The sequence below is a fragment of the Moschus berezovskii genome, chromosome 12 (assembly GCF_049115385.1).
Source record: "Moschus berezovskii isolate FMDL1 chromosome 12, NW_MosBer_1.0, whole genome shotgun sequence".
NCBI lineage: Eukaryota > Metazoa > Chordata > Mammalia > Artiodactyla > Moschidae > Moschus > Moschus berezovskii.
The window spans coordinates 80,297,280-80,369,368 of NC_142471.1; the positions used below are offsets into that span (position 1 = coordinate 80,297,280).

The following is a 72,089-nucleotide window of genomic DNA, read 5'->3' on the forward strand; positions in this document are numbered from 1 at the left end:
TACTGGAGTGGGTAGCCTTTCCCTTCTCCAGGGGATCTTCCCAACTCAGGGATCGAACCCAGGTCTCCTGCATTGCGGGAGGATTCTTTACCAGCTGAGCCACAAGGGAAGCCCAAGGTGGCCCAGGAGACAAGCTCTTTTCTGGGCAGGACACTCCCCCTGCCGAAAGGGCTAGAAACGCCCTTGTTATGCTGGGGCAGGAGGGGGGCCCAAGGAAGGACACAGCTGACTTTCCCAGCAGGCAGAGATCAGGCGCGACCTGGTTAAAATAGCAACCGCTGAAAGTGCCAGCGACATAATCCATGCGTGCAGCAGTTACCATCTGAGTTCTCCAGCCTCGTTCTGGCTGAGGACCGCCCTGGATCATTTTGTATCCTGCCCGGCTCCAGGACTAAAACCTAAGTGCTTTGAGAATTTGCATTCCTGTTCTTTAAGGTAAGTGTTAAACATTAACTGGCGTGCTGCAGTCCTTGGGGTCTCAAAGAGTCACACACGACTTAGTGACTGAACAACAAAAACATTAACTGGATTCCTTAAAAATGTGCCTCTGTCTGCAGTACCATCATCTCTGTAGCTTTTGGGATGATCCATTAGATTGTTATCAATATATGCACCTGGCAAAGGTGCCAATCATGCCAATAAAGGCCAATCTCAGAATCTCTGATCTTCACGAGGAGTGGGGAAGTTGGCGTCCCACCCAGGCTGTGACATAGGGGTGACAATGGGGGTTGGGAGACTGGTGAATTTTTAGACCCGGCAGGCTCAAAGTAACGCAGCTCCTCCCTCTCTTCCAGTGGCCTGAAGTAAAGGCAAAGCTAAACCTACTGGTCCCCAAGCACAATAAAATGAGGCACAGGACCCCCCAGGCGGTGGGTGATTGTTCATCTAAACAGCCACCACGGAGGATGTACTGCTGGTTACCAATGCAGCACAACAGTCCTTTATTCAAGACTTTATTAAGGAAAACCGTATTTTACACTCCCCATTAAAGCCAGTTTGGAAATGTCTAAGAATTCTTCAGTACTATGACCAAAGCTCAAGAAACGCACCCCACTACTAAAGCAAATGTGATCCCACATTAAATGAAAATAGCTCCCTGAAAAAAAAAAAAAATTCCCTGCATGTCAAGCCAGGAACCACCTAGAATGAGAAAGACAAAATGAGTGCGGTTTTCCTTCCTAGAGTGAAAACCACTGAGAAAGTTACTGGCAGCAGGGATCAGCCTCCCCGTGGGCTGCGAGGGACCCCATGCAGAAGGAGGAGAAACCGGCCGTACACCCCGGATTGGGGGGCGGGGGGTGGGCAGAGGCACCTCTGGAGGTGGGGCTGGGGCTCTGGAAAGAAAAGAAGGCCTGGGCCATGGTTCCAGCCATGGGAAATCCTCAAGTGATGAGGATTTGGGAAGTGAACGGGGACTCGCAGTGGTGAACAAAGTGTTTGAGGAAGAAGAATGGAACTGGGGGAATTAACCTGCCGGACTTCAGGCTCTATTACAAAGCCACAGTCATCAAGACAGTATGGTACTGGCATAAAGACAGAAATATAGATCAATGGAACAAAATAGAAAGCCCAGAGATAAACCCACGCTCCTATGGACACCTTATCTTCGACAAAGGAGGCAAGAATATAAAATGGAGAAAAGACAGTCTCTTTAACAAGTGGCGCTGGGAAAACTGGTCAGCCACTTGTAAAAGAATGAAACTAGATCACTTCCTAACACCATACACAAAAATAAACTCAAAATGGATTAAAGATCTAAATGTAAGACCAGAAACTATAAAACTCCTAGAGGAGAACGTAGGCAAAACACTCTCCGACATAAATTACAGCAGGATCCTCCAAGACCCACCTCCCAGTATATTGGAAATAAAAGCAAAAATAAACAAATGGGACCTAATTAAAATCAAAAGCTTCTGCACAGCAAAGGAAACTCTAAGCAAGGTGAAAAGACAGCCTTCAGAATGGGAGAAAATAATAGCAAATGAAGCAACTGATAAAGGATTAATCTCCAAATTATACAAGCAGCTCCTGCAGCTTAATTCCAGAAAACTAAGTGACCCAATCAAAAAATGGGCCAAAGAACTAAACAGACATTTCTCCAAAGAAGACATAAAGATGGCTAACAAACACATGAAAAAATGCTCAACATCCCTCATCATCAGAGAAATGCAAATCAAAACCACAATGAGATACCATTTTACACCAGTCAGAATGGCTGCTATCCAAAAGTCTACATGCAATAAATGCTGGAGAGGGTGTGGAGAGAAGGGAACCCTCTTACACTGTTGGTGGGAATGCAAACTAGTACAGCCACTATGGAGAACAGTGTGGAGATTCCTCAGAAAACTGGAAATAGAACTGCCATATGATCCAGCGATCGCACTCCTGGGCATACACACCGAGGAAACCAGAATTGAAAGAGACACATGTACTCCAATGTTCATTGCAGCACTGTTTATAATAGCCAGGACATGGAAGCAACCTAGATGTCCATCTGCAGATGAATGGATAAGAAAGCTTTGGTACATATACACAATGGAGTATTTCTCAGCCATCAAAAAGAATGCATTTGAATCAGTTTTAATGAGGTGGATGAAATTGGAGCCAATTATACAGAGTGAAGTAAGCCAGAAAGAAGAACATCAATACCGTATATTAACGCATATATATGGAATTTAGAAAAATGGTAACCTGAACCCTGTATAAGAGACTGCAAAAGAGACATAGGCATTTAGAACAGTCTTTGGGACCCTGTGGGAGAGGGTGAAGGTGGAATGATTGGAGAGAATGGAATTGTAGCATGTATATTATCATAAGTGACCAGTCCAGGTTCGACGCATAAATTTTCCTCTGTTCAAAAAAAAAAAAAAGAAATGAGGCTGCCTGAGGCTTCTCCCCTCTACAAAGCCTTCCTCTCCACCTCCATCCGCCCCTGACCATGGACAGGCGCTCTGCTCCCTCCCCGGGCTTCCTTCGATTCACAGACATTCACAGACGGCTGCGCTTCCAATAACCCTTGATAGACAGTGAGAGGAGGGGAACCTCCAGCCCCCGGCTTGGCTCGCGTGGACGAGGGCAATAGGGTTCCTTCAAAGAAGGGAATGATTGTCTTGACTTAACTTGGAAGCCCCTGAACTTCATGTGCCCTTAATTTGAAAGCTGGATTTCTCTCCTACTTTTTTCCCAAAGCTGAGAAACAAATCCTTTGCTGGAAAGCTCCAGCCTGGGAGGGAGCATATGGCCGCTGCAGCGATCACTTGCAGGAGGAAGGGCACGATGGGTAGGAAAAAAATGCTCTGGCAATATCTCAGCTGACACCAGAAGCTAGGAGCTCCTCAGTAAGAAAGCACTGCCCAAGTGGGACGTAGAGGCCCTGAACAGATCCGTGACACATTTAATTGATGGTGCCTTAGGGCACAGGTGGTCTTCCCAGGTGGCACTAGTGCTAAAGAACCCACCTGCCAATGCAGGGGATGTGAGAATCATGGGTTTGATCCCTGGGTTGGGAAGATCCCCTAGAGAAGGGAATGGCTATCCACTGCAGTATTCTTGCCTGGAGAATCCCATGGACAGGGGAGCCTGGTGGGCTACAGTCCATGGGGTCGCAGAGTTGGACATTACTGAAGCAGTCCCCTTAGCACAAGTAGGGCACAGACAGAGGAGAGTGGGCTGCACCAGAGGACACACTCTCAGGCGCCACCTCCAAACCCAGCTCCACTGTCACCTGGATAAGGTGTCCTTTCACACTATGAGGTCTGTTCTCTTTATCACATACCCTGCTGCCATCTCAGCTGGCCCTGTACCAATCCCCAGGCACATCTGTCATGTGGAAACAGAGGAGGAGGACTTGATTCTTAAACCAAGGGCCTCAGCTAGCTACCTTTGGTTTTTCTCCAGAAATTGGAACAATTAATTGAATGGTTATAAATGATAGGAGAAAGTTTTGTTACTCTTAGCAATCTATGTTGAATCTAATAAAATTCTGAGTCATAAAGCAGAGCCTGATGGATTTTTTTCTTCATGGGGTGGTGACATGACATTAAAGCAGCACGTTCTCCAAGATAGCATTTCCTCTCTGTTTACAATGCTGCTTGATCAATCCCATCCTGAACTCTCTTCAGATAGAATATAATTGAGCCGGCACTCAGAAATAAAAACAGGGCTTTCTAGCTCAGACTCCGAACTTTATTTTTAAAGGAAGAAAAAGAAAAGAAAGAAAAATTAAAGAAAGAAAAGACCCGTTGATGAACCATTCAAGTTTAAACTGAATTAGCCTCTCAAACTTTGGAGTGTTAGAAACTATGCTCAGTAGCCAAAATGAATGATGTCTGAGATTAGGAAGTTAAAGGTTTTCATAGCAGTAGTGTTATTGGCTCCTCCTGGGAGTGGGCAGGTTGAGAAGTAGATCTGACCACAGGAAGGGAGCGAGACAGCTGGGCAGTGTATTGGGCTCATTCTGTCTAACAGGTGTCTGCAGAGCACTGCAGGAATGTTGTTTTTCTTCCAAATGTCCAGCTCTAGGAGACTCGACAATTTTTCAAAGGTTGGAAAAAATTTGGTATTTTCTTTTTAGGGATTTGGGCAACACACACACACACTAGGTTATGCTAATACCAGCCATCCAGGGCCACAGACTCCTCTGTGGGGGTATGAACCACAGGGACTAAAAGTCCAAGTGACAGGAAAGGTCTCTCAGGATCCTTCAGACAGGGCTCCCTCCAGGTGATCAGGAAAGGGAGACACGCACTTTTCCTAGTCTGTGATGATTGGCCGGTTTCATAACATTCCTCTGCCACCTAGTGGCAGAGTCTACATGTAAATTCCACAGAACTTTCTAGGGATTCCTATGTCAGGGAGGATTATCTGCAAGACTTTTATGAATTAACTTTGTTTTACTCAATCAGTTTTCGAAAGATCCTTCCTGGGGCTTATCAGAGAGGTGATTAATGAGAATTGATTTCGGGTCTATGTTGCTGGGTGGGGTGATGACCACTTTACCATGTGGACCCTTTGCCTGAGAACTTGTACCAAGTGACAACTTTTCCCATCATAATAATGTGATCCACAGCACAAAAGCTACATACACACGTGCATGCGCGCACGCGCACACACACACACTCCTTGCTTCTTCATCACTAGAGACAAGGAGGTCCACCATAATTCCTTGACTAGCGTCTACCATATGTATTGCTGTGGGGATTCTTTTATAAGGATCAGGCCAATCTTTAATGACATAATGACATTTACATGCCTGCAGCCTTTGCCTGGTGCCTATGACCTTGCACTGTTCTAAGCCTGGAAGAGCCATGTTCAGTTCTGGTGTTCTGAACTCTCAACCATGACAATGGCTAACATTTATTCAGTGCTCATGCTATGTGACAGAGTACATAGTGTAGACTCGTCATCTCATTTGAATCTCACGGTAATACTGGAAGGAAGGTACCTACCCTCAACATCATTGTACCTACGAGGAAACTGAAGCATGAAAAGGTATAGAGGTTGTTTGACATAAAACAAAAAATTCTGTAAAGCAATTATCCTTCAATTTAAAAATAAATAGTTAAAAAATGATATAGAGGTTTGATCAACTGATCCAACCCATATGGTCAAATTCCAAAATGCGCATTCTTTCGCTAGTTTGCCAAAACTGCCTTCATGTTCCTATCATATCTCCACTGTTGGACTTTTTGATTATATGAAACATAGAATTTTTCAAGTTGATCAATTTGCTTAATTAATAGTCCAAGCTCATCACTGTGCACAAATATAAGGTCTCAGCAGGAGACATTAGAGACCTGGGTTCAATCCCTGGGTCAGGAAGATCCCCTGGAGGAGGGCACAGCAACCCACTCCAGTATTCTGGCCTGGAGAATCTCATGGACAGAGGAGCCTGGAGGGCTATGATCCATTGGATTACAAACAATTGGACACAACTGAAGCTACTTAGTATGCAGCATAAAAAACCACAGCCTGATTCCAGGAGGTGGGTGCCATATTGGCAATGCATATCACATTATATTAAGGACTTCTTAGCACTGAAGCAGCGGAGAAGGCAATGGCAAGCCACTCCAGTACTCTTGCCTAGAAAATCCCATGGATGGAGGAGCCTGGTAGGCTGCAGTCTGTGGGGTCGCTAAGGGTCGGACACGACTGAGCGATTTCACTTTCACTTTTCACTTTCACACATTGGAGAAGGAGATGGCAACCCACTCCAGTGTTCTTGCCTGGAGAATCCCAGGGAAGGGGGGAGCCTGGTGGGCTTCCGTCAATGGGGTCACACAGAGTCGGACACGACTGAAGTGACTTAGCAGCAGCAGCAGCAGCACTGAAGCAGAGGCCTGGAAGTGAATTACACATGTGAAAAATTTGTAGCATATTTCAGACTAGCAAATCTCAGGGAAGATATCCCGGAGCCATTTCAAAGGAGGACCTTGTAGATGGTGTGAAGGAATGAAATGAGCCCAGATCCAAAGTCAGACACCAAGGCCTCCTATACAGTCAAATGAATTCAGAACCTACTTTCATCAGTTGCTAAAAATAATTGTTTTGACAAAGCTAAAAATGAAAATAAATATTGAAATTTAAAATCTCAAATAAAACGTGACAGCAGAAAAAAACATGCTTCAGTTTACACACTTTCAGGCAAGCATAGAATGTCTTTTAGTGCTTTGACATGAATGAAATCATTCAGTCTTGTGCCTTTCAATTTTTAAAGCCACTTGAGGTTTTAAGGCCAAGTGTTGCTAATTCTGTTAGATGGTCTTTTCTCCTCAGGGCGCTCCTAAATCTTTTAAAATTAGTTTTCATTTAGAGAAAGGGTACTCTGTTGAGGATAGAGCAATGAGAAGGGTCAAAATTAATAATATTAAAGGGAACAGACTCCAGAAAAACTGATACTCATGTCATTTGCAGTTGTTTAAAGGTTTTTTTTTCAATTTTCCTTTTGAACAATGATGTACAGGGCAATAATTGATTGCACCCATATGATGAATTCTGTCGATCTCTACTTGTATATTTCTACCTTCTCTGCATCTTTTACAACAGGCATTTGATTCATGCCAATTATAAGATTAATTAATAATTTTGTTAATATCTTATATTAATAAATGCTCAATAATGATATTTAATTATTTTAATTAAATTTAATTACATTTTATTAAACTTAAAGTTTGATTTAATATTTAGATAATCATTAATAATTATTAATTAATATAAGAAATGTCAATAAGGAAATCCAGTGGTTAAGACTCTGTGCTTTCACTGCTGGAACCTAAGCTCGATCCCTGGGTGGGGAACTAAGATCCTGCAAGCTCCATGACCAAAAACAGTAAAAGAGAGTAAAGAAATGTCAGTAAGTCAGAAACTGGCAACCAGCTGTACTTGGCCTTGAAATCTTGGGTCTATTTGGGCCATATCTTATTTTACAATATATAATAGAACTTTACATATTGTAACCCTTTCTCATCCAATAATGCTGAACTCCAACAGTTTTTACCTTGGCTATTGGCAAATCAATCAACCAAAGTAGTTAACGCAAAAAAAAATTTTAATACATTGTTGGATTTTTAGCAAAATGTCTGCCAAGGAAACTTTTCAGTACAGAAAACAAATATTTTTAGACTATAAATACATAAGTAGAAGATATATTTTAAAATATAAGGTGAGGGATTCCCTGGCAAGTCAGTGGGTAGGACTTGGGCTTTCACTGCCAGGTTCCATTCCTGGTTGTAAAGCTAAGATCCCACAAGCCATGCAGCGTGGCCAAATATATGTATAATTTGAAGTAGTCCCAAGACAGTGTTGGTTTCTACTACATATTAAAATACAATGACAAAGCTCTGCTTCCTTTCAACTAAAATGTGGCCAGATACCAAAGGCAGTCCACGGCCAGGACACTTCTTTGCCTTTCCTGAAGTCAGTGTCTTCTCGCATATCCTGCTAGAGAAAGTTGGCAAAGAGTGTGTATCTTTCCTAGATATTCTATCCCATTGGCAAGAAATACATGCCGTTTTTGTAAATTATAACAATCCAAGAATGCCATACTCTTTCTCAATGACCTGCAGAGCAAATTGTACCTTGGGCTGCACAAATTAATCTGAATTATCCAAGGAAAATGTGACCAGGACAGAGATCTACTGAGATATTATTTATATGCCTGTGTTAATTTTTCTTTGACATTGTGTAATTTGGTTTTGCAACTGCTTAGATAAATAGTAGTTAAGAGAACACTGAATAATTTATAATTCATTCACTTATTTGATAAGTGGTGACTGTGCATTCTCTCAGTGCTGGGCTATGCTAGGGCTGAGGATTCTGGCAACTAGGACTCTGGTGTCCTTGCTGAGAGCAAAAGCTCTACAGTCATCTGGTCTGAGTACTGCCAGTTTCCTCAAAAGTAATTTATAATGATTTCCAGACTTATTTTTCCAAATGAAATGTCTATTATCTACAGCCTACATTGGGTGTTGGGCTTCCCTGGTGTCTCAGTGGTAAAGAATCTACCTGCAATGCAGGAGATGAGGGCTAGATGCCAGGATGGGGAAGATCCCCTGGAGGAAGGCATGGCAACCCACTCCAGTATTCTTGCCTGGAGAATCCCATGGACAGAGGAGCCTGGAGGGTTATGGTCTGTTGGGTCACAAAGAGTCAGACACGACTGTAGTGACTGAGCACGCACGTTGGGTGTTAGGTTCCTCCTCCAGACTTTTAGGAGCCAGGCATGATGAAAGAACATCATGGCTTTGTGGAGCCATACAAATGGCCAGTGGGTACATTAAAAGGTGCCCAACCTCACTGATCATCGGGGAAATGCAAATCAAAACAACAATGAGCTATCAACTCACACCTGTTAGAAGGGTTTTTTATGAAAAGGAGAAGTGTTGGCAAGGATGTACTGTGTGAAAGGGACCCATTTTATACTGTTGGTGAGCATGTAAATTGGTGCAGCCACTATTGAAAACAGTATGGAGGTTCCTTAAAAAAATTAAAAGTAGACCTACCATAGAATCCAGCAATCCCATTTCCAGGTACATAGCCAAAGGAAATGAAATCGGCATTCCATGTTCACTGCAGCAATATTCACAAAGCTGAGATATGAAGTAACCTAAATATCCATCAACAGATGAATGGATTAAAAATGTAGCATTTATATTAAATGGAATATTATTCAACATTAAAAAAGAAGGAAATCCTTTTCAGGTCACCTGATGTACTTTACCCTCACTTTCAGCAGTAGTCTGGGTCTAGTCAGGAGAGAGAAACAATGCAGTAGGTTAAGCAAAATATAAATACAAAGAATTACTAATTAGGAGAAAAGACTTACTATAAGATATGAGGAAATTCTATATAGTACCTTTGGCTGATGGAGAAAACCCAAGAAAATACAAACTTGGCAGAAGTTCAGACCTCATTGCAGAAGGTACAGTCCAGCCCACTGGGCAGTAAAAGTATTGGCTGGTTTGGCCAGCAGGGAGATGGTCTGGATTGTTTGGCAAACAATAGGTAGGAGTGCCAGGAGGGGGGGCAGGTGGTCAGCAATCAGCAGCATGGCCCTGCAGTGGCTATTTTGTATGAGTCTCTGGACCACATGTAACTGTGTATATCCTGGCAGGGACTTTGCCTTCCATGCTGAGAAGGCTATGGAAAGGTCATCAGGTGCTGCAGAGTTGCAGAGGGATGGTTGGGGCAGGCTCACTAGATGTCCGCTCACTCACAAGGCTGATACTCAGCTCCTTCCAGCAATTTCTAGAAGGTTCTTCCTCCTGTAACGTGCTTCCATTGCCCTCTGCTAAGGAAGCTTAACACCACGCTCACTTTGAAGGAGGAATGGTTAAAGGAATTCTCCTGTTGGTCACAGGGCAGGTATTTCACATTACATTTAGACCTGAGAGGCAATAATTCAATAACCCACATACTTTCCATCTTCAGAGCTTCCTTAGCTTATTCGGTGCTTAGAACCGAATATGTAGAACCATAAGGTATTGGTATCAACTGTGATTCAGGCACTATCAGGGTCATCAGTGCCTCTGGAGCAAGGAAAAGCCTGGCAAAGTGTGACCTCAGGCAGATCACTTCTTCCCATGGGCTTTTCCCCTCATCTTACACTGAGTAGCTGGAGTGTATCTGTGAGTTCCAAATACCAGACTCCACTGAGGGGAGAAAAATAATTAGAGCTTTTCACAGTACTAAACTCATGCAATTTAAAAGTTGAATCTTTCAGCCTCTTTTGAAAAGTGTTAAAGCTTCCTCTTTCATGAAATTATGGTGATAAATGGCAATTCTTTTTGATCCTCGCTTAGCAGAAGAAAAGTCTGCAAGCTCAGAATTTTGTTTCTGAAATGTTATTAGCCTGTGGGACCTGAAAGTCTGTTCGCCCTAAGCCTAGATGCTCTCTCAAGCCTTCCTCCATCTCTGAGAGCTGTGGTCCATATGGCCCCGTGATCTTTGCTTCTCATCATCCAACTCTAAAATGGGCAGAATTTAATCTAAAAAAGGTGCTTGTTCCAGCAGCACGTGTAATAAATTTGGATCCATCACAGAATTCATGTGGCCCCTACACAGTGATGACTCTTTTAAGAGATTTTGTAAACCCCAGGGCAACCACTAAGACATTTTACAAAAAGGATTAACTCCAAAGTCAGTAATGGAGATATAATTGAATTGCACAAAATAATCCAAAAGCAGGCAGAAAATCTAGAAAAGAATGGAGAATTTACATGTGCATCCAGCTCAGCTTAAGGATTGAATCTTAGTGGCTACACACACAGCCTGAGTTCTATCAAAACATACCTTGAGGGACTTCCGTGGTGGTCCAGTGGTTAAGAATTCACCTTGCAGGGGATGCAGTTTCCATCCCTGGTCGAAGAACCAAGATCCCACTTCCCAACTAAGCCTGTGAGCAGCAACTACTAAGCCTGGCAACTAGAGAAAAGGAAAAGCCCTCACTCTGCAACAAAGACCCAGCACAGCCTAAATAATTATTTAAAAATAAAATGTTTAAATGTACACACACTGACTCAGGAGCAGTGCTTGAGTTATCTACATTGCTTTGAAAAGCACTGCAGAACCTAAACGGAATATTGGCGGTGGAGCTTTCTTAAACTCCGAGAATGAGTGCCAACCTTGCGGCGGGGTGACACATGGTTAGTTGCCAGCACCTGTCTGCCTTCCTGTCTTCAACAGCACACCATTGCCTGGTGTTAAGCCAGGGTGGCTGAAATTGGAGCCCTGGTTAAACCCCCTGACCCTAGGACTAAAGGAAGCAAGTGTGGCCAACACCTTCCTTTGGCTGGTATTAGTAAAATTCAAAGCCCTGTAGTGCTTTTCCTTCCTCCTTCCTAGCAAAGGTGAAACACCCACAGTACGTCCACAGTAGAACCTGGCCTTTAGCGCAGAGTCTGTGTGACCATGTCAAACATGTAATTTTAAAGGTCCAGCCATCTAAACACTTTCCCTGCTGACATCTCAGTGGCTGTGCAGGAGAGGATGGGGTTGGCTGGAAAATGAGTAAGTTCAAAGGCACCTGCATCCTTCTCGTTATCTATTCTCATCCTGCAGCCACTGCACCTGCCGTCCCACCTTTAGAAACAGCATCAGGCTGCAGGTGTCTCCTGGGAGCACGAGGTTTGAGGCTAGACTTGAATTCTAGATCTTCTCAGGGAATGCTGCTCAAATGAACGCTGGCAATACATCACCTTCTCTTACCTCTTTCCAGCTACGTGAGAGCTGAACAATCTCTTTCAGGAGAGTTAGAAAATTGAACAATAGGCTCTTTCTAGATAGTATGTGTGCGTATAATCTCCACCCCTGCCCCCTTTCTCTTACTATGCATCTCCTATGGTGCCTGGCATGTAATATGATTCTTAGAATACAATTTAACAAGCCACCTATAGCAAAAGAGCACACACTCATTGAAAAATATCTTGGAAACAAGAATTTAAGGTGAAATATGAAAGTATACCAGGGACTTCCCTGGTGGTATACATGCAAGTCCATGTCCAGTGGATAAGAATCCACCTGTCAAAGCAGGAGACATGGGCTTGATCCCTGGTCCAGGAAGGTTCTACATGCCTTCTGAAGCCTGCTTGGCTCCTGGGGAGTCACAATTAATGAGCCCCTGTGCTGCAATTACTGAAGCCCATGTGCTTAGAGCCATGCTCCACAACAAGGAAGCCACCTCCATGAAAAACCCGTGCACTCCAACTAGAGAGTAGCCCCCACTCTCTGCAACTAGAGAAAGCCCACATACAGCAATGGAGACCCAGCAGAGCCATAAATAAACAAATAAAAATACATCAGTGTGTACATGGCAGTCTCAGGGAAGCATTTACATTAAAAAAATCTTTTTAAAAGAAAGTGTAGCACGCCTCAGGGGAAGCCACTGCTGAGTCTATGTATCTAATCAGAACTTTGCCTTTACATACACACATAGTTGTATATTTAAGTGCTTTTTCACTTTGTTGTAAAGGCCATTCTATTAAAGCAGTAATCTTTATAATACAATAATATATTCATCCTTCAACATTTTAATAATAGTATTTGCAAAAACAGGAATTACCCCCTTTCTTTTTAAAGAGTTAGCTTATCTGGTCACATCTCAGAGCTTCACAGATTACACAGTTCTTCCACATTTAGTGCTCAATCTAATCCTCAGAACAGCTCTGCAAAGTGCGTTTTATCATTCCCATTTTACAGGTGATAAAACTGAAGTTCAAAGAGGTTAAGTTATGTGTTTAAGGTTTCACAATCAGTGGCAGGGCAAGGTCATGCAAGTCCATGTCCAGATTATTTTACAGCCCTCGGCGTTCTCCAGCTGCCTTAGAAGAAGAGGGGGCCGGAAAGGGAGGCTCCATTACAGTCACCAACAGGGCAGCAAGAATAGATATACCCATAGGTAATTCAGAAGCTTAAGGAACCCAAAGTGCTGAAAAAATTGTAGTATCATGCATTAATTGAGTCCTCTGCAAAACCATTACTGAGGTTACAGAGAACAAAATGACTGATTTTTTTTACTTCTCTGACTGCAGTTAGAGGAAGAGCTTAGTCAAAAGACAATCAGAAAGAGGAAGAAAGAGGGGTGCCAAGTCTCCAGCTAAGAGTCTGCTAAATCACCCGAGCTCGCACATCCATCCTCTTTAACAGTTGATTGGTCTTTTTGTTTAAACCATATTAATACAAAGAAAAAGAATCTAATTATGACTTCAACCCACTCATGGATATATTTGTGCTTTAACTGTGTTCCTTATCGTTTCCAAAGGAAAGCACACATTCTTAACATGCAAAAGCAATATAGTACATTATATTTTTTTCTGACCAGAGACACTAGGTCCTAAATGATATTGGGCTAAGTAAGTACAGCATTGGGTAAACCCCTAGAACACATCAGAACACCTCATGGGACAAACCATGCTCATATAGGAAACTACTTTTCTTATGCTGACAAGTGTCCAGAACCAATCAGAGGGGCTTTTAACTTCATTGTGGGAGGGATCTTGCAACCAGCTGTATCAGAAAGTGAGACTCAGGGCCCTCAAGCCACCTCTGCAGACCTTACCTTCACTTGAACTTGGTCCTTACCTCTACCCTGCTGCTGCTGCTGCTAAGTCGCTTCAGTCGTGTCCGACTCTGTGCGACCCCATAGATGGCAGCCCACCAGGCTCTGCCGTCCCTGGGATTCTCCAGGCAAGAAAACTGGAGTGGGTTGCCATTTCCTTCTCCAACCTCTACCCTACCCACCCCCAAACCTGATAAGGTCTCTGTTTCTCATTCCTATCATTCTATGACAACTATTGATCTGTTAATGAGCATTTAAGGCAGAAATTAATCTAGAAAAACATTTCAGTATACTCTGAGCAATTATTTCTTAGGATTGACCGGCTTTTTTTTAGAGGGCAAGTTTTAATAGAATCAACTTGAAATTATATAATTTGAATTTATCCTTTTAAAAGGGGCTTCCTTGATAGCTCAGTTGGTAAAGAATCCACCTGCAGTGCAGGAGATTCCAGTTTGATTCCTGGGTCAGGAAGATTCGCTGGAGAAACGATAGGCTACCCACTCCCAAACTCTTGGGCTTCCCTTTTGGCGCAGCTGGTAAAGAGTCCACCTGCAATGTAGGAGACCTGAGTTCGATCACTGGGTTGGAAAGATCCCCTGGAGAAGGGAAAGGCTACCCACTCCAGTATTCTGGCTTAGAGAACTCCATCCAAGGGGTCTCAAAGAGTCAGACACGACAGACTTTCACTTTCGTTCTTTAAAAAACTGGAGCATTCCTTAAACCTGGCATCCCCTCCTCCATCCCCCCTCAACCCATAGTCAGGCAAAGAAATTTCTTCTAGTGTTTAGTGTTTTCTATTCAGTGTTTAACTCTCTGGAAATCCCCTCCTTTTAAAAAATGCATATATGTTAAGCTATACTTCTCTAGTTGAACTTATAATTACAAAAGTGTACAAAATAACATCAGGACTCACTATGGAACATCCTCTATAAACAGCCACGTTATGTGGGTCCTGCCTCCTGTGGCACACCATCCATAGCACAGGCAAACCTATCTATGATACAGAGCACTTCCACCATCAAAATAGGAATTTGACAAGGAACTGAATGTGACAAGGAATCTTGCTGAACTTCCTCGTTTTCCCTTTTATCTCTTCCTCACTTGACTGATTTGTTAAAAAAAAAAAAAAAAAAAGCCTATCCAAGCAGAATTTGAAGGAAGTGATGAAGACTGGAAACTCAAGAGACAGCCAAACCAGCTCTGGGCAAGTAGTGTTCTGGTTGTTGTTCTGGGTGTGTGTTAAGTTGTGCGTGGGAGATGGGAGTGTGGACAGAGACAAAAGGAAAAATTCCCTTCCGCTTTGTCCTAAAGTTGTTACTGAAATGAAACTACACTGTGCCTGTAGGTAGAGTGCGATCTTTAAAAGTCATCGGCAACATTTGCTCTTTAGAGGACGGACTTTGCCAACAAGAGACTCGGATTGACTTCTGAGACTTCAGGACACCTTTGTGAGACTGTAGTATTGGATCATCGAATTGCTCGAGAGGTATCTGGGGCTTGAATGCATGGAGCACCATTCTGCTTGAAGCTTCCAAGCCTCTGCTTTTTTTTTCTTGAAAGTTGGTGCCTTGGAGCTTAGAAAGCATTTAACCACATAAAAGTAAAGAAAAAAATGTAATAAATGTTACAGTCAAAACACACACAGCCTTCTTGCCCATAAATTTTGTTGAGAGTTAGTCACTGTTTCAAAAAACCATTTCTATAAGAAAGTGGATTCTGGATTCCAGTTAGGAAGCAAACAAGAGACTTCTTGGCCTGCGAGTCCCAAGCAGGTTCTCCCTCCATCCTTCCAGGCTTGCCTGGATAACACACAAAAAACAAACAACACAAAAACATAAAATCCAGGGAGAAGCTGGTTCAGAGCCCAAAGCCTCCTTTGGCACGAACTCCTAGGGAGTTGGGTTTTGGTGGGGGAGTTGGAATCTACTGGAGGCTCTGGGGAGAAAAGCTGAAAGTTTCTGTCGTATTTGCGGGCCCATGGCAGCATTTAGTCAGACTTCATAAAAAAGAACCTGTCTAAGAAATACTATGACAGGCTTAACTGTTTTGGGACAAGTAACATGTAAGGATGAGTGGAAAGGTTGGCTTGAAGCTCAACATTCAGAAAACAAAGATCATGGCATCTGGTCCCATCACTTCATGGGAAATAGATGGGAAAACAGTGGAAACAGTGTCAGACTTTATTTTTTTGGGCTCCAAAATCACTGTGGATGCTGATTGCAGCCATGAAAACAAAAGACACTTGCTCCTTGGAAGGAAAGTTATGACCAACCTAGATAGTACATTAAAAAGCAGAGACATTACTTTGCCAATCAAGGTCCGTCTAGTCAAGGCTATGGTTTTTCCCGTGGTCATGTATGGATGTGAGAGTTGGACTGTGAAGAAAGCTGAGCGCCGAAGAATTGATGCTTTTGAACTGTGGTGCTGGAGAAGACTCTTGAGAGTCCCTTGGACTGCAAGGAGATCCAACCAGTCCATTCTAAAGGAGATCAGTCCTGGGTGTTCATTGGGAAGGATTGATGCTAAAGCTGAAACTCCAATACTTTGGCCACCTCATGCGACGAGTTGACTGACTGGAAAAGACTCTGATGCTGGGAAGGATTGGGGGTGGGAGGAGACGGGGACGACAGAGAATGAGATGGCTGGATGGCATCACCGGCTCTATGGACATGAGTTTGAGTGAACTCCAGCAGTTGGTGATGGACAGGGAGGCCTGGTGTGCTGTGATTCATGGGGTCGTGGAGAGTCGGACACGACTGAGTGACTGAACATGTAAGGATGCTGAAAACACATCTTGTCCTTGGGTGTTTAATTATTAAAAATAAAAACACAGTGAAATAAATGATATGGAAAGCCATTCCAGTAGTTTCCAAGTAAATGTACTAAAAGTTGACTATCACAACAGGTAACTCTTTGGCTGAAAATCCCTCAGAAATAGAATAGGACTTAAGTGGGTGCTTCTTTTAAAAAATTAGAATCAAGTCTCCTAAATGTAATTTAGGAATTAACAGTGCATCTCTGCAGGGGCAGGGACATCTAGTCTGGTCACACTGTTCTCAGCATTAGCCCTGGTCAGCCAGAGGCATCCTCCCAAGTTGCTGGTCCTCTTGAAGAAGTGTGCACTCATCCTACATTGATTGTAGCAGACTTTAGTAAGAAAAAGCAGGACTTCCCTGGTGGCACAGTGGATAAGGATTTGCCTGCTAGCACAGAGGACACAGGTTCCATCCCTGGTCCGGGAAGATTCCACAGGCTGAGAAGCAAGTAAGCCCGTGCACCAGAGCTACTGCAACTACTAGAGCCGGTGCTCTGCAGCGAGAGAAGCCCCCACAATGAGATGGCTGCTCACTGCAACTAGAAAATGCCCGCATGCAGCAACAAAGACCCAGTGCAGCCAAAATATAAAGTTTTTAAAAAGAAATCATTAAAAAAAAATAATAAAAGCAGGCTTGGATTTAAGTTCATCGGAATGGTCTTTCATAACTGCAGGTCACACTGACCAGATAAGAACCATAAGCTATTCTCTTCCAAAAACTCACTCTTCTTTTATATACTCCTTTCTCTTGCAAACAAATCTACAAGCCACTGAAAACAGATTACTAAGTAAGTCAACAAAGCTTCCTCAATCCTATTAATTGTACCTTTAAGGATCCTGATTTCAGGGGATTCGTTCCAATACTGAACTCTTTAAGGAATGTGGCATAATCTGTGTGTACCTCAACTGTTATGAGAAATGGAAAACAACACACTGCGATGTGAAACATCCATCATACAGGTTATCTGTATGAAGCTAATGCCATTTCAATATCTTCTTATTGAACCTATTAGATCTTTATTATTAAACCTAGATAATTTGGGCAAGTAAGTTCCATAGTTTTGTGGAAAATCTGAATTTATTACTGGCTTGTCAAGTTCAATGAGAAATTTTCATAGACAGCCTTTTACAACAAAAGGTCAGATTTTGCTATCAATAATTTAGACAAATATTTAAAATACAACGTAGCATTCAATTAGTTTACTATTGTTCACTGACTTGTAATTAGTAGAATAAAGACAAAAATGGAAAGCAAAAATTCTTATTAATCTGGTTTAAAAAAGAACATTCAAGCAATTCTAATCAGTCTTGTGAAGTCTGGAGAATCAGTCTGTTAGTAGTGGTATGTGTAAATAATCAAAGATGCCAGTAAAATACAACTCAGTAAACAGGCATTTCCTATTTAATAAGTACAATATATACATAAAATTCTCTTGAAAAGCTTCATTTTATACAGAAAGATATTTACAAAATGAACAGTGTAATCAAACTAAAGATTATCTGTACAATGCACACATATATATATATGAACTTTGGAAGATAAACAAGTTTCATCATAGTCAAAATGGACAGCCATATGCATTTTAAAAAAGAATTTCATTTCAGAAGAAAAATACATCTTTAATATACAATTATATTTATCATTTATTTTCCTGAAAAATTCTATTTGGATTCTCTTTTGATTATCTTCTCTTGTTCAGTCTTGAAAATTTTTCAGGTTTCTAGTGCCACCAACCGGTATTAAACATGAACAATCTTAGTGTCAAAAAAGAAATCTTTCGTTTTAAAAAGAAGGTTATTGGAAGACAGACCACTGAATCCAGCATTCATAAGGCAAATTAACCATATGGAATACCATGATTGATAAAAATAAAAATATTTTCATCAGGGTAACATATACAACATTTACAGTATTGATGGTTTCTAGTGCTTTTCTTCTTCTACTGGTAAATCCTCATCTGAAATTTTATGTAAAAATCTTTAGAAAATAATATACTGCAAAACAATTTAGAAACAAACATGACACCATGATTAGATTCATCTTTATGAGCATCAAGTGGACATTAATTATTTACTAAAATGGCAAAAATTAAGTGCCATTTCATGGTCTTTGGATTTTTTTCCCCCCTTCTTAAAACAATAATTAAACATCAAACTGTGAAAAAAGTTAGGAAATGTGCAGAACCACCACAAAAACAACCATCTGTGTACCTCAGCAAGGATTCATTTCCCAAAGCTTCATGCCAGAGTGAGACTTCTGGATCACCTACTTGCACAAGTGCATTAGCCTTCTACTGACAAGGGTTGGTTGTGGGCTGCAGAGACTCAGACTGCCTCCCAGCAGTTTTCACTGGACCATAAGCTCCATGCGGACCCGAACTGCCCTGTCTAGTCTGTCCACAGTATAATGTTGATACCTGTATGGTGCCTGACAATAAAGGGGTTTTCAATAAATGTGTTTATTATATGAATAAATAACATTTGTTGGTTAGCCTGACAAAATTTAAGATAAATTGCTTTAAACGGTTATGGATAGAAAGTTTAAAAAACAAACTAAAGTTTAAACTCATTCTACTGTTCAGATCCACCATTTTCAATCCTTAGAGCTTAACAGGCTAAAGTCTGAAGTGGTATGGGAAAAAGGCAGTCACAGTAACTATACACTTTAAAATTAAAACCTAGTAAAGTGCATATGTATACATACACACAAAAATAATTTCCTCCTCAAAGAAATCAAAATAGCGCTAACAAAAATAGCCTTTGATGTGTTTAATTAATAATAGACAAACCAAAATTTCTCCCAGAAGTTGTTTGTCATTTATCCACACCATTCTCCTTTTCTGGATACCCCATTCTTCTTTCCATATATTGCCCTCTAAATGCTTAATCAGGATCTGTGGGTCAGCCTAGAGAGAGATCTGATAAATGCACAGTGCTGTACACACTTTTGCTCAGTCATGATCTATATACAAAAGGATACACTAGAAACTAAAGAACAAAAGGAAAATAAAACATTTTCTTAAAATTTTCCACAGTTCCTTACATTTATGGGGGGAGTAATAATAAGACAATATATGGTTATAATTGCATTCTTCTAAAACTGTTTAACTATTAAATGTCTTTAAATGAATGCTGGCACAAATGTTAATATTGGAATGTTTCATTTTCATATGCAATATATGTATGCAAAAATGTGTGTATGTACATATATATTTAAAAAGTGTACAGACACAGAACACTGTAGATCTGACCACTATTTGGTCTCCATTAACATATTTTGTGTCTTGGAAGGAAAAAAACAAATACTGTAGTGTATGAATCTGTATCACATAAGAAGCTGTAAAAATTTAGTTACACTGACTAAATAGTCTTTGGGAGCATCAATACTATTATCAAAAACTAGGAAAATAAATCAGATATGATTGCACTTACCCTCATTTCTTTATTTTGATAAACTATTACTGGCAAAAAGATACTGTGGTAAGACTAAAACTTTTACAGCTATTTTAAATATAAAGTGTTTCTGAACTTATATTTCCATTTTGAAGTGAAAAGATTTTGTTTTTGGATGAAACCTATTAACTCAATATACAGAAAAAATAAGATGCTACAATGAATCAGCTAACCTTTAGTAAATGATCTTTTTACACAATGGTAAGTCTAGTGAAAAAAAAAAGTTAGAATACATTAACGGGACATTGCCATCAAAAGCCCAGCCCAACTGGTAAAGCCATACAATTCTTTAAAGGCTTTTAATCCATCATCTCAATGCTTACTTCTCTTGAGAGGAAAAGAAGGATGCAAAAATTCAAAACAAAAATGAAGCTTGTGCAACATCCGTGTATGTGTCAAGGTATCGTTACAGAAATGATCTGAATATAACAAAATGTAGAAAATCACAGTGAGAAACTACAAGAGACAAGAAAAAAATTCAGTGACAGAAATACTGATACTGTGACCAGCAACACTTGAGTGCATATCTTAAATATCGTAAAAATCCAACAGGATACATAAATTTGGCTCTAAAACTCCTTTGGTTACAAGGATGTAATTATTTTGTGTTTTAAATAAATATACCAAAACACAGCACATTTGGGGCCTGTAAGATCACACCACTATAACATATAATTAAACTAACAGTAAAGAATGGTGCACAGACAAAATGGTTAACAGTGCCCTATGCTGGATTCTCTTGGGAACTGGTTCTTCATGAGTATCTCATATTTATCTTTATACTTGATGTCAGTAAAACTAAAGTATTTCTGTTTCAAAGAATTCATTATTCATCTCTTGGTTCTAATGACTAATTCACTTCACATTGTAAAATACAACTGAAGTCCACAGGAATTTTCTAAATGAGCAAATTATTTCAAATCACAGTTTATATAACTAGAGATTTTAAAAAACTTAACAATTAACTCAATTTAAATCTGAAACAAATGTTCGTAGCACAAATAAGGAAATCTGACAGAAGCATACAATGCCTGATCACTGCTAGTTACCAACAGCTAGCTTTCCTATTACCTTCCATGAAGATCAAAGGATTTAAGAACTCACTGGTGTCCCTAACACACAAGCAAATGTTATACCAGAATGTCAAAACAAAAGCTTTTTTCATTTCTTTAGTTTTATTCATGTTGGAGAAATAGCATATTACTGAATGATTAACACCTGTCCTTTCATGCATAATTTTAGAAAGTGAAATCATTTTTGACATTATGTATTTTAAAGGGAAGAAATACGGAGAAGGGCTTTTCAAAAGCCCTTGTTGTAATGTTCAGCACTTCATATGACTATCAGCGAATTAAATTCAGTTGTTCAGATTCAATGACAGGCTGTCACTGTACAAGAACAAGTTTCATCAGAGATTACATTCTTACAGTATACACAGCAATGCATTTGTATTGTAAAAAGGGATTTTTTAATACAGATAAAGCAAAACAAACTTTACTGGCTGACACACAAAGCAGGGAGAAGTTTCCAACAGTACTGGGCAGTGGCACCTGCTCCTTGTGTGGCTTTTGTCTGTTTACTGAGGAAGAGCTTTGTGTTAGGTTTTCTTCGTCCTCTGTTCTAGTTCATGCTGGTGTTTAATAAGACGTTCTATTTCTGTTCCAAGTGTTTGCAGATTTTCCTTTAACAGTTGGAAAAAGAGGGAAAAGAAAACAGAACTCCTAAGTGTAGTAAGTAAAAAGATTCGATTTGAACTATTTTTCCCTAAATGTTCAACTAAAGAGTGAAAAACAGTCGTATCTGCCATGTGAGATAAACTTCGCACATACATGTCTTCAGTGTAGCAATCCTGTATACTTCAGAGTCATACTTAGTCTCTTTACTAAAGCTACAGCAAATTTTCATACATAAAAGTATTATCAGATTAAAAAAATTATTTTTTAAACCCATTACTAACCATTAAGGCCCAAACAGCACAAACAGAATAGCTGGGTCGGATAACAGCCGCGAAAAATAAAATGTAGCTGGAAAATACATTAGAAAATAAATACCTCAATCTTAATGCCTCAGTAATCAATTGTAACTATTGTAATATATGTCAAAGAATTTCCATTGCAAAGTAAACGACTCATCTTAGGGAGTCTATCCAATAGCTATACTTTTTTGTGTGTGTGTGCTATTTCTTTCTTTCCTTGCTAATTTTAAAAATTACATTTTTCAAAAAGAGAAAAACATAAAATTTCATCTATGGAAACAATGGCTACCCTTCATTACAGAAATAGTCCATCCATGTGTTAGACTGAATAAGAAGTACCATTTCTGCCATGTTTCTTGGTTGGTAAGTGAATGAGAAATACAAATACCTTCAAAGTAATATTTTTCAGCAATGTATCTTCCAAAACAGCCTGTAGTTTTCGGTTGATCTCCAAAGAGAGTTCCAATGTTAATCCAGTGTCGGCTGGATGGGATGTGTACAAAGATGCCATGATGCCACCCCGCCTACTTAAATGCACTTTGTTAAAATCAGATGCCTCTGAAGAAAGCGTGCCTGATTCTTCTCGTAAAATGTAACTCTGAATTATTCTGTAGAATAAAACACTATGACAATTATGTCCCTGCAGAATTTATAAACACTGCAATTTTCAAGAGTGAACTAATCATAAGTGTAAAGATGATGCATAAAATAATTACATATTAGGCTAACAACAGAACTATATTAGAACATAGGGGCTTCTCAGGTGGCGCAAGTGGTAAAGAACCAGCCTGCCAATGGGACATAAGACTCGGATTCAATCCCTGGGTTGGGAAGATCCTCTGGAGAAGAGCATGGCAACTCACTCCAGTATTCTTGCCTAGAGAATCTTATGGATAGAGGAGCCTGGCAGGCTACATACAGTCTGTAGGGTCGCAAAGAGTCGGACATGACTGAAGCAACTTAGCAAGTATTAGAAAATAAGGGAATTTTTCTTATTTAGATGGCTTCTCAAATGATCCCATTTTTATTAAAACATGGTATTTAGATTTAAGATATATAAACATCGCTCTATTTTTTTTTCTTACGTAAATCAAAATATGTGAACAATTTATTGTTCCAGTTTCAGTTAATATTTTCTATTTTCTTGTCACTAAACTTAAAACTTGTGTTGTCCTCTTTTTCTTTTAAAAGTCATGGGCAGGGACGTCCCTGGTGGTCCAGTGCCTAAGATTCAATGTTCCCAATGTAGGGGGCACATGTTCAATCCTTGGTAAGAGAACTAGATCCCACATGCTGCAACAGAGACCCAGCGCAGACAAACATAAATAAATAAAAATAAATGTGTGGGGAAAAAAAGAAGAATGGCTTTGGTAACTTTAAAAAAAATAAAAGTCATGGGCAAATTTTTCCCTAAATCTATAATACCTCACTGTCCTGCTCAACAGGAATGATAATCCACAGCCCCATTATCTCTTAGAACCACCATCTTGAAAATAAGAAGCTAAGCAGAGCACAATCTATTTTTAAGTTCAAAGTTATTCTAGTAAAAAAAAATCAACACCTACAGAACTCTATATTACCTTAAAGGAAAGACCTAAGCTTTCTTTCATTTCTGTATTCCCAAAACCTAGAACAAAAATAAGTGACCAATGAAAGATTGAGAACTATATGATCATAGTTTTAAAAATTTTTTTTGAAAGAAAGGCTCTTGATATAATTAATTTTGAACTCAGTAACTTTATCGTATGAATAATGAATGGTATTTTGAACACAGATTCCAGTATCATAATAATACACAATTTGGGACTTCCCTGGTGGTTCAGTGCTAAGAATCCGCCTGCCAATTGTAGAGGACCTGGGTTCAATCCCTGGTCTGGGAGGATTTCACGTGCCAAGGGGCAACTAAGCCTGTGCGCCCCAACTACTGAAGCCTGCGCACCCTAGAGCCTGTGGTCTGCAACAAGAGAAGCCTCTGCAATGAGGAGCCAAGGTACCACAAACAGAGCAGCCACGGCTCACAACAATTAGAGAAAGCTGGCACACAACAACGAAAACCCAGCACAGCCATAAACTAATAAACAAAAATGAAAAAAAAAATACATACTTGGTTTTTTTCCTAATTTCTTCCACCAGCTGTTTGATGTGATCCTCCATAAATTCTATCTTCTCATTTTTCCGGGCATGTGCCTTTTGCAGCCTTACTATCCTCTCAATCAGCATGGCCTTGTCTACTTCTGGGAAGTTATCTACAGCTACTGACGACCCAGTATTTTCTGGAGATCGATCTTCTGCACTGCTTCGAGCATTGAGGGACCCTTAAGACAAAAAAAAAAAAAAAATTAACTTATTGTACTTAGTCTGGAGTCAACTCTAATCTCAGGCATTATTTCTTCTACTATCATTTTCAAATATTCAATCTAACAGAGTTGGGCACAGAACTCAAGTCATATCTGACCACATCTGACCTGAGTTCTTGTTTTTGAATAGACTGATGATAGAAAAAAGGGTCTAGTATGTTTCTAAAAAACAGAAATAGGAAGTGGCAATAGAGAAATGAGAAACTCAAGACACCAAAATTAAACGGAGACACACAGAAAGAGAAAAAAGTCACAAGACAGAATATAACCAGTAGCTTAAGCTCTAGAGCTAGTCCGCCTAGTAGCTTTGTGACTTTGGACTCTGTATCACAGTCACATCATTTAAAACTGGGAACCATAATATGATCTGCCTCATTGGACTGCTATCCTCATTTAAATGAGTTAATATGTCCGAAGAGCTTAGAGCAGCATACGGTAAGCAATAAGTAAATGGCAGCTATTATTTTTTTACCAATATCCATTGAGAAGAATGTCTAATCTTTTTTAATCCTACAAAGACATATTTTTTTCTAATCCCATTTTGTAGATTTAAGCTAAGTAATATTATCTTATCCAAGGTTATACACTAGTAAATGGTAGAGCTGGGATCTAAATACCTATGTGTAATCTCAAACCCATGTTCTTTCTACTTTACAATTTTTCCACTATTGTAAGAGTTGATGATGTTTTTCCCCTACTGTGCAACTCCTGGGAGTGAAAATGTAGTGGCATGCAGCTTCTAGAGTCTGAGTTCTGTCACTGTGGATTTGGGGAAAGTCAGGACTGATTTCCTTTTAGACAGACTGGCTAGATCTCCTTGCAGTCCAAGGGACTCTCATGAGTCTTCTCCAACACCACCGTTCAAAAGTATCAATTCTTCGGCATTCAGCTTTCTTTACAGTCCAACTCTCACATCCATACATGACTACTGGAAAAACCACAGCTTTGACTAGACAGAGCTTTGTTGGCAAAGTAATGTCTCTGCTTTTTAATATGCTGTCTAAGCTGTTCATTAACTTTTCTTCCAAGGAGCAAATGTCTTTTAATTTCATGGCTGCAGTCAACCAGTCCATCCTAAAGGAAATCAGTCCTGAATATTCATTGGAAGGACTGATGCTGAAGCTGAAACTCCAATACTTTGGCCACCTGATGCAAAGAACTGACTCATTGGAAAAGACCCTGATGCTGGGAAAGATTGAAGGTGGCAGGAGAAGAGGACAACAGAGGATGAGATGGTTGGATGGCATCACCGACTCAGTGGACATGAGTTTGAGTAAACTGTGGGAGTTGGTGATGGACAGGGAGGCCTGGCGTGCTGCAGTCCATGGGGCTGCAAAGAGTTGGACACGACTGAGTGCTAAACTGAACTGATGGAACCACTCTGAATTTTAAGTTTCCCCATTTATAAAATGGGAATTACAACACTTACTTCACATGACTATTCTGTGAGTAGATGATACGTTTAAAGCATTTAGCATGGTTCCTGGCATTCCAAATATGATAAATATGCTGATATTTTGCTAATTATCATTTTCACAATGCTATCAATCAATTTTATAGACTATAAATTTTTGCTTTAAACTAGAGGCATATTTTGGGAAAAGAAATGGCAACCCACTCCAGTATTCTTGCCTCGAGAATTCCATAGACAGAGGAGCCTGGAGGGACTGCAGTCCATGGGGTCGCAAATAGAGTTGGACACAACTGAGCAACTCAACAACAAGAGGCATACATATTTTACCATGAAAAAGCAAAAAGACTCAGAAATACATACATATATATATATAATCTGAAATATAATGATGATCCCATCTCATTAGGTCTCAGGTGTTAAAAGCAATATAAAATTAAAAGAAAATGGAAGACATGCTATACCACATCTTTCTATAGAGGTGGATACAATCTGAACTGAAAAATGGAAGAAATTGTTACACAGAATGAAAAAGGAGGTAAGGAGAGAGATGGCATAGAACCCCACGACAAACTTAAAATCCTGTGTAATGATTAGAACTTAAATGTTTTAACTGGAAATATTTTTTACAATGTAATTGTATATAACCACTGCTTTTTATAATTCAAAATTATAGAAAAACATATCGATACCTTGTAAAACAAAAAATGCTATTTCTTTTTATAATCAATCACTGAAAAACAACTATAAAAGCATTAGTTTTTACCTGATGAACTAGAACGACTTCCCATGCTGCTGACTTCTTTATCACAGCTTCCATTCTCAACCTGATCTAACTTTCTTCGTGCTGCAGGAAAGGAAATGGATTACTTGTGACAACAATCATGACTGTCTGCCCCCACTATCTCTGATCTTAACTGCTAAAATCACTTAGGCCAAAATGGCACAAGCGACAAAAGAAATTTCTTGAACACATACTTTCAACAGGAGGTCTATAGGGTCATTCACATAAAATGACATCTAGAAACGCACAGGTCAAATGCAAAACACACGGAAATAACATGATGGTAACAACTGATATGACGTCAGTTAGGCACACGAGCCTGCCTTCCGGAGTCCTGGAAGAGTTACAAGAACTCCACCGTGCCAGAAGAGCCCCCAAACCTCCCTTTCACTACACCATGAAAACTAACTTCTGGCAAGTATCTGAATATATTTCTATTAAGTAAATGCTAAGTCTCTTTTACCATATTACTGTATGTCCCCCTATTCTAATACAAATAAGACAGTGGGGAGTAGTAGAGAACAGGATGTCAGACTCTCTTTCATCTGCATATCCAATTACATAGCAGACTCCAATAACTGTATAAATTTTTAAATGACAGAAATTTGAGTTCCAGTTCTAGCTGTCAGTCGCTGTGTTCTGGAAATTTATACTTTTCTGGATCTCAGTTTCCCCTAAATTAAGGGTTAGGATTCAACGATCTCTAAGTTAGAGGTCATCAAGGTAGGTGCAGGTACCCTAGATGTTGTACATAACAATTCATAGACAAGTGTACGCAGAAAATACTAGCACTCTACTTATATTTAATCTGATCTTCTTAAATTTATATTTTTCATGTTTTCCTAATGTGCATAAAATACAGTAATACATGTTTACACTTTACAAATTGGAGAACAAATACTTAAACGCTTTTCAATGCCAGTAACATGTGATTAACAAAGTCTAGACATTGCTGTCCCGGAAAGGCACTTTCCCCATTCTTATATTCTGTGATTCTGTGAATAAATATATTTTAGCATAGAACATGCTTTAAACTATTTATGAAACAACAAGGTCAGTCATTTGGTTTATGAACATTAAAAAGAACCTACAGCTCAACCCAATGTGGGAGAAACTAATGTAAAATATATTTTTTCTATAAATCCGTCAACAAAAAGAAACAAGAACATTTAAGATCTAAGTGCAGAAGAATTTTATACCTTGCTGAAGTTGTTTGGTAAGATCCTTGACACTAGAGGCATGTTTACGTCTTTGAGTCACTAATTCATCTTTTAATTCGTCAACTTGGGTACTCAATGCTTTAACTTCAGTTTGTCTACAAGTGAGTTCAGCTTGCAAAGCCTGGACTTCCTCTTTTCGCAGTTCTTCTTCTTTTAACAATCTATTTTCCTAAATATTAAAATAAGATAAAAATACCAATTTTTGATATGTTTTAATTATTGCTCAGAGTTTAAAACCTTAAAAATACAAGGTCTTTGGTAGTAAATTCTTCTATCATCACTCCTTACCAGGTTGTTTATTGTGTTCCTCAAATTTCTTAGGCAGTAAAGTGGGGTGGGGGAGAAGGGGAGGAGTGATATATTAACGCATCTGCCACCCCACACAAGCAAAGTAACATGTGATACAGGTCTCTGTAGTTTTGGATTAAAGTCTTAAATTATTTTTAGGAGTAACTTAAGACCCCCTCACAACTTGGAAATATTAAACCATTTTTAAGCTATAAAAATACAGAAATTTAAAATCCTATTAAGAAATACATGGTAATTCCAGTTAGGAATGACAAAAATCCTGGTTTTCTTACTTTCAAAAGTGAAATACTTCTTCATAACAATGTTAGGGAGAAATTTTATTAAAAAATACGTAAGTTGAAAGGAAAAACTGACATTTCTCATAGCATTTGAAATTATCAGAAAGTCTATGCTTGTCCCACCAAAAAGAGCTTAATCATCCACCATTAGGTTTACATCTTTAGGGAAACTTAATTTGTGCTTCTTGCTGTGTTGCCTTAAAAGTTAAATGTACACTAATACTTACCAAATTCACATTTGTCTGTTTCATGTGTTCACATTGGCTTTGTAACTGACTTTCACTACAGGAAAGTTTATCAAACTGTGACTGCAAAGAATTGGATTCAGATTGAAGCTGTGCATTCTTACTAGTGAGCTTCTCTGTAAACAGTAGTAGCTCAGATTCTCTTTTCCTACTGCCTTCGATGTCTTTTTGTAGGTCATTAATCAAAGAATTAAGACTTTCCACTTCTTCCTTCAAATTTTCAATTTCTTGTTTACCTCTAAAAAACAAAGTTTATATTTAAGAAAAAAAATTAACTATTAAAGGACATTAAGGGTTTGAGAATTTTCATTGACTGAAATGCTTTATAAAGGTACTTTTATTCATTTATCCAAATACTTATTTGGATCACTATGAAAGCCTAATATATGCTAGGAACTAAGAGCTCACTAAGAGCTATAAGCAAGACCGATCTAACTCCTGCTTTCAAAGAGCTTTTAATCAAGCACTGTGAAAAAACATTTTTGATGATGAAAGCAAAGAGTATAAGTGATTAAAATAATACTTAAAGGGTTAGCAAACTTTTCCTATAAAAGACCCAGAGAGTAAACAATATAGGTTTCTGGGGCACATGGCCTTTGTTGAAACTGTTTTAACTAAGCCACTGTAGTGTGAAAGCAGTCACACAATAGATAAAGGAATGAGAATGGCTGTGTACCCCAAAAAAAAAGTTTCTCTATGAAGAGAGGCAGTGAGCTGGAATTGCCTTGTGGGCCACAGAGTGCGAATTTCTGAGTAAGAGCAGAAGTGGAGTGAGGAGGAGAAGACAGCACATTCCAGGGAGAGGAAACAGTATATGCAAAGCTGGGAAGGGAATGAGAGAATGACGTCTTGTTGATACTAACAGACAGATATTCAATACTGATGAGGATAAAGACTGTACTATATCCTAGCATTTACACAGGGCTCCACACCTAGGAGACAACCAACTACTGCTGAAATACAGAATGAAAAAGGAGAACGCACAGAAGGAGAAGCAATGTTACTAATGATCATCCAAGCCATGTTAAGGCCTCTGAACTCACTAGGCAATCCTTGTGGCAATGGGAAATCACTGATAGGTCTGAGACTTCCTTTTTAAAAAAGATCATATTAACGACACTGTAGTAAACTGACTAAAACAGAAGCAAGTAAACAACAACAGCAACAACAGTTTAGAAGCCGAGGCAGGTTTCTAGATGAGAGCTGATAATGGCTTAGATGATGGTAGTAGCAATGGGGATGTAAAAAGTAAATGGACTTGAAAGATATTAATGAGTTATTATCAAAAATATTTTGTGACTGGTGACTTGTGAGGGAAAGGATAGAAGAGCCAAGGGTAACCCCCAGGTTTCTGGATTGGAAAATTGTTTGGATGTCACACTCATCACTCGTCTCAGCAACATCAGAGAAACGTATTTGCAGGCAAGACACACGAACCAGTTTTGGACATGTTAAAAAGTTTGAGGTGTCTTTGATACTTCCAGGTCTAGAGCTCAGCAAAAAGGGTTAAAGATAATAACTTGAAGGTTCTGCAACACATTACAGGAAGAGTTAGGATCACCTAGGGGTATAATAAAATAAGAATAAAAGACAGCTTTATGACACAAAGAGAGGGCTGCCAAGGAGACAAAAAAGACTGGCCAGAAAGTTGGGGAGGAACCAGGAGAGCACAGTGAAATTCACTTGACTTCAGCCAAAGGAGTGCAGCACGTCAAGAAAGGTAAGGGCCTTAGTGTGTCCATACTGAAAACTCAAGCATGGCTTAATCTGGGAAGTATCTAGTATATTTCAGGATGTATTAACAGTTTGTAATGGTAAGTTGGGGAAGCTTGAATAAAATGGAGAGAAACAGAAGAGCAAAGGATGCAAAGAAATGGAGGAGGGCTACAGATGATTCTATAAAGACGTGGCTGTGAAGAAAAGGAGAAGGGCGATCATAGGATTTTTGAAGTTTCTAAGACGTAGTAACATTTAAATGTAGACAGAAGAAAAGAGGAAGACAGTGAAAAGAGGGAGGCAAGAGATAAAGGAAAAAGAAGGACTAATCAAGGAAGACCCTGAGAAGGCAGAAGAGCATGGGATCCACAGTGGAAGTAGACACCACAATTTGATTCAGAAATAGAACATTTCTTGCACAAAAACAGAAGGAAAAGAAAAATGACTGCAGTTGCAGGCAAGTTCATAGGACTGACAGCAAGAGGTTGAAAGAACTCTCACCTGACAGCTCCCTTTTTTTCTGCCAAGAGTAAAGAGCGAGGAGAGAGAGATTACTGTGAAAGCAGTATGGTTTGGAACAGACGCTAGGAAGATGGGGGAGAAGATTCTAAGGACATATGGTAGGAATGGGGGTGCAGTAGTAGTCCCAGTTGAGGTTGCTAACCATGAATTTATAGCAGCATCAATCTGGATGATGGTGACGATCTCCTCAGCAACACTCAGCAGCCTGGGTGTTGGTAGGGTATAAAAAAGAAGATATTTGGATCCAGTCTGAATCCAGGATTTTGTCAGGTAAAGTCCTAAGTAGAACTCAGCTAACTGGTGTTATAAGAAGCCAAGGAATAATGTTACCTCCTGATTGCAAGCTACATACATGGCAAAGATATAGACAGAGACACAAATCTACCTTTTAGAAGAAACACTACTGTGTATAAGTAACAGAATTTGAAAGCTAAGGAATGGATAAAAAAAAAACCCACAATCCATTCTGTCTTATAAATAATTACTGCCAATGTTTACATAAGAATATAAACTTTGATTTTTAGAAGTTGTGTTGGGAACCTCGAAAATAACCCAAAATAGTTCAAATGAAGATAAGAATTAAAAAATTTTTTTTGCCTAGTAAAATATAAGATTATTCTTATTTAATGCAATGACTGCATTTAAAAACAGCAACTTAGATAGAATCAAAAAGCCTGTTGATTAGCACAAACAGAAGTTGCTCATTTTATACCTCTGATGCTGCTCTTGTATCTGATCTGCAATTTTCACTTTGTCCAACAAATTCTGAATTTCAGCTTTTTGGCGATTAATAATCTCTTTATATTTTGATAATTCATCTTCTGTCCTCAATCGTTCATCTTCTAGACATTTTACCTATCAAATAATCATAAGCAAGTTAAACTACAAAATGATATTTTCTTGTTCCTTATTAGCTATTCAGATAGTGGTTATATTTTAATAATCTAAGCGGACTGTGAAGCAGTACTGATTAACATGAAGAAAATACAGCAAGAAGTTAATGCTCCTGTGTTTCAGTCTCAGATTTCTCATGATTTAGTCATGGCAGTTTCAGCACGCCACTTCATTTTTGCTGCAGCTCCATTTTCTCATCTGAAGAGGATATACCTTCCCTACCTACTTCAAAGTACTGGCATAAAGAAAAAATAGAAGGGTACATGAAAGACACTATAAAAATTAAGTAATCATAAATTCAAGATGGTTACCCAAAAGCTTATTTCTAAGTAAATGAAAGATACACAATGATAACATATTTGACACTTATATTAAAAGGGATACTATTCTTGTAAGGACCATAAACACTGGAAAAGATTAAGGAGACTGTTAAAAATTAAACCTGTATACAAGACTATTAAATATATTCAAGAGAAATGTACAGTCTTTCTATTATTTTCTGACACAGTTCTAAAGCCCATGTATCTTCCCAATTAATTTGCTAGTAAGATTGCCTTTAGATCAGAGGTCCAAGGATAAGTTACAGATAGAGCAAATAAACTGTGAAACAAGAATGTTTGGCAAACAATTTAAAGGGATTGAAATAGAAGACATTTTTATTTCTCTAAGAGTCAATTTTGCTGCTAGGGAATTGACATGCTACTTTTTGATTTTAGATTATTTCTATATAAATATCCTTTCCCCGATATTTAAAAATCAGAATGAGTACTAAATTAAAGCTGTTTACCTGTCCTCTAGAGCATGACTCAAGACTGAATTACCTTTGTTCTCAGTGTCCTCAGCTCATCCATGCCCTCCTTAAATGTCCTCTTCAGATCTTCTAGTTCCTTTATTTTGGCATGATGCATCTTTTTAAAAGTTCAAAAGAAACCACAAATCATTATATGCTAAGCCAGATCTAACATTTATTGCCTGCTCCTTCTAAAAGACCTTAAAAGTAGATGGCAATAAGCACTTGTTTCTCTCCTTCAATATTACACCATCTAAGGTATATAAATACAGAGCTACTCACTTCTAGCTGGTCAGATTTTTCTTGCATTTGTTTTTCAAGTTCTCCTTTTGTGACTCTAAGCTTGGCATCAAGCTCATTTGATTTAATTTCTTCTGACTCCTAAGGGAAAAGAAACGACAAAAGTATGGCAAGTTTTACAGTTTTATGCTTTGAAATGTGAAGACGGCTTTTGCAATTAAGTTTACTAATCATAAAATACATAGCTTATGCATCTAAAATTGATGTCTGCATTAAAAATTTTAAATATATCAATTTTACACCAACAGAAGAGCGTATTTAATATGCATACTACACAGAGTGGGCTTTTTTTTTTCCTGAGTTATACATTTCCTTGTACTCATCTTTCTTCTAAAGTTTTATAGTGTCTTTATTTGTTCAAAAACTTTTCTAATTAGATTCATATTTAAGCTGCAAGTATTTTAACATAAGAAATAGTCTGCATTTAATTTAGCTGCCCTAGAAAATGTACTCCATACTTCAAATACTACAGATACAAAAATTTATGAAACAAGAGTATTAATATTTGCTAAAACTTGTTATAACTTGTTATAAATAAATCTATTCAAAACTTTAGCATACCTGATATGTTTTTATCATATCTTGACAATTTTTCCTAATCTGATCTGCTTCTTCCTTTGCTTGAGTTAATTTTGTTGTTGTTTCTTTGAGTTTATCTTTGGTTTCCTGCATTGACAAAAAGACAGTGTGAGATGATAGAAAATATATATTTTCCTGACAGAGCTCCTGGAACCCCTCATAGCCTGGGCCTGAGCCCGGCATCTGAAGGGGCAGGTTGGGGAGGTTTTGTGGGACTGACACTCTCTCTGGATGGACAGGGTCAAAGTGAGTTCAACCATAGGCCACTCAGCTGGTGTCACACACAACTGCTTGTTGTGGGGAAAAGCCTCCACACACTGGTAACCAAACAAGCCAGCAGTGAAGTGTTTTGTGTAAAAGTAAAGGGGACACACAAGAAGAAACCCACAGGAGGGGAGAACTGGATTTTTCCCTATGCTGGAGGAAAACTGTTCTGTTTTTTTTAATTTTACTGCCAGCAAGGCTGGCACAGTAACGTCACGAATGGTGAGAACAATGACCACAGAGTAGCGAAGGTTCTTGTCTCAGCACTGCCACTGGAGTCAGAAACTATTTCAGGAATAACACTTTGTGCTTCTGACAAAAAACTAATGTGGCCTGCACAGTTGATTGATCAAGTCATTAAATAAAGTTAAATTTGATAGTTTTCAGCAAATCACTAGAAGTTAATAACCTGAAAAGAAAAAAATGCAAAATGTTTAAGCAGTTCTTTGTAGACCCACATAAAAGACGACTTTGTTTTATGGCCAAGGTATCTATTTAGAACTTTTTTTTTTTTTAACAGATTCATGCTGCAGTTTGGTTTCTCTTCCTAACCACTCTATTAAAATAGCCATTCTGATGGTTTGCATGGATGACTTTCTCATCAGATCCAACTGCTTTTTCTAATTTCTTATTCCCAACTTGTTCTGATCACTCCTAACTCTTTCAATAGCCTTCCTCTGTCTATAAGGCAGTATATTTCTCTTTTTTTCCCCACTTCTTGCCTTCTGTGTCTTCTTAAACTCACTAGTCTTCCTGTGTTGATTGTCCAAGTACAGCCCTACCCTTCAGCTTCAACATTCTCCACCAGAGTACCCGTACAGGGCCATAATTTGGGCTACCACGTGGATTTCAAATGAAAATTTAGGTATCATCTTCTCCTAGTAGGCTCCCTTTAGAAAGGGATAGAAGCTGCTATTCTTCCTTCCCACAGATAGAATCCAGGAAACCCCAACACTGTAACAAATGGTACTTTTTACTGCAGCTTATTACATGCTTTCCTACTGAGAAGACAGCTTCTGGGTAACACCTAGCTCAGTATTCACATATGAACTGTTCATGTAATAAACGCTGAATTAATGAAGGAATACCTAACATGAACCTTCTGTTCTAGTCAGGCTGGTTTTCCCAAACACCAAATCTCTCTTTTCTCCTTATCTTGTTGTTCCTCCACTTGGAATATCTTTCCCTTCAATTCTTGATATAAATTCCATTTATACTTCAGATACCACTTCTTATATGTCACTTTGTTTTTTTGATAAATTTACTACACAATTAAGTGTCTAGTTACATACTTTCAGTTGAAGGTCTTTTAATAATAATTTGGCTTATATTAAAACAATGACTTTTAAAATATAAACATTTGAAGGCTTTTTCAAATATTGTTTTTTAAAATATGAGAATATTAGCTCAATAAGAGGAGGGAGAGATAAAGGAACTTTATCTGTATGCCCCCCCTTCTATATCATCAACAACTAAAACAGAGCTTGACACATAGAGGCACTCACTCCATTCATTCAGAACACAGCAGCTGAGACATTCCAATATGTCAAATACAATTTTAAACGGTTTGTAGCCCTGTGTGAATCCTAAGGATTCTTGCTCCTACTCCCTCTGGCAGTTCTTCCACTGCCCATATATCAACAGTTTCCTAACACTCATTTGCTGAACAGCAATTAGCTCAGAAACCCATTGTCAACACAGACACCCAAGACGGACAGGTCATGGTGGTGAGTCCTGACAAAACGTGGTCCACGGGAGAAGGGAATGGCAAACCACTTCAGTATCCTTGCTTTGAGAACCCCATGAACAGTATGAAAACGCAAAAAGATACGACACTGAAAGATGAACTCTCCAGGTCAGTAGGTGCCCAATATGTTACTGGAGATCAGTGGAGCAATAACTCCAGAAAGAATGAAGAGATGGAGACAAAGTAAAAACACCACCCAGTTATGGATATGACTGGTGATAGAAGTAAAGTCTGAGGCTACAAAAAGCAATATTGCATAGGAACCTGGAATGTTAGGTCCATGACTCAAGGCAAATTGGAAGTGGTCAAACAAGAGATGGCAAGAATGAACATCAACATTTTAGGAATCAGAGATCTAAAATGGACTGAAATGGGTAAATTTAACTCAGATGACCATTGCACTTATGACTGTGGGCAAGAATCCCTTAGAAGAAATGGAGTAGCCCTCATAGTCAACAAGATAGTCCGAAATGCAGTTCAGTTCAGTTACTCAGTCGTGACCGACTGTTTGCAACCCCATGAATCACAGTACGCCAGGCCTCCCTGTCCATCACCAACTCCCGGAGTTCACTTAAACTTGGATGCAATCTCAAAAACGACAGAATGATTTGTTTCCAAAGCAAAAACCATTCAATATCACAGTAATCCAAGTCTATGCCCTAACCAGTAATGCTGAAGAAGCTGAAGTTGAACGGTTCTATGAAAACCTACAAGATCTTCTAGAACCAACAACCAAAAAAGATGTCCTTTTCATAATAGGGGACTGGAAAGCAAAAGTAGGAAGTCAAGAAACAACGGGAGTAACAGGCAAATTTGGCCTTGGAGGATAGCATGAAGCAGGGCAAAGGCTAATAAGAGTTTTGCCAAGAGAACGCACTGGTCATAACAAACACCCTCTGCAATAACACAAGAGAAGACTCTACACACAGACATCACAGACGGTCAACACTGAAAACAGACTGATTATATTCTTTGTAGCCAAAGACGGAGAAGCTCTATAAAAAAGATCTTCATGACCCAGACAACCATGATGGTGTGATCACTTGCCTAGAGCCAAACATCCTGGAGTGTGAAGTCAAGTGAGCCTTAGGATACATCACTATGAACGAAGCTAATGGAGGTGATGGGATACCAGTTGAGCTATTTCGAATCCTAAAAAATGATGCTATGAAAGTGCTGCACTCAATATGCCAGCAAATTTGGAAAACTCAGCAGTGGCCACAGGACTGGAAAAGGTCAGTCTTCATTTCAATCCCGAAGAAAGGAAATGCCAAAGAATGCTCAAACTACCACACAACTGCACTCATCTCACAGGCTAGTAAAGTCATGCTCAAAATTCTCCAAGCCAGGCTTTAGCAACAGTGAACCATGAACTTCCAGATGTTCAACAGGTTTTAGAAAAGGCAGAGGAACCAGAGATCAAATTGCCAACATCCGCTGGATCATGGAAAAACCAAGAGAGTTCCAGAAAAACATCTATTTCTGCTTCATTGACTATGCCAAAGCCTTTGACTGTGTGGATCACAATAAACTGTGGAAAACTCTGAAAGAGATGGGAATACCAGACCACCTGACCTGCCTCTTGAGAAACCTGTATGCAGGTCAGGAAGCAACAGTTAGAACTGGTCATGGAACAACAGACTGGTTCCAAATAGGGAAAGGAGTACGTCAAGGCTGTATATTGTCACCCTGTTTATTTAACTTATATGCAGAGTACATCATGAGAAATGCTGGTCTGGATGAAGCACAAGCTGGAATCAAGACTGCTGGGAGAAACATCAATAACCTCAGATATGCACATGACACCACCCTTATGGCAAAAAGTAAACAGGAACTAAAGAGCCTCTTGATGAAAGTGAAAGAGGAGAATGGAAAAGTTGGTCTGAAGCTCAACATTCAGAAAACTAAGATTATGGCATCCGGTCCCATCACTTCATGGCAAATAGATGGGGAAACAGTGGAAACAGTGAGAGACTTTTTTTTTTGGGCTCCAAAATCACTGCAGATGGTGACTGCAGCCATGAAATTAAAAGGTGTTTACTCCTTGGAAGGAAAGTCATGACCAACCTAGACAGCATATTAAAAAGCAGAGCCATTATTTTGCCAACAAACGTCTGTCTAGTCAAGGCTATGGTTTTCCAGTAGTCATATATGGATGCGAGTGTTGGACTATAAAGCAAGTTGAGCGCCAAAGAATTGACGCTTTTGAACTGTGGTGTTGGAAATGACTCTTGAGAGGAGTCCCTTGGACTGCAAGGAGATCCAACCAGTCCATCCTAAAGGAGATCAGTCTTTGGTTTTCATTGGAAGAACTGATGCTGAAGCTGAAAACTCCAATACTTTGTCCACCTGATGTGAAGACCTGACTCATTTGAAAAGACCCTGATGCTGGGAAAGATCGAGGGCAGGAGGAGAAGGGGATGACAGAGGATGAGATGGCTGGATGGCATCACCAACTCAATGGACATGAGTTTAGGTAGGCTCCGGTAGTTGGTGATGGACAGGGAGGACTGGTGTGTTGTGGTTCATGGAGTCGCAAAGAGTCGGATACGACTGGGCGACTGAACTGAACTGAATCACCAAATATATTGGCTCAAGCTATCCTACAGGAGTCACTAAAATAAGCTTTACGTCTGATTAACAACTGTTACTATATTTGTTCTTAAAACTGATTCTAATAGTTTCCATTGTGTTACAGTACTTACCTTATGTGAATCCATTTCTGCTTTTAATTTGTTTTGTGCCCATTTTACTTTAATGATGTGAGAGTTGATATCTTCCTTTAATTTGTCTATTTCTCTGATGAGTCTAGTAACTTCACCTTCCTAAAATAATATCACTGGGTCATATTTTTCATTTAAACAACCAACAATCATTTGTGTGTCTTTCATATATCAAGATAATCAACGCAATCCAGGGGCTAGCACTTTAGGGCTTACAAGCGATAAAACTGATGTAAAGATTAAATCACAACAGGAAAGTAAAATCCTAAAACCAATGAACAGATATAAGATGATTAACACTTATACTTTAACCAACTATTATGTTTTGTGAGTATAAGCATACCTCTGGTGCTTCCCAAAAGGCTGACATAAGGTGAAATATAAATTAAATTGGTTTTGCCATAATTCCTGAGAATAATGATAACATTTCTGAACTAAAACTTAGTAAAAATAACACTGATTATCAAGAAATGATAACCTGCTGGACACAAAACTATGCCATGAAGCTGTTAGTTAAAAGCAAGGGCTCTGAATAGCTCAGTAATTAAATCTCTTTAAACAGCATCTAAAAACATGTTTTTCTGCAAGAAAAATATAAATCCTATTCTATAAGTGTTACATTAAAATTCTGATCAAATTATACTTCTAGCTCAAAAACTAGGCTTCCCTGGTAGCTCAGCTGTTAAAGAGTTCTGCCTGCAATGCAGGAGACCCCAGTTCAATTCCTGAGTTGGGAAGATCCCCTGGAGAAGGGACAGGCTATCGACTCCAGTAGTCTTGGGCTTCCTTGGTGGCTCAGTTGGCAAAGAATCCGCCTGCAATGAGGGAGACCTGGGTTCGATCCCTGGTTTGGGAAGATCCCCTGGAGAAGGGAACAGCTACCTACTGCAGTATTCTGGCCTAGAGAATTCCATGGACTGTATAGTCCATGGGGTCGCAAAGAGTTGGACATGACTGAGTGACTTTCACTTTCATGTGTATCTTTTACAAAAGTAAAATCTTCCTTTGAAGCACGAAGTCATTTCTACAACATGCAGATTGTAAAAGAAAGTTTTAAAAAAGATCTAATAAACAACATGTGTCAATTTCTCATATTTTTACAGGAAAAACGTTTTGCAGCTAGCTAACAAGATATTGGAATTATTAAAGCATTCACATTCTTTGAAGGTAAACTAACAAAAACAGCTTTAACAGTGGTTGAACCATGTTAATTTATGATTACTTGATTAAATAAGGAAAAACAAAGAGAATAAGCTTCAGGTAAGGTACAATATCAAAAGTGTTACCTTTGTTTCATACAGCTGGTGTAATCGTCCTTTCTCCTGAGAAAGTTGCTTAATTTTGTTAGTGTTTTTCTCACATTCTTTATTTGCATCTCTAAGTTTTTTTTCAAGTATCTCTTTTTCCTTTCGAAGGTCTAAAGATTCCTTCTCACCTCTTACATACTTCATTACCATTGCTTCTTTTTCCTGGCGTGCCTCTTCACATTTCTTGTTGGCCTTTGAAAAAAGTATCTAGTGTTAGTAAAACCTGCTTTTTAAAGTAAACTAAAATAATAATATTTTCCTATAATATCATCAATTTATTTTTTGATTTTTGCACATTTTGGGGACCTGTGTCATGAAATCACAAAAAATAAATGATACAATGAACAAATTAATATCACTAACATTTGCTTTGCTTCCCTTTCCTATTTCTTTTCCTTTAGCTAATACAGATGCTATATTCTGTTTATGCCTTCAGATCACTTTCCCACTCTTTCCTAGTCTGCCCTGTGCTCTGGGAAAATGACCATCAGAGACCATATTAACAAGTTTCCTTGTCCTCATACAAAGAAAAGGTTTGGAAGAAGACATGTTTTACTGTTTGAATTGTTATTGTGTACAATTTATTATCATTCTGTTTTTATTTTAAAATATGATCCTATCAGTTATTTTAATGAACCTATGTTTGGGTTCACTGAAGCTACCAACTTCTTAATGTCTTATCCTCTATATTTTTCTTTAATTAGTATAAAAGGTTTGAGAACTGATAGTATAAGTGTTAAGCGTGTAACATTCCTAGTGCTCAGGATCAGCATATTGTAAAGAATCACAGAAGTAAGAATTGAAGTTTTTTGTAGTTAACATACATTTATGTAATGTTTTAGCACTTTTAAAATCCTATTCCTAATACACACTAATGTCTAAAATTATCTAACAGGGTTAAATAAACAAAAAATCAACATGAAGTTAATAATAATGATGATTTCAAAAATACCTGTTCCATCCGATGGGCCATCTCTTTGTGTAATTGCTGAATTGCATTTTTGGCTGCAATATCTTGAGCTAATACTTTATCTTTGGAAGCCTGAACTTCTTTATTAAGTTCCTCTATTCTTGTTTCTAACTGTAAAGAAAATTATTTCCAGATTATTTTTATAGCTATAACAAACAGACCACTAACATTTCAAATAAATATAAATTGTATATATATGAGCATAAAGAATTAAAGAATATACTTCAGCCATAGATATAAAAAGTAAACATTAATGATGTTCCAATATATCATTAGAATTAAGTCAGTATAAATCTGAAGCAGACTCTGAGAAGAAAGATGGTAAGCTCTAGAGTAATTATCAATGAAATAACTCAAAAAATAGTTAAAATATCATAAAAAAATTTAAATGTTACATATTTACTTAATGCAATATAAAGCAGTAAGTGAGGAATAGGGAAACAAAATAGGAACATACCAGAAAAGACATAAAGAAACTATAGACATAAAATACTCAAAAATGGTAGACATAAATCTATAAACCTAACCCATAACCCTAATTTTAAATACTGTAAAAGCTACAACTTGATGGAAATCTTGAAATAATTACACTAAGAAGCTAGATATTACATGAGTTCACTTATAGGAAGGAAAAGGAAACATATATGATTCCATTTATATGAAATATACAGAACTGGCAAATATAGAGAGAGACAGAAAGTAGATTAGTTGTCCCCTAGGGCTGAGGAGAGACAGCTGACAGGGGCTGGAGGGAAATGAATGGTGACTACTAAAGGGCCTGTAGCTTTTTCATGTGATAAAACTTTCTAAAATTGTGACAAAATGTACAACTAAAACCCACCAAACTGTATACTAAAATGAGTGAATTATGTGGTATGTGAATTATGTATCGATGAAACTGCTATAAAAAACACTACGTTAGCGTACATATAGTACACATGTACTAATTTTCCTTATGACAACACTGTCCAACAGCAATACAAGCCCAATTTTTTAGTAGCTACATTTTAAAAAGTAAAAAGAAACAGGTGAAATAAGTGTTTTATTAAACCCAACGTATATAGAATATCATTTCAACATGTAGTCAACATTAAAAAACTGAGCCATTTTATCCCTTTTTTTACTGTCTTTGAAGTGCATATTTCACACTTACATCACCTCTTAATTTGGACTAGCCACCTTTTACATGCCCAATATCACAATGGCTAGTGGCAGTCATATTAAGTGGTACAGATTCAAAGATAAAATTAGGAAAGAAAACTCTGCTATACTGGCTAGCAAAAGAGAGGTGAATCAAAGTTTCTCCTTTAAAAAGGCACAACCACTAACCAGTTCAAGAAAAGAACTGCTCTGGTTAGCCTCCATCTATTTAGTCTGAAATTTCTGGTCATCAGCAGTGATCTGTCTACCAAAATTCATATTTAGCCCCACACTTTAAAATTAAGGCGCCCTCACTTTAGAATCCTAAGTTTGGTCTACATGTGGTAGACGACACACACACACAAATCAGGATTAGACTTTCCTGATTAAGTATAATTTCATTAAGTATAACAAAGTAAGTGAAACTTCGTTTTTCATTATAGTATTACCAGCTGTTTACTTTTATTTTCATTATACAGCTTTCTGTATCTTTATACATCTTTCTGTGAAAGATGAGGCAAAAAGACTTTTAAGGCTACCATGTTTCTAACCTTTTCCATGGAAGAAAAGTGAAAGTCGCTCAGTCATGTCTGACTCTTTGCAAGCCCATGGAATTCTCCTGGCCAGAGTACTGGAGTTGTAGCCTTTTGCTTCTCCAGAGGATCTTCCCAACCCAGGGATTGAACCCAGGTCTCCCACAATGCAGACAGATTCTTTGCCAGCTGAGCAACAAGGGAAGCCCAAGAATACTGGAGGGGGTAGCCTATCCCTTCTCCAGTGGATCTTCCTGACCCAGGAATCAAACTGGGGTCTTCTTCATTGCAGGTGATTCTTTACCAGCTGAGCTACCAGGGAAATAAAAATAAAAAAAAAAAGCGGCTCAAAAAGATAAAGATCAGCTGAGCTATCAGTCTAGAATATGCACGTTGCTGATCCAAGCATCTTTAAAAAAAGAAAGAAAAGGCTTGGGGAAACTAGCTAACCAGATAAAATGAGAGAGTGAGATAAAGTGAGAGAGTCAGTCTTCAGAATAGTTTACAAAATACTAAGAACAGAACTACATTAAACTATAAGCTTAAAAGGGCTTCCCAGGTGGCACTAGTGGTAAAGAATTTGTTGCCAATGCAGGAGATGAAAGAGACGCAGATTCGATCTCTGTGTCAGGTAGATCCCCTGGAGGAGGAAATGGCAACCCACTCCAGTATTCTTGCCTCAAGAATCCCATGGACAGAGGAGCCTGGTGGGCTCCACTCTCTGGAGTCACACAGGGGGCGACACAACTGAAGCGACTTAGCACGCACGTACACACAAGCTGCAAAACCTTCTAATGCCAGACACAATCGTTTAGGTACATACTGCTTCTTCTGAAACAATCTATTTGACTGCCAAACAAACTGCCTTTCCTTCTCAGATATCTATTATACATAGAATACTGCCACACATATCACATAAATATATTAATTTACATAAAAGAAAAAGATAAGGCTAGGATTCTCATTTCATAAAAGAGAATGCTTCACATACCAAGCAATCTTCTGCATTTAAAGTATGGTTTAATTTACAGAACTTCAATTTATACACAAATTTTCAGGAATGTGTTTAAGAACAGACTTTCAAGATTTTCGTCTTTTTACCTGTTTAATTGTGTTCATATGCTGCTTCTCTGTTTCTGTTCTTTTTTTAAGTTCTTCTCTTAAATTGTCTTTTTCTGAACAAATGTCTAAGATGAGTTCCTGATGCTTCTTATTTTCTTTAATTAACCTAAATATAAAAAGGCCAGTATAAGTAAAACATAATTAAAAATGTGGAAAATAATCTGTTTGCAGACTGAGGTTGAGACACTTATGATTAATAAACAAATATTTCCAAGTAATTCTTTTGTAATGATATATTCTACTTATCTTGGGCTCCAAAATCACTACAGATGGTGACTGCGGCCAAGAAATTTAAAGGGCACTTGCTCCTTGGAAGAAAAGCTATGACCAACCTAGACAGCCTATTAAAAAGCAGATATCACTTTGCCGACAAAGGTTCATATAGTCAAAGCTACGGTTTTTCCAGTAGTCACGTATGGATGTGAGAGTCAGACCATAAAGGCGGCTGAGGACCAAAAAATTGACGCTTTCAAACTGTGCTGCTGGAGAAGACTCTTGACAGTCCCTTGGAGAGCAAGGAGATTAAACCAATCAATCCTAAAGGAAATCAACCCTGAATATTCATTGGAAGGACTGATGCTTAAGCTCCAATACTTTGGCCACCTGATGTGAACAGCCGACTCATCGGAAAAGACCCTGACACCAGGAAAGACTGAGGGCAGGAGGAGAAGGGGGCGACAGAGGATGAGATGGTTAGATGGCATCATCAGCTCGACGGACATGAGTTTAAGCAAGCTCCAGGAGTTGGTGATGGACAGGGAAGCCTGGCGTGCTGCAGTCCATGGGATCACAAAGAGTCGGACACGACTGAGTGACTGAACAACATATTATACTTTACAAAACATTCTCTGGCAAACAGGCTATTACCTTTTCTCCAGAAATCTGTATGTTTCAAATTAAGTGAAATATAAGCAGATAAAGATGGAGAAGGCAATGGCAACCCACTCTACTACTCCTGATTGGAAAATCCCATGGGCGGAGAAGCCTGGGAGGCTGCAGTCCATGGGGTCACGAAGAGTTGGACATGACTGAGCGACTTCACTTTCAGGCACTGGAGAAGGAAATGGCAATCCACTCCAGTGTTCCTGCCTGGAGAATCCCAGGGACGGGGGAGCCTGGTGGGCTGCCATCTGTGGGGTCACACAGAGTCGGACAAGACTGACGCGACTCAGCAGCAACAGCAGATAAAGAACACCACGCTCTTTTATGTCTTAAGGTGTATGAATTATGTGCTCCATCCCTCTGGAGCCGGATTCCCTTTAAATCAGTCAGGCTCCATCAGGCACAGTGCTTCCCCTCCAAGCAATGTCTGGAGACAGACACTTTTGGACGCCACTACCACGGAGAAGGCAATGGCAAGCCACTCCAGTACTATTGCCTAGAAAATCCCATGGATGGAGGAGCCTGGTAGGCTGCAGTCCATGGGGTCGCTAAGGGTCGGACATGACTGAGCGACTTCACTTTTCACTTTCACACATTGGAGAAGGAAATGGCAACCCACTCCCGTGTTCTTGCCTGGAGAATCCCAGGGACGGGGGAGCCTGGTGGGCTTCCGTCTATGGGGTCACACAGAGTCGGACACGACTGAAGTGACTTAGCAGCAGCAGCAGCAACCATGGAAAGCATTGCTACAGCCTTTCCACACGTAGAGGCAGGGTTGCTGCTAAACATCCTACAGTTTAGGGCAGCCCACCACCAACAAAAAGTGATCTGCCCCCATATGTCAATAATGCTGAGATGGAAAAATTTAGCTTTAGATTTTAATGATATTCTAATTCTTGGGCTTCCCTGGTGGCTTAGAGGGTAAAGCGTCTGCCTGCAATGTGGGAGACCATGGTTCAATCCCTGAGTCAGGAAGATCCTCCCCTGGAGAAGGAAATGGCAACCCACTCCAGTACTCTTGCCTGGAAAATCCCATGGATGGAGGAACCTGGGAAGCTGCAGTTCATCGGGTTGCAAAGAGTCGGACACTACTGAATTAGATACCATTAGATATTAAATTCGGAGAAGGCAATGACACCCCACTCCAGTACTCTTGCCTGGAAAATCCCATGGACGGAGGAGCCTGGTAGGCTGCAGTCCATGGGGTCGCGAAGAGTTGGACACGACTGGGTGACTTCACTTTCACTTTTCACTTTCATGCTTTGGAGAAGGAAATGGCAACCCACTCCAGTGTTCTTGCCTGTAGAATCCCAGGGACGGGGGAGCCTGGTTGGCTGCCGTCTACAGGGTCACACAGAGTCGGACACGACTGAAGCGACTTAGCAGCAGCAGCAGCAGATATTAAATTAGAGTAGAATTAGAATTCTAATGATATTCTAATTTAATATCTATGATATTCCAATATCTAATGGTATTCTAATTACAGTAGTAGTCAATGTAAAATAATAAAGTTTAAGCAGAAATTTCATTTTGAGTTCTCTAAAAAATATAAATAAAACCTTAAAAATTACCCATAAAAGTACTCAGAACTATAAAATGAGATACCTAAGAGGATTAACAGCTAATATTTTAGGATTACTAACAACAATAGCAACAGCTATTATTTAACGTTTATTGCACAATTACTATTTCCTAAGTGTAGCTTTAAATGTATTATTTAATATTCAGGTCTATAAATCAATAAGTCTATAAAATCATTATTTTATGCTTTATGAATTTGAAAAACAAACTAAAAATGAAGCCCAGAACGTATTCCAGGTCATATAGTTAGTAAGTGGAGAAAGAAATGGCAACCCACTCCAGTACTCTTGCCTGGAGAATCCCATGGACAGAGGAGCCTGGTGGGCTACAATCCATGGGGTTGCAAAGAGTCAGACACGACTGAGGGACTAACACACAGTTAGTAAGTGGGTGAAGATTAGATGTGGACCCAGGTCTAATTCCTTGCCATCTTCTACTCTGAAGATCCCTCAATTACCCAACAAATGTTGACTGAGTACCTACTATGTACCTATACTAGTCTGTATGTTAGGGGTATATCAGCGAACTGTCCCTGTACTCATGATGCTCGCATTCTAAAAGCGAAATTAAACAGTAAATAGGCATGTTATGAAATGCCAAGTTGTGATTAAGTTCTATTAAGAAAACTAAAAAAGGGACAAGAGGACAGGAAAATGACTTGAACTACAACTGTACTTCAGGTAATCAGGACAGACCTCTCCATAGTACAGGAGTGCAGTGAGGAGGAACATTGTGAAAATGTTTGGAAACAGAAAACTGTGTAGCATACAAGCTTCTTCAGGCCTTCTATGGCGCAGTGATTCAACTCAGATTATATGATAAAGATGAACACTCAATTTGTTGCAGAAAACAACTAGAAACATGAGAATCCTGACTATAGTTCATAAAGTAAACAATTTAGGGAGAGAGAAGTAAAGAACAGCAAGCCCTGAAATTATTATTCTTACATGCCAAGTGCACATCCTATACACAAATAATTTTTCCTAATTAAAAATCTGGTTGGGACATTGGATAATAATACTGAAGTTATAAAATAGGAGAATGAAAAAAAGGGGGAAAATGGATGTATTAAACAAAGACATGTGCAAACAGATGCATTCATGAAAATTTAAGCCAAAGCAACTAAAAGGTAGTTTTCTTTATAGGAAATTGAATGAAGGCAAAAGAAAAAGACGAGCTATTTTAGAGCTAACCTGAATCATAAAACATTTTATTTGAAATTTAAAATATTTCATGCATAATATAAATAACTTGGGATTTAAAATAATAATATTTTAATCATTTAATGTCCTCAAAACAATCCTATTAAGTAAGTATTATCCCTTTCATACAGATGAAAAATCTGTCTCAGAGAGGTTGACTTAACTAAGGAAACAAAGCTTGCAAGTGGCAGTGGGAACCTTCCAACTGTGCTTATTACCCCAGTCTACCATGCTGCCTCTCTCCTGACATGATAGAGCACAAAAGAATTAACTTTCTACTGTATTCCTAATGTTTTTAGATAAATTTAATAACATGTAACCTGTTCATTTCTGATAAGCACATTTAAAAAATCCACTTAAGCCAGACTAAATGGGTTCAGATTTTAACTTTGTCATTTAGTAACTTGTGACCCTGAGCAAGTTAGTTACTTTACTTCTCTGTGCTTCAGGTACCTTACCTGTAAAATGGGAATAACAACTTTTCATACCGCAAAGGGTTGTTTTGTGAGGATTCCATGCATTAATACATGGAAAGTGCCAGGCACACTAAGTCTTCCAGTTATTATTATCAAATCTATAACATCTTATAATTTACAAGAGAAACATGAAAGTGGTCAAGACTCAAAATCTAAGGAAAGTAGAAAGAAATATCAGGAATAATCTCAAAAGGAAAGTTTAATAAAGTATCAGTTCAGTTCAGTTCAGTTGCTCAGTCGTGTCCAACTCTTTGTGACCCCATGAATCACAGCACGCCAGGCCTCCCTGTCCATCACCAACTCCCGGAGTTCACTCAAACTCATGTCCATCGAGTCGGTGCTGCCATCCAGCCATCTCACTCTCTGTCGTCCCCTTCTCCTCCCGCCCCCAATCCCTCCCAGCATCAGAGTCTTTTCCAGTGAGTCAACTCGTCACATGAGGTGGCCAAAGTATTGGAGTTTCAGCTTTAGCATCAGTCCTTCCAATGAACACCCAGGATTGATCTCCTTTAGAATGGACTGGTTGGATCTCCTTGCAGTCCAAGGGACTCTCAAGAGTCTTCTCCAGCACCACAGTTCAAAAGCATCAATTCTTCAGCAATCAGCTTTCTTCAGTCCAACTCTCACATCCATACATGACCACTGGAAAAAACCATAGCCTTGACTAGAGGGACCTTGGTTGGCAAAGTATTACTTTGAACTGTGAAGAAAGCTAATTGCTGAAGAATTGATGATTTTGAACTGTGGTGAAATATTACTCAACCCTAAAAGGGAAAGAAACTCTAACACATACTACAGTTTGGATGAACCTTGAGGACATTCGCTAAGTGAAATAAGCCAGTCACAAAAAGGCAAATACTGTACAATTAAATTTACATGAAGTATCAAGAGCAGTCAAACTCTTAGAAACAGAAAGCACAACAGAACTGTGGTTACAGGGGACTAGGGCGGGGCAAACAGGGAGTTGTTTGATGGACAGAAAGCTTCAAATCCATGAAAAGCTATGGTGCTGGCTGCACACTTTGTGAACATACTTAATACTACCAAACTGCACATTTAAAAATGGTTATGGTGGCAAATTTTATGCTCTGTGTATTTTATCACAATTTAAAAATAAAAAACAGGAAAAAAAGGCTCTGGATGCTGGGATTAAAATTCACCGGATAAACCAATTTCCTCCTCCCCTTTCTCTACACATGCCCTTCCCATTCCAAAAAGCTTTTTTTAAAGTATCACTTTTTAAAAAAGAGAATCAGTCTACATTAATGAAGGCTAGCAAGTTTTATTTTCCTTTATAAGGGTTATAAGAGTATCTAAATATATGCATCACATATATATAAATATAAAACAAAAACACAGGGTGATAGAACACTAGGAAAAGATAAAATGAAATTTAAACTGTTGTTAAAATAGAAATTAACTTCACAAATTGAGGTCAAAAATTAACTATGTTATTATTTACTGAATGATAATACACCAATTCTTCTGTTCTCTAAATTTTAATTTTTTATGGCTGGATGGCATCACCGACTCTGTGGACATGAGTTTGAGTGAACTCCGGGATTTGGTGATGGACAGGGAGGCCTGGCGTGCTGTGATTTATGAGGTCGCGGAGAGTCGGACACGACTGAGCGACTGAACTGAACTGAAACCAATAAATTTACAGTGGGGATTTTAAGAAAAAAAATTTAATTTCACAACTTCTCATTCCTTTTGAATTTATCTTAGTTCTGACAATGTAATGCTTCACATTCTTTTAAAACTGAAAAATTTGAGCTGTCTTTACAAACATTTCTAGATCTTTAGTGAACTTACACTTTAATAAAACATTCTTTTAAACTTAACATATTAAGACTTCTATGCAAAACAAATTTTGAATCATATTCAAAACAGTACCTTTATAAATATATTTCTATATATGCTAACGTATTTAACATAGGTATATTATATATAACACTCATAAAACACTACTTACCTATTATTTCTAAAATAATGAAAATATCACACCCTAAAAAAAAGTTATATATTAACTAGGCAAACTTGACATTTGCTCAATAACTACTTATGTGCATGGCTCTACTGTGGAAATAAAAGTAAATAAAATGATACTTTAAAAAATTTAATCTTTAACTCCCATGTAAAAAAATAACTTGAAAGAATCAAAAACTTACTTTTTTATGGTGTGTTCCTGCTGCAAATACTTATCTTGCACACACTTTTCAAACATAATTAATGCATTTTCTCCCTTATTCATTCCATTTGGTACTCGGTGTTCTTTTGCAAACTCAGTAGATAAGAGTTCAGATTCTATTTCTTCCAACAAATCCTCTGATGTTGAAACATTCTTTATTTTTGAAATAAGTTTCTTGGTGCAGTCTGTATCATAAGGACTTTCTGCGTAAGTCTTTTGATTACCTGCTTCTGTAAATGTAGATGACCTTAATTCCGCCAATATTTGTGTCACTGTTTGTTCTGCTTCACTTGTTTTCAAAACTTGCTTTGTAAAATCTCCACCAGGAAAACTAGTTATTTGTTCAGAATTTTCTGGGCCTGTGTCTGTTTTAGCACAGGAATCCTTACCCCCACCATGATCTGGAATACAGTTTTCCTGTGTTTCATTTTGATTACTGTGTTCATTAGGCTGACATAAAGTTTTATCAAAGTTTAATGACAACAGTTTGGACTCATTTTCTAAGCTGCTGCTTTCATCACCAGAAAAAGAGTTGCAAGAGTCTTCCTTTGTTTCCGATGTTTTCTCAATATTTTGATCGGAGGAAATGGAGGCTATGCGCTCTGTCTCTGACATGCTGACTGGCACCGATTCACTGTGTACTTCTTCAAATCTGTTCCTGATCTTCGTCTTACATCTAAGAAAGTCAAAACACACATTTTTGAAAAGATTTTTTAAAACCAAGACCCCATATATAGTTGCATACATTTCATGATGTGGAAAAACTAAGGCTACACATTTTACCAGTAATAATTCTTTAAAAATTCTTTCCTTGGAGGGAAAAAAAAAAAAACAATAAAACAGCTGATCCAAATGAGTCACCACAGGTAAGGTACCACACAGGTTCACTCTCTTCTCCTTCGATCCAGTCCTACCACTTCACTTCAGCTGCAATTTGGCCCCATAAGATGTTGGGTACTGAATGATACTAATAATGAGAAGATTAGTGCCCAAGAATTGTTTATTAATAGAATTCCTTCAGCTCCATAAGGGGAAAAAAGGACTATGTAATGAACTTATAACAAACTATTGTAGAAATCAGATAGCAATGAAAACACGAGCCAAGAAATTACAAATCAAGGTAATAAAACAATGTACATTAACAATGATATTTACTGCAAAAGGGAAACTAGACAATAAAACACAGCTACCTACAGCCCAGACACCTATAGCTGAGCTGAAAGAAGTCAAGGTGTAAAGGATTCCTGACAGGAATTCATGCTTCACCCTGGGATATAAGAAGTATCATAGTGATTTCCAAACATTCTCATCAAGAGCACACAATGTTCAGCAAAATGCAAATGGACCCCATATGCATTGCCTCGCTCATAAAAGAAACATTTACAAACCTAATTCAACAATGTTAGAATATATTTTTAAGCTGTTTATGAGGCTTACTAAGCTACCTATTTTCTGAAAATTAGTCAACCTCAAAAATTATCCTGAGACAGAAAAATACAGAACATCCCAACAATCTTAATGAAGAATTCTAAGAAAGGAAAAGATGACCAGTTTGCCTGTTAAATATCCTGGCATCAACTAATTAGACATTGGCCTTAATACTATAAATTATCTACTTGTACAACATATTTCCAAACAACCAAACAAATTATCATTATTATCATGCTGCACGTATGCTACAACCAAGACAAAGCCCACACTAGCAATAAAGGTTTGGTTTAGGCAACACAAACAAATGCAGTAAAAACCCTTTATGAATAAGGTGTATTCCAAACCAAGGACAAAGTAAAATAAGTCTCAAACAGGGACATTAGCCACTATGTGGCTTCCTCATTTGGAAGGAGGCCACTACCTTCCTCAAAATAACTAATTTTAAGATACAACTTACGAATGTGTTGCTGCTGAATTTGAAATCTTAATTTGGAAATCAATCTAAAAAGTGCATTCAAACATCCTAATTGGTCCTAACTAGTCAATGTTATGTGATATCTACTGAAGTCGAACTCAGAGCTGACCAAACGTAAGGGACAGAAGATAAGAATCTATTTAACAGAGAGTGAGTCTATAAATGCATTGACTCTTCAACATAGACTGACCAAGTCAGAAGGAACTCTCATTTGGTAACTCTATAGCTCTTGTCTGTGTGCCATGCTTTGTCAACAGAAAAGCATTACGCAAACAATGGTTATCTTCTTATGCAGCTTTCACATTCCCCAGGGTTCAGTCCACAACTTGATTTTCCCTCCTAGAATTCATCCAGTATGACTACTGAAACCACAAACTCATAGCTGATGCCCACTTTGTTTCCGTTCCTGTGCTCTTGAATTATAGATAACAAATTGCCACTTTGCTTTCACTCTACATCTATAATAATCTCAAACAAACAGTGGCATTTCCAGTGGCTCAATTCAAAAAATGGCTAAATCCAGAATCACAACAATAGCTTCTAAGATTGAGAACCCCAAATCTTTTATTTCTGTCAATGCTATCATGTTTCTTAGTCATAACTCTTTCTTTCCTTTAGCCTCATATTCTTTTACTGATTTCATGTTTCCTACAATTACACCCTCATTTCTACTGTCACTGTCCCCTACCTGCAACTCAACCCAGGCCTGATAACTTCCTATCTGGAACACTTGAATTGCTGGTTTCTCAAGCTCACTCCATCCTCCCTCCCGTTCTCCTTCCTGAAACTCCAAGTCAAGGAGCAAGGAGGCTAATATAAGGGCAGATGACCTGACAGCACCAGGTTTAAGTGTCATCCAATAAAGAGAAGGCATTAAGTGTCCACTACATTGGCTCTGCCACAGAGGAACAGGAGCTGCCCTACAAAGTGAATCCTCAATGATACAAGGGTCAGGGAGTTACAAAACTGCCCCTTCTCCCCAAAATACCGCACACACCACCTCCAGAGAGATCACCATCAAATACAACCAGATGAATCAGAGTAAAGGCAGAGCTACTGCTTCCTTCTTTCAAGTTTCGGATAGTGAGAACTCTGCCTCCACTGGCTGGTATTCCCCCAACTCTGAAAGGGCTAGTTAAGCGGAAGGAGAGGGGACAAATTTTAGAGCCAAATTACATCTCTTCTTTAATCCAAGCAGCTGGGAACTAACAGTTTCAACATTTCTTCATAGAGAAGAAAGAGTTTATGATTAACATGTTTTTGTTGCCTGCTTTTGTAAGCAAGTGAAACCTGTCTTAATTCCTGGAATAAGTTTTTTCTAGTAATCAAAAGTGGCAGAAGAGTTTTGACACCAAACGACGACATTATTAAAGGACTGTACCTCAGAGGGAAGTGGAAGGGATGTGAGCATTTCATGTTTATATCTCAGAGTTGCAACTGTACTATTTTTTCAATCTTATCTCTCGACATTATTAAAGGACTGTACCTCAGAGGGAAGTGGAAGGGATGTGAGCATTTCATGTTTATATCTCAGAGTTGCAACTGTACTATTTTTTCAATCTTACCTCTCAACACAATCTTAAAATCCTAGTATTTCACTATAGTACCTTACCAACCCTTGACCAGACTACTCTAGAGTCCTCCAAACATTATGCATATTAACATTTCCATGGCTTTGCTCTCATCTAGACCGGTCTCCCCTTCAGTCTAGAGGCAGTAGTTTAGTCCCTAAGCTGTGTCCAATTCTTGTGACCCCACGGACTGTAGCCCACCAAGCTCCTTTGTCCATGGGATTCTCCAGGCAAGAATTCTAGAGCCGGTTGCTACTTCCTTCTCCAGGGGATCTTTCCCACCCAGGGATTGAACCACTTCTCCTGCATTGCAGGAGGATTTTTTTTATTGCTGAGCTACCAAGGAAGGCCCTCCCTTCAGTCTACCCACAGCCTAATTATACTTAAAGGACAGACTCTAAGGTCACGTCTCCTCCAAATTTTCCCTAATGGCAAGCACAAAAAAAACCTCTCACGTAAATGAAAACATACTGTACTTATACTCATCAGGTACACAATCATAGCCTTCCTTGTGACATTTCTCAACAGCCTTTTAAAAGATCTCTGTACTCTCAAGGAAGAGGAACCTCACTCTGAACTGAATCAAACGTCTTAAATCTCAAGCAATATAACAGTAACAGTAAATAGATAAACAAATCCAACAAATATATTCTCTACTACATTTACAGTCATTCTTGCAAATGCTGTTCAATGGTTCTCAGTGAGGGTGGGACTGAGTTTACACATGAGCTGGGGGTGCTGAAGGCATTTAGAGGGTGGAAACCAGGTTGTAAGAAGACTTGCTATGTGCAAGACAACACAGAACAACAAAAATATCTCATTCTGCTGGCTATTCATCTAGGTAATAAATGAACAAACACACACCTGTTTCTATAAATACCTCAGCTTAGATTCTGTTTTACATATCATCCTTCTGCAAATTAAAGAAAGCTGTAGCTCAGACAGTAAAGAATCTGCCTGCAATGCAGGAGACCTGGATTCAATCCCTGGGTCAGGAAGATCCCTTGGAGAAAGAAATAGCAACCCACTCCAATATTCTTGCCTGGAGAATTCCATGGACAGAGGAGCCTGGCAGACTACAATACATGGGGTCACAAAGAGTCAGAAACAACTAAGCGACTAACACAAACATAGTTCAACGTCAAAAGACAAGTACTTTCTATATTGTTTCTCAGTAATACGCCCATGATCTTTGGAAAAAGTATCCATATAAACTGGCATCTGATAACCACTTAGTCTGCAAACTCAGTTTTCTGATGTTCAAATGAACTCTGATCAGGGGCAAAAAGAAAGGTGTTAAAGAAGATCTGTGTGTCTATATGTAAAAAGCCCTCACCAAAAGTAAGTAACTACACAAGAATGATGTAGGGAGGGGCCACCATCATGTGCTTGACTGTCCACAACTAAGCAAGGGAAAAAACAGTCAGCTGAGTCCTCCTGTGGGCCTCCAGCTGGCAATGCTGATGTAGGCCAGTTTGGCTGCTGTACAAATTTTTTCTTGGGGGTGGGGGTAAAGCTACCAGTGATGGAATAGCCTAGGAGTATATTAAAGGGGTAGGATGCAAAACTATACATTTGTATATAGGATTGCTTTAGTTAAGACGTGCTTGTATAAATCAAAGTCACACTCAGACATAGTGACTACAATTACTAATTACAATCTCTATTGATGAGGTAAGAAAAAACACAGGTTATTTGACTTTTTAGCAATTCTTACTTATTAGGGGAAGACACTATATTTAAATTTAGCCAAGTCACAAAACTCTTCTTGATTCAAGGACTTTTTTTTCCCACCAGGGTTGTTTCTGTTTCTGACACAGTACTACAGGACCAGTTCGCACTTCAAAACTGTTTCTGCAGAGTGAGAAGTGGTTTCGCTCTTACTGGAGGCTCATCAGCTGTAGGCAACTGGTCAAGAAACACTCTTCACTTGCCTTAAAGCCAATCATTATCCACCATAGATTTTATTTCTTAAGGAACCAGGAACTGTACAAAATTATTTCTATATAAGAACCTTATAAACAAAAACTCTATTTTTAACAACTTTTAATACTATTTCTTGTTTGCCAGTAATTAGCAGTATAAACAAACAACAAAAGAACTTAAGCTTATTCAATAAATGCAAATACAAACTAATCCAAATCCACAGACATTTGGTTCTAGATTATCAAACATACAAACCTCATACAAAAGTACCAAACCAGAAATACATTTCTAAACTAGATATTAATTCATTTATTCACCACATATGTATTGAATACATATTATGTTCAGCACTGTCTTACGTGTTGGGAACAAAGCAGTGAATAAAATAGACATCTTTCTGGAGTTTACTTCCTGGTGTAATGAACCAACACACAACATCTGTGTTAAATCTTTTACTCTTTGTTTACAGTATTTTAACTGGAAGGTCAGCGTTCCATGAGAAGCTATATAAGAAACATGAGAGTTTAACTCCAACAGAAACATGTGACTCAGTTCGGCATAAAAGTTATCTATAACAAACTACAAATTTTAAACTTACAAATTGTACCATTTGAGTCTCAAATAATACCAGCTGTAGCTTCTCAAGTAATGTACAGTAAGATAAGCAAATTGAGCTTGTGATGGCACTCCTGTTCTTCAATATAATAGTTTACTGTCCTTTGAAAAAAAGTAAGTACATCCAAAGGTCTTTTACACATTCTTCAAATACACTTTGAAAACAGAATAAACAAAATGATAACTTATCTTTCTGACCAGTTCTAATAATGTTCTAATAAAACAATTAAAATCAGAAGCAATCAAAATCATCATCCACAGTCCAATATAAACTGATCACAACTCCAAGTGCCTGATTTTTGATAGATATGAACTACAAAATATAAATACTTTCCTGGATAAAGTTTTAAATCACAGAATAATGAACAGAAAAGAATCCATACAAGAGACATAAAACTTCGCTTCACGTAATGAAAATATCTGACACTGAAGTTTATCCACAGCGAATCAAATTCTCTTAAAAGACTAAAACCTGAGCCAGGTATTTCAAAGAACTTTAGACTAGTTCTATCAAAAGGAAGATTTATTTGTAAACTAGTCACACTGTGAATGAGCTTTTTGGTAAAATTCAACTTTAATATACTGCGTTTCCTTTATGTGAAACACATCAGGAGCTCTTTGTCCATTAGTTTAAAAAAGTGTATCATATGAGGCCAAGATCAATTATCCCTGTAGGGGTTTGTTTAGCTTTGCACCCAGGGGTCAGGGCATTCAGAATTTTACAGTATGTATACCATAACACACACAGAAAAAGATGGTGAAAAGACTCAGGGCAATAGATGCAGCAGGACACTCACCCCCACAGATAGTACCAAAACCTGTGATATGATAACAAGAGAAAGTACAGTCCATCAAGACTCCAGGAAAAAGAAGGAAAGTAGCCACATCATATATCACATTACAAGCTATATGTCGTATTATCAGTTTGGTATTTTAGATCCATGGAATTTTATATATCTCTTACAGTAACTTTTAAATCAGAAAAGTTATTAGCATAGAAATCTCATTTTGAAGCTCCTTGTACAGAGCTCACCAAACAAACTTTAATGAGTCTAAGAAAACACAAAAAGTATTTTCAGCCAATTTCCCCCAAAAAAACCTAAAAACTAAAAAAAAAAAAAAAAAAAAATGTGGGCAGGATTGCCCTACAGTTTCCTTTTCAAAATGGGACTAGCTAATAACCTAAAAAAAAAAAAAAGATAAGTTTTAAATCTGCCTCATATTAATATTAAGAAGTTCTGGTTAATGTTTACATTTTGAAGCCACCTTTGGCCTGGGCTTGGTTAATTTGGTACAATGCAGTTTACCAAAAAATTAAATTATTCATTAGCTATGACATGATCATCTCTGAAGTAGGTGAATAGGTCGTGTTTCTTAATGACAGGCAACTATACTCACAATCCAGTCAAGACTTTGGTGGGTTTGATTTCTACTTTCTATTGCCCCTTCATACCTGTACTTTTTCTTTTGTTTACTTCTTAGCCCAAATAGATTTTTAAAATCTCAGTAGCTGAGAAATAAAATAAAGCTCAAAGGTGGCTTCTGAAATAATATAAGATTACAGGGTTCGTCGCAAATTTAAATTATCTATGCACCCATTCTAAAGGAAATCAGTCCTGAATACTCATTGGAAGCTGAAATTCCAATACTTTGGACACCTGATGCAAAGAACTGACTCATTTGCAAAGCCCCTGATGTTGGGAAAATTGAAGGTGGGAGGAGAAGGGGACAACAGAGGACAAGATGGTTGGATGGCATCACTAACTCAATGGACATGAGTTTGAATAAGCTCCGGGAGTTAGTGATGGACAGGGAAGCCTGGAGTGCTGCAGTTCATGGGGTTGCAAGGAGTCGGACACAACTGAGTGACTGAACTAAACATAATATTCCCAACACAGTAAGCCCAGTGACATGTTTATAAGAAATTCAAGAATCAGCTTTAATTATTTAAAACTGGAGATAAGAGGTAAAAGAAAAATCTAAACTTTGTGAAAGAAACATATCTTCAGGTTAAGGAGTCTTTAATAGGAAACTGTTAGATGAATTTGAAAAACTAGTACAGATTATTAGTCATTCTTCAAAGGAAAGGATGATTTTTCTAAATCTCTAAAGAAAGACTGCATCAACCTATCATCTCTCCTAAGAGTAGACTTCCAGGATGTTAGCATGTATTTGTAAATAGATGGTTTTAAATAGAATATACTAAGCAATCCTCATTAGCTATGCTGTCACTGAATAGCATCAAAGAACAACTCTTTAGTTTATGGTTGAAGGGACTAAAAGGTTAAAGGCCGGTTACTGTGCTCCACCACTCCTTTCCTGTTAGCAATAAACAAGACTCTGAAATACCAATGATACTCTATGGAATCTCCACTGTTTAAAGGAACCTCTGAATTTATATGCAGGTATTATGAATAAGAAAAGGTCTTAAAAAAATAAAACCAATATAAATGCAAGCCAGGCATTTCCAGGTAGAATCTTTAATGATTACACATGCCCGCTTATTACAATGTAACAAGGGGTTTTAATTCTTTATACTGTAAAGTTTGTGAATCACTCAATATCTTCCACTGAATTTAAAATAATAGGAAAGGACCAAAAAGGAAGGAAAAAAGCGAAAAAGAAAAACAAAGTCAGTCATCACTGTTTTCTATTTGTGCAATGATGGATAAGGAATTTGAAAGTAGCTGAAAAGAGAAGATACACAAGCAGATGGTTGGTTTTACTATCAACATCTCTCACACCTTAATCTTTCCCACACTTTGCAAATACGAAGGTGTAGTACCCAGAACAAGCATACCTAAACACTTAACAGTTTTTTGGTGTGTTTTTTTGTTTTTGAGCGACTACCAGCATACCTCTTCAAACACTTTCACTGATTTGCCACATACTGTCCTCAGAAAAACTCTCAACCTATCATTTTAGAAGAAATTTTAAAAGGTAGGCACGAAAGGTAGATTACACGGGTTCACACAGAGAAAACTGCCAAATGCCTGGGGCTGCCCAGCATTACTATACTACATAACTCTCGAAGGTAACAAGGTGATCAAATAGAAGATAACACAGGTGTTTCAAATCCAGGCCTTTTTCCTCTAAACAAAATCAAGATGTAAAAATTTGCTAAAGTTCTTCCATTGTTAACAGGCGATCAATAATTATACCTGCACTGTTCCCCAAGATTGCTATGAGGAGACATGTAGAAGGCGGTTTACCACTTTACAGCTTTGACAGACACATAAATTTGAAGTCTGATCCTTAGCAACCAAGATTTACCCAATGCCTTGATGTCCTTGTGGGGTGGGGTGGGGGGAGGCAATACAAATACCAAGAACGATTTCGATCATAACCACGATCCCAAAGAATCGTCTCTAAAATTACTTAAAATCACAGTAATGGAAGTGCTTGGAAGAGGGTTTAAAGTCACTACAGTAAACATGGAACACGAACACAGTCAACTTGGAGAGAAGAGGAGAAACAGACGCCGAGTCCTCGAGCGGTGGCCGGGCAGGTGGGGCTCAGCTGCTGTCCGCACGGGGAGACCGGCCGGCGGCCTAAGATCTGCCGCTCTCCAGGGGCCTCTCAGGAGGCGCGGGCCGCACGGCCCCCGGCGACCCCTCCGCCGCCTCCCGCCCGGGCGGCCCGGGACCGACGGCCGGGAGGCAGGGAGAGGAGGGAACTCCTCCCGCCGGCGCTCCCCTAACTCCCTCGAGAGGCCAGGCCGGGGAGCCGCCCCGGGACGCGCAGGACGGCGCAGGCGGTGGGCAGCCCGCCGCGCCGCCACCGCGACTCCCCGGTCCTCCCCGGGCGCCCCTCTGGGGTACTTACCTCACTGATCCGAGCCTCAGGCCACACCCCTAAAGAAGCCGCTGGAACTACCGCTCAGGGGTCAACTTCTCCATAGAGGGGCCCGGCAGACCTGGAGGTGCGGGGGCGCGGGGGACAGCGGTGGGAACAGGGCCAGCAGCACGCTCCCTCCGCCGCGGCTGCCCCAAGCCCCCGCGGAGCTGACACATCAACAAAGATGGCGGCGACGCCGAAGCCGGCCCGGCTACAGCTGAGGGGGCGGGGCTCCCCGGAGGAGCCAATCAACGAGGCGAAGGCGTCGTGACGCAACGCACCGTGGGCCTGGGGAACCTGTCTGCAGTGGGCGGGGCCGACGCTCCGCTGTCTCCAGCTCGGCGAGCGCCGGGCCCCGGGCACTTCGTCTTCGGAGCTCGCCACCCCTTGGTCATCCTGGCGAGCCGGCTGTCCTGCCTCGCTAGTTCGGCCCTACCTCTCACGCCCCTCCCCGACCCAAGTAGGTTGTTGCTTCCTGTAGGACGCGCTCCTTGGAGCTGATCCCTCTTCACCCTTTGGCCCCTACTCATCTTACTCAGGGACATAAACAGAATTTGAAATTTCACCTCCCGGCTCCGATGCTTGCACCTGACGTGGGCGGAGTCAGCAGGAGCTGCCTACCTGCCCCTCAGACAGTTCATCTCTGGGAGAGGCTTTGGGGGTTTCCATAACACCGCATTCATGCCCACCGTTTGGCACCTACTGCCATTGTTTAATAATAAACTGTTGGTGCGTTCCTCTCCAGTACCCGACTGTGAGCCTTGAGCACGGGAAGTGTCATCACCCCAGCACGCAAAGTGGGGTTTGGCACGCCAGTGCTGCTCAATAATTAGCTATGTATATGTATATATATAGTGTACTGGGGGGGAAACTTACACTGAATACAGTTGCCTAATCATGTCCAGAGAAGGTGAGCAGTTTCAGTCTGGAGGTTTTGCAAACCTACTCTGCCCAGTTTAGTGCTGCTCTTTGATTTAAGGCTTCTTACTGCACAACTCATGACTGAATGAACAAAACCCCCAAAACAAACAAAAAGTCTCACTTGAAAAACATTCAACACTGTGTAACTCTATTCCTCTTTCCAACAGGAAATGGCACCTCCCTCCTTAAATGAAGATACTGGTTAAAACACATTATGCAGTTAAAGTGTGACAGTAAAAAAAGGACTTGACTTTTAAGCAATAAATTTACCAAACATTCCTGTTGTTTAGTCACTCAGTCGCGTCTGACTCTGTGATCCCATGGACTGCCCCCCAAGCCCAGCAGGCTTCTCTGTCCATGGGATTTCCCAGCAAGAATACTGGAGTGTTTCACCAAGCATTCCTATTGAGATGTTATTCCAAGGGGAAAAATATAAAAGAAACTTTAAGTTTTTTCAGTATGCTGCTGCTGCTAAGTCACTTCAGTTGTGTCCGACTCTGTGTGACCCCATAGACGGAAGCCCACCAGGCTCCCCCGTCCCTGGGATTCTCCAGGCAAGAACACTGGAGTGGGTTGCCATTTCCTTCTCCAATGTGTGAAAGTATGCTAATTGGCAGTAATATTGACACTGTTATTTCTGAACTATAATAGTATAAAGCACATATGTAATCCTTGGAACCAAGATTTTCAATACTGGAGAAAGGAAATACAAATATAAAAATCAAAGAAATTAACTATAAAAACACTGCAATCCTAAATTTGAATTTAGAAACCATATGAATTACTAAATTTTAAATTAGAAATATTGGCATGAACTCATGGTACATTTCCTTTCCATTAAAAAGAAAAAAAGGCTGTCTACTGAAAAGGCCTAGAATAATGATCAACCCAATGGACACCCCTATTGTCCAATCATCTCTAAATGTAATTTCCCACTAAAAATAACCTAGGCTCCTCTTGGAACTCAAGGGCTAAATCTACAAGGCAAGAAATATACAAGAAAATTTAGGATATTTCGGTTGTACCAGAAAGTAAAGATCAAAGGAGCTGTGTCAAAAAGATTTGAGTCAATTTAAAGGTGTTCCCCATAGAGAGAAGACAATTTTAGCATTTAAAAGCAACAGCAAATGAGACAAATCTACCAGTTTAAAAATTAATAAGTGTGTTGATTTTTTTTTTAATGGTATTGGTCACCTTTGGAGGGTGCCAATATCATCACATTTTGAAATCTAATAAAAAAACAAACATTCCGGCCTTTCTGTTGCAAACTGAATCTCAAATAGTTGACGTGAGAAAGTTCTTCTTTATGGACTTTCAGGTAACAAATGCAGAGAAAAAGACTATTATCATTTTGGAAACACTTCCCTGGTAATTCTGAAGGTAAAGAATCTGCCTGCAACGCAGGAGACCTGGATTCAATCCCTGGATCAAGAAGATCCCCTGGAGATGGGAATGGCAACCCATTCCAGTGTTCTTGCCTGGAAAATTGCATGGGCAGATGAGCCTGGGGGACTACGGTCCATGGGGTCACAAAGAGTGGGACACTGAGTGACTAACACTTTCACTTTCAATGAAATGATGTATCTAGATAATGATCACCAGTGAATCCAGAATCATATGGAAAACTGGCTGGAAACTTTAGAGTGTATATCCCCCAAAGAGAAATGACTAGTGTCTTCTGAGTGAAGCAACAGAGGAACACAATACCACCTGGGAGGTATTCTTGCCAGAGAGAATGTAATCAACAGAACTGTCAGGAAAACTGCCATTCCTTCAATATATAAGTTGCAAGAAGATGAAAAGAGTAAAAGATAAATCTCTTTTTAAAATATATCACTGAATGCAAATATAGGATCTGATTTGACCATACCTATTTAAAGTCATTCGAGACTATCTCAGAAATTTTAAATACTAACTTTATATTACGAAATTATTTTTAAAGACGGGATAAATTTGGGTGATGTTTTTCAGAAGTTAAAATCTTTTAAAGATGCATACTTAAATATATATGGATGTAAAGATACAGTATACCAGAAAGAAAGAACATGCCTCAAAAAATAAAAACAACCCCACATTGATGGGGGTATGTCAAAGAAGAACAAAACATAACTGAAAGAGTTGCCAATAGCCAAAGTTGGAACAATTTGAGCAAGGAAATAAAGGAATGTTGGATTATAACCCAGAGCATAAAATGAATATCTGAGTTTCTACTGATGTATGTATGATTGAATATAATTGAAACATCTACTTCTGCTTTATTGACTATGCCAAAGCCTTTGACAAGGATCACAACAAACTGTGGAAAATTCTTAAAGAGATGGGAATACCAGACCACCTGACCTGCTTCCTGAGAAATCTGTATGCAGGTCAAGAAGCAATAGTTAGAACTGGACATAGAACAACAGACTGGTTCCAAATCGGCAAAGGAGTATGTCAAGGCTGTATATTGTCACCCTGCTTATTTAACTTATATGCAGAGTACATCATGAGAAACACTGGGCTGGACGAAGCACAAGCTGGAATCAAGATTGCCGGGAGAAATATCAATAACCTCAGATATGCAGATGACACCACCCTTATGGCAGAAAGTGAAGAAGAACTAAACAGCCTCTTGATGAAAGTGAAAGAGGAGAGCGAAAAAGTTGGCTTAAAACTCAACATTCAGAAAACTAAGATCATGGCATCCTGTCCCATCACTTCATGGCAAATCGATGAGAAAACAATGGAAACAGTGAGAGACTTTATTTTTTTGGGCTCCCAAATCACTGCAGATGGTGACTGCAGCCATGAAATTAAAAGATGCTTACTCCTTGGAAGGAAAGCTATGATCAACCTAGACAGCATATTAAAAAGCAGAGACATTACTTTGCCAACAAAGGTCTGTCTAGTCAAAGCTATGGTTTTTCCAGTGGTCATGTATGCATGTGAGAGTTGGACTATAAAACAAGCTGAGCACCAAAGAATTGATGCTTTTGAACTGCGAAGTTGGAGAAGACTCTTGAGAGTCCCTTGGACAGCAAGGAGATCCAACCAGTCTATCCTAAAGGAAATCAACCCTGAATATTCATTGGAAGGACTGATGCTGAAGCTGAAACTCCAATACTTTGACCACCTGTTGTAAAGAACTGACTCGTTGGAAAAGACCTGATGCTGGGAAAGATGAAGGCAGGAGGAGAAAGGGACAACAGAGGATGAGATGGTTGAATGGCATCACTGACTTGATGGACATGAGTTTGAGTCAGCTCTGGGAGTTGGTGATGGACAGGGAAGCCTGGCGTGGTGTGATTCATGGGGTCCCAAAGAGTCAGACACGACTGAGTGACTGAACTGACTGATGACTGAATATATTAGTAAGTTGAAGAGGACAGACAAATCTCCCATGCAAAAAAAATTTCTGTAGGTACTCTACTTTTAAGGAAGGGGAGCATAATTCCCTTTGTTTAGGTGTAGATTGCACAAAATGACTTCTGCCAAAGTGTTCGTGACATAAAGGAAGGGAAAAAAGAATAACTTTATAGTAAACTGACAAATACTAGCCAGGTGATTACAAAAAATAGCAACTGTCATGTTCAAAGAATGCTTGATGTGATGCTACAGAAATAACACTTTACCTCTGTAGTCTAATAACTACCCTCTTATTATGAGAAAACATCAGACAAATTCCATCAATCAGTTCAGTTTAGTTCAGTTCAGTCGCTCAGTCGTGTCCGACTCTCCGCGACCCCATGAATCACAGGACGCCAGGCCTCCCTGTCCATCACCAACTCCCAGAGTTCGCTCAAACTCATGTCCATCGAGTCGGTGATGCCATCCAGCCATCTCATTCTCTGTCGTCCCCGTCTCCTCCCGCCCCCAATCCCTCCCAGCATTAGAGTCTTTTCCAGTGAGTCAACTCGTCGCATGAGGTGGCCAAAGTATTGGAGTTTCAGCTTTAGCATCAGTCCTTCCAATGAACACCCAGGATTGATCCCCTCTAGAATGGACTGGCTGGATCTCCTTGCAGTCCAAGGGACCCTCAAGAGTCTTTTCCAGCACCACAGTTCAAAAGCATCAATTCTTCGGCGCTAAGCTTTCTTCACAGTCCAACTCTCACATCCATACATGACCACTGGAAAAACCATAGCCTTGACTAGACGGACCTTGGTTGGCAAAGTAATGTCTCTCCTTTTTAATATATTATCTAGGTTGGTCATAACTTTCCTTCCAAGGAGTAAGTGTCTTTTAATTTCCTGGCTGCAATCAGCATCTGCAGTGATTTTGGAGCCCAAAAAAATAAAGTCTCTCACTGTTTCCACTGTTTTTCCATCTATTTCCCATGAAGTGATGGGACCAGATGCCATGATCTTTGTTTTCTGAATGTTGAGCTTCAAGCCAACCTTTTCACTCTCCTCTTTCACTTTCATCAAGAGGCTTTTGAGTTCCTCTTCACTTTCTGCCATAAGGGTGGTGTCATCTCATATCTGAGGTTATTGATATTTCTCCCAGCAATCTTGATTCCAGCTGTGCTTCTTCAAGCCCGGTGTTCCTCATGATGTACTCTGCATAGAAGTTAAATAAGCAGGGTGACAATATACAACCTTGACGTACTCCTTTTCCTATTTGGAACGAGTCTGTTGTTCCATGTTGGGGCGTCCTAAAAAAATTTCTCACCAATACCCCTGGAGGCCATGAAGACCATCAAAACCAGGGACTGAAAAACTGCCTGAGGAGACAAGACAACTAAACGATGTGTGTTATCCTGAATGGGACCCGGGCTGAGATAAAGGACAATCGGTAAAAACTTAAACATTCTCAATAAACCATGGACTTTAAAATGCATAAATATTGGATCCTTGTGCTTAGTTGCTTGGGACTCTTTGCAACCCCATGGACTGTTGCTGGCCAGGCTACTCTGTCCATGGGATTCTCCAGCAGAATATTGGGATGGGTTGTCCTTTTCCTTCTCCAGGGATCTTTCCAACCCAGGGATGGAACCCAGGTCTCCCACATTGCAGGCAGCTTCTTACCCTCTGAGCTACCAGGGAAGTCCTCAGTCAGTTCATTTCAGTTCAGTTCAGTCACTCAGTTGTGTCCGACTCTCCGCGACCCCATGAATCACAGCACGCCAGGCCTCCCTGTCCATCACCAACCCCTGGAGTTCACTCAAACTCACGTCCATCAAGTCGGTGATGCCATCCAGCCATCTCATTCTCTGTCGTCCCCTTCTCCTCCTGCCCTCAATCCCTCCCAACATCAGAGTCTTTTCCAGTGAGTCAACTCTTCGCAAGAGGTGGCCAAAGTATTGGAGTTTCAGCTTTAGCATCCTTAATTGTAACAAATGTATTCTGCTGCTGCTAAGTCACTTCAGTCGTGTCCGACTCTGTGTGACCCCATAGACGGCAGCCCATCAGGCTCCACCGTCCCTGGTATTCTCCTGGCAAGAACACTGGAGTGGGTTGTCATTTCCTTCTCCAATGCATGAAAGTGAAAAGTGAAAGTGAAGTCGCTCAGTCGTGTCCAACTCTTCACAACCCCATGGACTGCAGCCCACCAGGCTCCTCCATCCATGGGATTTTCCAGGCAAGAGTACTGGAGTGGGGTGCCATTGCCTTCTCTGAACAAATGTATCCTCAGTTCAGTTGTCGCTCAGTCCTGACCGACTCTTTGCGACCCCATGAATCACAGCATGCCAGGCCTCCCTGTCCATCACCAACTCCCAGAGTTCACTCAAACTCATATCCATCGAGTCAGTGATGCCATCCAGCCATCTCATTCTCTGTCGTCCCCTTCTCCTCCTGCCCCCAATCCCTCCCAGCATCAGAGTCTTTTCCAGAGTCAACTCGTCGCATGAGGTGGCCAAAGTATTGCAGTTTCAGCTTTAGCATCAGTCCTTCCAATGAACACCCAGGACTGATCTCCTTTAGAATGGACTGGTTGGATCTCCTTGCAGTCCATGGGACTCTCAAGAGTCTTCTCCAGCACCACAATTCAAAAGCATCAATTCTTCAGCTATCAGCTTTCTTCACAGAATGATCTCTGTTCATTTCCAAGGCAAACAATTCAATATTACAGTAATCCAAGCCTAAGCCCCAACCAGTAATGCTAAAGAAGCCGAAGTTGAACGGTTCTATGAAGACCTACAAGACCTTTTAGAACTAACACCCAAAAAGGATGTCCTTTTCATATTAGGGGACTGGAATGCAAAAGTAGGAAGTCAAGAAACACCTGGAGTAACAGGCAAATTTGGCCTTGGAGCACGGAATGAAGCAGGGCAAAGGCTAATAGAGTTTTGCCAAGAGTACGCACTGGTCATAGCAAACACCCTCTTCTAACAACACAAGAGAAGACTCTACACATGGACATAACCAGATGGTCAACACCGAAATCAGATTGATTATATTCTTTGCAACCAAAGATGGAGATGCTCTGTACAGTTAGCGAAAACAAGACCAGGAGCTGACTGTGGCTCAGATCATGAACTCCTTATGCCAAATTCAGACTTAAATTGAAGAAAGTAGGGAAAACCACTAGACCATTCAGATAAGACCTAAATCAAATCCCTTATGATTATACAGTGGAAGTGAGAAATAGATTTAAGGGACTAGATCTGATAGAGTGCCTGATGAACTCTGGACGGAGGTTCGTGACATTGTACAGGAGACAGGGACCAAGACCATCCCTATGGAAAATAAATGCAAAAAAGCAAAATGGCTGTCTGAGGAGGCTTTACAAATAGCCGTGAAAAGAAGAGAAGCGAAAAGCAAAGGAGAAAAGGAAAGATATAAGCATCTGAATGCAGAGTTCCAAAGAATAGCAAGGAGAGATAAGAAATGTATTCTATTAGTATGTTAATAATAGGGGAAACTGTAGCTTTCTTCTGAATCCACTTATTCTTCTAAAACTATTCTAAAAATAAAGATCTATTAAAAAGAGAACAGTATACAAGTAGCAATTTGTTTCAGACAATCAACGGAGATTGTTGCATCAGTGGGATACTGACTGATGCAGACAAGACAGACCTTAAATAGATACTATTGGAACTAGGTGATGGGTACATACAAGTAACATTGTTCTGAATTTTTTTTGAAAGTTATCGTTTAAAAAAACAAGCTTACAAATGTTTTTCTTTGAGCAACACCAACCTCTAATGAAGCGCTCTCAGGGCAAACTGTGATCACGTGTACCTGCTTTCCGCAAGCTCATAGAAGCATGGATTGATTTGAAAAACCTTTTTTTAAGACTTTAAGTGGTTAATATGACCCAAGTGACCTTTGAGGAGACAAGGTCTGCATCTTTGCCTGTGGAGTTTTCAGCGCCTCCTCTCTAGAAGCTGGAACAATCTGTACCTTATGTTTCTGCAGAGGATCGCTCCGAGCCTGCAGCCTTTGTACCAGCCCTCGCAAAACTGCAGCACCAGGGCCTAAGCACGCCTCCGCAAGCACGCAGAGGGGGCACGTGGACGCAGCGTGAGCACTTGGGCGAGGACTGCGCAGGCGCCACGCCGGCGCCAGGCGGGCCCGCCGGGCACCCGGAGAGAGGTGAGCTCAGGGTGCGCAGCTGGGCGGCGGGGCTCCTGGCACGGGCAGACGCCGCCACCACTACGAGGCTTCAGAGACGGGTCGGATCCACAGCCCTTTTGCCTTTGTGCAGGTCGGGGTTCCCATGCGCACGGGGGAGCGAAAGGGGCTGCAGGAGGGCTGCGGGACTTCGGTCGTTGGAGGCCGGACGTTGGGCGCTGGACGTTGGGGTCGGGCGTTGGGGTCGGGCGTTGAGCGGGTACAGGGGCCTGGAGGTGGAGAGAGAGTATCGAAGGTTGGAGAGGTCCTGGGAGCTTGGGCGGGGAAGACATGTCTGGGGTGGGAGGTTTTGCTGGGGGAAGATCCCGTACTGGGGGGAGGGGCGAGAGATGTGCGAGTTGAGCTTTGGACGTAAGGGGGACTTGCAGCAGGTTTGGAAAATAGTTCATACATCCAGGCGTGACTCTCCAGAGTGCAAACCTCCACTTGTATCCCCTTCAACTACCTCTTTCCCCTTCTAGGAGAATCTAACTTGTGGATTCAGTGTTTTCATTTAACTCAAAGCTACAGTGCAAAGAATATTTTCTAGATTTTACCCCCCCGCCCCCTTCCTACCTCCTGTAAAAGGAAGGTGCATTGCAGCATTCGCCTAGATATAGGTGAGGCAACACTGGTTCGTTTAACACGTGTCTGTAGCGTGTATGCGGCGTGCCAGTCGCTTTTCTTGGTACTCAGCCCCTGCTATAAATATGCTTGCCTTTTGGCCTCTGGAATTAAGGAACATGCCTCTGGTTGCCCTGTTGAGCCATCCGGGTATTGAATGCACAATTGCAAGGCCTAGGAACATGACCTGAATTTTCATCTCAGCAGTGTAAGGGCACTGGTCCTTGTGGGTTTGGAGAGTTACTAAACCTCAAGTCTTCTTTCCTTCGCTGTGGGAATAAAGAAATAGGACTACTTGAATTCTCAAATTATTTCTCTCTTCAGGGTGCAAACTAACTCCTCATGAGTGGAAGAAATTCTTTGAGTGTGGGAGTGGTACAGAAGTAAAGTAAAAATAATAGCTGCCTTTTAGGGGTTTAGTGAGCACCTGCCACGGTGCTAGGTGGTTGACATACAGCCTCGCGTTTACTCATGATTAGATGTTATGAGGAAGTTGCTGCTGGCTGGACTTTACAGTCACTGAATCCTAGAAAGATGAAGTGATTTGCCTGAGCTAGCGTAGAGGAAGATGAAACTGCTCAGACTTACATCTGGCAGACTTTAAAGCTCATGTTCCTGTGGAACCGTTGAGATTCAGAGCTTGAAAAGTTGGATGTTTCCTTTGGGTCGCCATTCTCTCTGAATGCAAGAGGTTACGGGGAAGACGAAAGCAAGCAGAGAAGGGGAAAAGTGAATAATCTGCTGCATGCACTTTTGGTATTTAGCTCCCTCCTGGCTCAGACCGTAAAGAATCCGCCTGCAGCGCTTCCATCCCTCGGTTGGGAAGATCCCCTGGAGGAGGGCATGGCAACCCACTCCAGTATTCTTGCCTGGAGAATCCCACGGACAGAGGAGCCTGGCGGGCTGCAGTCCACGGGTGACTAAACACAGCACCCTGTGAATTTACTCTCACCTCTTGGCTGCGGCGTCCTGGAGAGGAGAAACCTTATGTCACGGTTTGTAGTGTATCCTGGGATGCTCCTGGCTTCATAGGGGAGGGCTTGCAGAATTCTAAGGGAATAAAAGAAAGTTTTTACCCTTGAAGGTGTGTCCATTCTTACTGAGATCAGTTCGTGAAGCATAGAGCTAAAGGACAACAAAAACCAAGGCATTTGCCTGTAACTGCAGAAGTTGGTTACTTTCAGTCCTCTGCTCTTTTATTACAAAACCAAGGCATTTGCCTGTAACTGCAGAAGTTAGTTACTTTCAGTCCTCTGCTCTTTTATTACATCAGTGATTCCTTAAAGAAATTTGGGAATCTTTCTAATTAACCTCTTGTGTTGGCTAAGGAAACAACAAAACTATTTACTGTGGATTTGAGGATGATTATAAATTCATATTATCACCAGTAGCGTGTAAAAAAAATAGTGGATTTTATATGGAGGAACTACTTAATTTAAAACTGGGTGAGGTTAGGCAGTCCTCGAGGTATTATGACGCGCAAAGCAATGTCTGTACCTATATGTATTGGAAGTTTGCAACCCAAGGTTGGGAAGCACAGCATTATGGTATAGGGCCCATTGACTCCATATTCAGTTTTGACCTAGGATGAAGCCAAGTGAAGATACATGCACATTCTCAGTGTTTTGTAATGTTGAAATTCAGCTTTAAAAGCCTGTTGTGTATCCCAATTGTGGTCGTTACATAAATCTATATATGTGTTAAAATTCATAGAACTTATAAATCAGAAGGAAAAAGGCAGTTGCGTGGTATGATAATTACACATTTAAAAAAAAATTGATTTCCAAAAGATTTTAGATGGCTCTGTATGTATGCTTACAGTAGTCTACTTCCTCCAAAAGCTAGAGCATGGGCGAAAGTAGTTTTCAGGGTCAGGGATAGCACAATTCTCCTGTTGACCGTTTGTCAGCCCACATATCGAATCCTGTGCTTTTAGGAGAGTCCTGTCTGTGTGTGGGTTATGGATGAACTAGAGAAAGTGCTAAATGGTGGGAGGTCTGGCAGATCCTCAGCTGGTGAAGGACCTGGAGGAAAGTGGACGTGGTGCCCATTTCAGATGTTTGAAAGGTTGGGGTTACAGGGCAAAAACAGGAGTCAGTAGTCAGGTGGGAAGAGAATCATTTTATAGAGACGTGTGCAGTACAATTGGCTGTCCAAAATTAAAGGATGTTAGAAGCCTTTAGTTATAGGACAGGTCTAGATGTCTGTTTACCCTGGGGGTTGTAATGAAAATTCCTAAATTGGGTGAGGCAAGTGAACCTAAATTCTAACCTAAAGATTCCACCATAGATGGAGCTTCTTTTAAGCTTAAGTCTTTATTGTTTGCTGCTTCAATGTGGAAGACCTGGGTTCGATCCCTGGGTTGGGAAGATCCCCAGGAGAAGGGAAAGGCTACCCACTCCAGTATTCTTTCCTGGAGAATTCCATGGACTGTATAGTCCATGGGGTTGCAAGGAGTCGGACATGACTGAGCAACTTTCACTAATCAGACTAAACTTTACTTTAGGTCTAAGACTGATTCTGTTATCCTTCCTGAAGACTATATATTTATTAATTTTTGGACTTTGGAAGAGTTGAGCTAAGACATGAATTATTGCTATTAAATTTCCATAAACCTCATACTATGATGTAATTCTCTATTTAGGATGGTCAGATGACATTTTCGGACAGTGAATTTAACTGTCCAGGTTGTCAGGAAAAGAGTGCAATAGGGCATGTTAGATAGTTTTTGTCATACAAGTATCTTTTGAATGCCTCTTTATACCAAACACCGCAGTAGGTGCTATAGGAAATTAGAAGGGTTTTTGTTGTTGTTAATTTTTTAGTAAGACATGGTTCCAGCACCAACTTAAAATAACTGTCTTTAGGTAACTGTACAGGGTGGTAAAGAGTTGTGGACTGTCAGCCTTACCGAATAAAGAGAAAGTTAGGAAGGCTGTTTTAGAAGTTAAAGACTGTGTATTGAGGGTCCTGGTGGTGTCTTGAAAAGCTGTCTGTACCCTAGTTTTGTGGTTTAAGTATTACTGTGATTTTTTACCTGGTTTAAAATTAACCACACTTTAGGAAAAAGGTTTACTTGAACATGCAATGATATTTTAACCCTTAAAATACTTTTTTATATAAAAGTAACTCATCCTTTAATATAATTTGGAAAATGAAAACAATAGTGAAAAAGATTTTCTTGTCAACTTACCCACCCCAGACCACTGTTGTTTAAAATTTAATGTATTTCAGTCTTCTTTTTTACATGGAGTTTTGTTCTTTTTTATTTTGTAGTTTTTATACTAAATAACTCAGTGTTTTTCTGATTTTTTGTTTTCTGTTCTAACATATTTTATAGTGTTTCTGAAAACTAAAATTCTAAGAGGTAATGTAATATCCTATCTAGTAGAGGCATCACAGTTAACTTTCTCTTTTTTCTATTTTATTTAATTAATTTATTTTTATTTTTTCTTTCTTTTTCTATTTTAAATGGATATTTATACATACTGTATTTTTTGATACTTACAATTATTTCAGTGGGATGATTTCTAGAATAGACTTGTCTGGTGAGTGGCTATGGACATTTTTAAGAATATATATTATGTATATGTTTACAAATGTGTATGTGCGTATATATATGTACACATATATGCAAGAGAACAAAATGCATATACAAATCTCTAAATTATTTCCCAGACAGAACATATTCATTTATATTTCCTTCATCACTGAGTGTTTTAATTACATGTATGCTGCGTAGGAAGTAATGCATAGTTCTTCCCATTTGAATTTTTTCGTTACAAGTGAAAGTGAATGTCCCCCCCACCCCATATG

At 39.6% G+C, this 72,089-nt stretch overlaps 1 protein-coding gene across 2 annotated transcripts; it reads right to left on the bottom strand.

Moving 5' to 3' along the window:
- Nucleotides 1-17,442: 17,442 nt before the first annotated feature.
- On the bottom strand, nucleotides 17,443-59,389 carry CCDC186 (coiled-coil domain containing 186). Of its 2 annotated transcripts, none has more exons than XM_055424603.2 (16): nucleotides 59,182-59,389; nucleotides 49,319-50,014; nucleotides 42,986-43,112; nucleotides 40,194-40,322; nucleotides 39,221-39,433; nucleotides 37,917-38,036; nucleotides 33,183-33,287; nucleotides 32,604-32,702; nucleotides 32,353-32,439; nucleotides 31,350-31,492; nucleotides 28,382-28,637; nucleotides 27,547-27,736; nucleotides 26,330-26,410; nucleotides 23,900-24,110; nucleotides 22,184-22,418; nucleotides 17,443-21,501 (listed from the first exon to the last, which is right to left on the bottom strand). In XM_055424603.2, the coding sequence occupies exons 2-16, from the start codon at nucleotides 49,951-49,953 to the stop codon at nucleotides 21,418-21,420; spliced, it is 2,715 nt and encodes a 904-aa protein (XP_055280578.2). In that variant the 5' UTR covers nucleotides 49,954-50,014; nucleotides 59,182-59,389; the 3' UTR covers nucleotides 17,443-21,417. The 2 variants fall into 2 exon arrangements, with proteins under 2 accessions (XP_055280578.2, XP_055280579.2); XM_055424604.2 differs by having other exon boundaries at nucleotides 17,444-21,501; nucleotides 22,184-22,403.
- Nucleotides 59,390-72,089: the final 12,700 nt, after the last annotated feature.

Excerpts from the sequence above, each read along its gene's own strand:
- CCDC186 (XM_055424603.2), bottom strand. The coding sequence starts at position 49,953 with ATGTCAGAGACAGAGCGCATAGCCTCCATTTCCTCCGATCAAAATATT. Across the intron at positions 38,037-39,220 it reads ACCAGCTGTATGAAACAAAG|GAAGGTGAAGTTACTAGACT; the intron begins GTAACACTTTTG and ends ATATTATTTTAG. Across the intron at positions 33,288-37,916 it reads CAGAAATGGATTCACATAAG|GAAACCAAAGATAAACTCAA; the intron begins GTAAGTACTGTA and ends TTGTCAATGCAG.